General features: G+C 42.5%; 3 protein-coding genes and 1 pseudogene across 3 annotated transcripts; 2 read left to right on the top strand and 2 right to left on the bottom strand.

The window, feature by feature from the left end:
- Positions 1 to 1146: 1146 nt before the first annotated feature.
- On the bottom strand, positions 1147 to 26748 carry LOC132868740 (E3 ubiquitin/ISG15 ligase TRIM25-like). Its single transcript, XM_060901875.1, has 4 exons — positions 26149 to 26748; positions 7387 to 7482; positions 7023 to 7250; positions 1147 to 2074 (listed from the first exon to the last, which is right to left on the bottom strand). Exons 1-4 carry the CDS (start codon positions 26737 to 26739, stop codon positions 1541 to 1543), a joined length of 1449 nt encoding a protein of 482 aa, XP_060757858.1. The 5' UTR covers positions 26740 to 26748; the 3' UTR covers positions 1147 to 1540.
- A 10314-nt stretch (positions 26749 to 37062) lies between these two features.
- On the top strand, positions 37063 to 42417 carry LOC132871828 (cilia- and flagella-associated protein 206-like). Its single transcript, XM_060906368.1, has 8 exons — positions 37063 to 37216; positions 38639 to 38844; positions 39400 to 39519; positions 39598 to 39796; positions 40011 to 40151; positions 41432 to 41625; positions 41941 to 42084; positions 42196 to 42417. The coding sequence occupies exons 1-8, from the start codon at positions 37102 to 37104 to the stop codon at positions 42415 to 42417; spliced, it is 1341 nt and encodes a 446-aa protein (XP_060762351.1). The 5' UTR covers positions 37063 to 37101.
- A 10814-nt stretch (positions 42418 to 53231) lies between these two features.
- On the bottom strand, positions 53232 to 58155 carry LOC132868743 (tripartite motif-containing protein 10-like). Its single transcript, XM_060901889.1, has 2 exons — positions 57527 to 58155; positions 53232 to 54361 (listed from the first exon to the last, which is right to left on the bottom strand). The coding sequence occupies exons 1-2, from the start codon at positions 58124 to 58126 to the stop codon at positions 53741 to 53743; spliced, it is 1221 nt and encodes a 406-aa protein (XP_060757872.1). The 5' UTR covers positions 58127 to 58155; the 3' UTR covers positions 53232 to 53740.
- Positions 58156 to 70369: 12214 nt separating this feature from the next.
- Positions 70370 to 72089, top strand: part of LOC132871836 (cilia- and flagella-associated protein 206-like) — a 6246-nt pseudogene continuing 4526 nt past the window's right edge.

Consider the following 72089-nt stretch of genomic DNA (forward strand, 5'->3'; position numbering starts at 1 on the left):
CAGTTTGGAATTTAGTGAGGAGTGAAAATGAATCGAAATAAATTCCTCTTTATTCCCACAAGGGGAGTCAAAACCTGATTTGATTTATTTTGCATTGTTTATTGCTAATAGAAGTCCCACTTTCTCATGAACAGATTGTTGAGATGGAAATGAAGTCGGTAGATGAATATGTTTGAGATCAGAGATCCTGAGACGCCTCAATCAGTCATTAGATGTGTCTTTGAGAAGTAGGAGAACACTGGAGAACCAGGAGGAAACCCACACTGACACAGGTCATTTTACCTTTGGGTCATTTTAACATTGTTAACAGACTGAAATGAATCTCCTGAAAGGGAGAAGAAAGAAATCTGCTCGTAGTGTTAACACAAGACTTTATCTAATCCCAGTCAGTGCAGGGTTCAAACCCCATCCACCAGAAATATCATTAAAATCAAAGAGAAAGGCAGAGACGAAGCAAGATCATCAACAGGAGATCAATCCAGAATAAACACGGCTCACAACTGAGGAGATTTACAAACACATTGGAAGGGGTCACAGTAACTGAAGGGTCCATGTGCATTTTATAACAACAGACAGGAACTGAGTGGAGGAAGTGAAGTTATTCAAAATGTATAAAGGCGCCCTCTGGTGGTCTGGAGGAGAAATGTCCAGGTTAAATACTACAGTGTTCATCCACGTTTATTTTATTTTTATTTGTGAACACACAGGTCTAAAATAATTTCAATTCAATGAGCTGTTACTATAGAAACAAGAACATATTAGAGCAAGCTCATTAATACAAACCTGCACTACTGTCAGAGCTGCTGTTATAGAAAATTAATCAACACCTTCTGACCAATCAGAATAGACAACTGGAACAGAATTTTTTTTTTTTTGCTTTATTTGATTGAAAATTAAAAGTATTTAAAAAAAAAAGTTTTTCCAACAATCATGTTGAGAATCTAAATCAGGAGTCAGACCACAGACAGATCCAGTTCACAGAGACAGATTTATCATCATTACTCACACAGACAATATATGACAACATTAAAAGAGATGTTTTTTTGGAGGAAAAAGTCAGTTGTAGGTTTACAGTGATTTCCACAAAGACATATTTAAGACACTGTCGTTATTTCCCACAGATTAAATCTAAAAATATCCATCCAAAGTGGAGAAAACCCCCGTTGCGTATCAATACAGCGGCTTGCTGACATCCTGACCTCAGTATTAAAAGCTTCTGTCTGAAAATGAGTTCAGCACAGAAACTCCATCACTGGGGGAAACTTTATTCTCCTGTGCTCTTATCTTTTAGTCTGCAAAGCTTTGATTGTAATATTTGAATAAAAATCCCAAACTCACAGATAAACCTGGATTTATAAGGTTCTATCTGTGGGCCAATCATCATCCAGGCTGAATATGGGATGAACACGACATTGGCATATTTTATAATTTAAATATTAAAATGAGTGTTTTTGTGCAGCTGGATTGTGTTCTAGTGAAACAGATGACTGAGCAACAACTTGGCAATGTGCAGGAATTTTACAGAAAACACTCCACACTTTTATTCTGGATCACACAATCTCACTGTAGAAACCCAGTAGACCCCAAACCCAGCGTATAGAGTCTGAGTGAATGTGGTGTGGACTCTGTGGAGGAGCTTCATCGTGTCAGAGACGCTGTAGAAGGACAGAGTTCCTGCACTGTGATCCACATACACTCCTATTCTGGAGGCTGATGGAACTCTGAGATCAGTCTCAATGCTGTTGTGACAGAAAGAGAGAGAAGAAAAAGAAGAACAGCACAGACTCCAGGACTGATTGTTGAATCCAAACCGACACTCATTACCCCGTCCTTTCCTGCTGATGTCTTTATATGAGACTGATATGGACACAACATCAGCACCGCTCCACTCCACCTCCCAGTAACAGCGTCCACACACACTCTCCTTACACAACACCTGCTCCCAGGAATCAAATCTCTCTGGATGATCAGAGTAACGCTGCTCTCTCTCACTGCCTCTCACCGCTCTGTTCTTCTCAGACAGAATGAGGTGACGATGTACCGTGTTGGGATCCAGAGTCAGATAACAGAAAACTAAAATAAAAGAGAAAAACAAACTGAACAATGTGAACATGAATATCTGCGCTGGGGACGTGATCACGAAAACAGCATGTTCGGTTGCAGTGAAAACTTCTCTGTAGAACCCTGTCACTCCCCCCACTCTGGGCTCAAGAAGACAACAAAAGGGCAATAATATAACAGCCAATCAGAATTCAGATACATTCTGTTGCCAAATAAAATTGTAACCTGTCAAAGTTCTCGAGCCCTCGTGCTGTTTTACCGTTAGATCAATCACATATCAGCTTAAACTAGCATTCTAAAACTAGTTAAAGATCCCACAGAAGAGAGCGACTCCCCCTGCCAGCCTCATGGAATTGAATAAGTTGACTTGTCTGTGAAGATTCTCAAATCATCCAGGTCATCGTAAACTGTGGGTGGTAGAAAAGGGCAACTGGACTTGCTTGAAGATTCTTGAAAACCTTTCACCTCTCATCCGAAAGGCTTCCTAAGTTCTGTCTGACTAATAGGGAGTATCAGATATTTATCCTCTCCTGGATCAGAATCAGAATTCTGATGACAAGCTCATCTAAGGTGTCGTTGAGGCATCATGTTGGTGTGGGTCACTGGAGGCTGGGTGTGAACGGCGAGTCATTAGGGTGATCAAAGGATTGCCCGTTAGGGTGATCAATGGAAAGCTGACTCTCTCTGTCCTCCTGTGAGTCACTGAAAACAGCTGGGTCCTGGCGTACACCAAGCCGTCTGGGAAGAGTGTCCAAGACCGCATTGTAGCTGGTTGATAAATGATGTCTTAGACCCCCACCTCTGTTCAGTGATGGCCGTTCCAGGTTGACAAAAATGGCTTCTTTAACTCCTCGCTCATACCAACAAACCTCTCTGGCTAAAATGCGTACGTTAAAATCCTGAAATGAGTGTCCTTTGTTGTTAAGATGAATGTAGACAGCCAAGTCCTGGCCTGAGGAGCTGGCTCTCCTGTGTTGAGCCAAGTGCCTGTATTGAGGTATTTCACTCACGTGACCAAGTCATGTGATGCTGCCATTTTGGACGGCACGGCTCGAATCAGTTTGAATGCGAGGAAGGCGACAAACGAAAAACATAAAAGAAAAAGGAGCGAGATGCAGAAAACACCTTCACTATCCAGCGACGTAGGGCATTTACAGGGCGAGCAGAGGGAGAGGTATTTGCAAAAATTGAGGTTAGCAGGCTTAGAGAATGACGTTTACCTGCTTCCACCAGGATTGTTCACTGACAGCTAAGGTTTGTTCACATTTTCATTTACTTTCGGTCCTCAGGATAAACAAAATGTTATTAAATGTCATTGAAATAACTTCTTAGTCTGTTGAGACATGGCCCGGTATAAGTTTTTCCTTTACTGTATTTACTAGTTTACTGAGCGCGCTCCGGGGCGGGCTGGCTGGCACTAGCTAGCTAGCGCTCCGGGGCTGGCTGGCTGGCACTAGCTAGCACTCCGGGGCTGGCTGGCTGGCGCTAGCTAGCGCTCCGGGGCTGGCTGGCTGGCGCTAGCTAGCTAGCGCTCCGGGGCTGGCTGGCTATCGCTAGCTAGCTAGCGCTCCGGGGCTGGCTGGCTATCGCTAGCTAGCTAGCGCTCCGGGGCTGGCTGGCTGGCGCTAGCTAGCTAGCGCTCCGGGGCTGGCTGGCTGGCGCTAGCTAGCTAGCGCTCTGGGGCTGGCTGGCTGGCGCTAGCTAGCTAGCGCTCTGGGGCTGGCTGGCTGGCTAGCTAGCTAGCGCTCCGGGGCTGGCTGGCTGGCTAGCTAGCTAGCGCTCCGAGGCTGGCTGGTTGGCTGGCTAGCTAGCGCTCCGGGGCTGGCTGGCTGGCTGGCTAGCACTCCGGGGCTGGCTGGCTGGCTAGCCAGCGCTCCGGGGCTGGCTGGTTGGCTAGCTAGCTAGCGCTCCGGGGCTGGCTGGCTGGCTGGCTAGCTAGCTAGCTAGCGCTCCGGGGCTGGCTGGCTGGCTAGCTAGCCAGCTCCGGGGCTGGCTGGCTGGCTAGCCAGCTCCAGGGCTGGCTGGCTGGCTAGCCAGCTCCAGGGCTGGCTGGCTAGCTAGCCAGCTCCAGGGCTGCCTGGCTCAGTAAACTAGCAAATCCAGTAAAGGAAAAACTTGAGACTGAAAGGTTTTAACAGTCATCCAAATGACTGAACGTAAACAGTGTTACAGTAACATACCAGCTACTGTTGTTGACATTAGCTAGCTTGCCGTCCAAAACGGCGGACACCGGGGCGTCACGTGACCCTGTGACGTCAGGTGAAATACCTCAATAGCGGTTGTTTTGTTTCCCCAATATATGTGTCCATGCATTCCTCACTGCACTGAATCGCATACACTATGTTGTCCTGTTTGTGTCTGGGTATTCTGTCCTTAGGGTGGACCAATTTCTGCTTCAGGATGTTACTGGGTCTGAAATGTACCGGAATGTTGTGTTTGTAGAAGATACTCCTGAGTTTCTCAGATAGACCAGAAATGTAGGGAATGACAATGTTCTTGCATTTGTTCCTGTTATCATCCTTGTCCATTATGTTCCTTTTTATGCTCTTTAGGAAAGCCCAGTTGGGATACCCACAGTTCTGAAGTGCTTTCTTGATATGATTCTGCTCCTTCTCTTTTCCCTCTATCGTTGTAGGAATGTTCTGAGCCCTGTGTTGCAAGGTCCTAATGACCCCCAATTTATGTTCCAGTGGGTGGTGAGAGTCGAAAAGTAGGTACTGGTCTGTGTGTGTGGGTTTCCGGTAGACCTCGATACTAAGGCTTCTGTCTTGTCTAATGTGTACATCAGAATCCAAGAAGGCTAGATTATTCCCACTGACATCCTCTCGAGTGAAGTTGATGTTGCTATCCACTGCATTGATGTGTTTCGAGAAAGCTTCCACCTCATGGATTTTGATTTTAACCCAGGTATCATCCACATACGCTAGGACCCAGCTGTTTTCGGTGACTCACAGAAGGACAGAGAGAGTCAGCTTTCCATTGATCACCCTAACGGGCAATCCTTTGATCACCCTAATGACTCGCCGTTCACACCCAGCCTCCAGTGACCCACACCAACATGATGCCTCAACGACAACTTAGGCTGCATCCACACGACAACGGCAACAAGATGTTATTAAAAAAAATATTGCGTCCACATGGGCAACGGATCAGTAAAATATCAGGTACATATGGCAACGCAACGCTTGCTGAAAACGATGCAATACACATGCCACACCTCTAGGGGCGCTGTAAGACGGTCCCATCGGAGACACCAGAACAATAGAAGAAGTAAGGACGCATGTGCATAAACTATTATGCGCAAGACTTCATATTAGCCACAAAGTCAGAAAAATCTGTTCGTAAAATTACATTATAATGACCAAATACAATGAAAAGTATTTTTCCAGTCTCACCTGTGAAAGGTAATCCCATGTGATCTCGTTTGGACGGCAAACATGTTGGTACAGTTAAACGCATGATATGAATGAGGCATCTTTATTCTCCGCTTTGACCCATCCAATATGGCGGCGAGGATGACGTATGATTCTACGCGGAAGGCGGCGTCTTTAATGGTCTGGAATAAATTGAATGCTACACTTTGATGGATTAATTTGTTCTTCTACGCCCTTTTTGAGGAATGTATTGTAGGACTTAAACCAACATCTGAAGAGGTGAGATCGCTCCTTTTTTTCCCTATTTTTGCTGGCGGGATTGACTCTCACTCTCTCTCTCTCACTTTGCACCATTACACAATAAATATTCACAGTGAAAATATTTTGTAAGCGCATTTCATGAACCAAGTTATAGGATTTGTTGACAACTCGCATCGAGTTCGTTACACTTCTACCCGGCGTGAAGCACATGTGGTTGTGACGTCATCATAAACAAATCCGTTCTACTCATCCAGGCGACTTCGCAACAGCGCCGTTGCCAGATCTTTCCACTCTGGAACCCGTTCTCAAAAGATTTCGTTTTGGGGCACCCAAAACGCCGGTGCTGTGTGGACGCCAGGCCGAAATGATAAACAATTTTATCGGATTCACCTGAATCCATTGCCATGTGGACAGGGCTTTAGATGAGCTTGTCATCAGAATTCTGATTCTGATCCAGGAGAGGATAAATATCTGATACTCCCTATTAGTCAGACAGAACTGAGGAAGCCTTTCGGACGAGAGGTGAAATGTTTTCAAGAATCTTCAAGCAAGTCCAGTTGCCCTTTTCTACCACCCACAATAAATTGACTTAATTAAAAAGTTTACTGTTCTATGAAAGGGTGTATTTGCATGATCATTATTATTTTACTAGTGACATAAAATTGTCTTGAAAAGACGTCAAGAATAATATCATTTATCGCAATAGTTTCTGAGACAATATATCATCCAACAAAATTTGTTATCGTGACAGGCCTAGAAGTAAGTGTGTGTGTGTGTGTGTGTGTGCTTTAGATGTACATTTCAGAAACTCTTCTCTGCTCTGTGGTTCTGGCTCTGAAATGATCTGAACTGCTGCAGCTGTGGAGAGAAAAAAGGAAACATGAGTTTGTGTAAAAGATGGAAAGAGTTTAAAGTGATCCAGTCAGTTTATTCATTTTAAATCAGTGTTTTAGTTCAAAGTGTCGGGTGAATAAAGTGTCTGCAGAAAAGAAAGCAGGAGGAACAGCTCCTCTTACCATGTGGAGGGATTTTGTTGAATTCCTCCTCACAGAATTCCTCGAGTCTCTTTTTCAGATCTGAGAGAGAATTCCTCACTCCATCAAATGAGAGATGTTGATGGACAGTGACGCTGGATGTGTGAAAATCTGGTCTTTGGAAGAGAGGAGAGCAACGTCCAGAAGCTAAAACCTACAGAAAGCAAATGAAATGTAAAACCCACTTGTGATGTCAGACAGGGACATTTATTGTTCCCTTAATGAGAGGTGTTTTAGAGAGTGTGTGAGGAACAGCTGGCTCTGTAGATCAGACAGTGAGTGTTACCTGGAGGAAATGGATGTGATCGTGTGTGTGTGAAAGCTGCTCCAGCTCAGTGACTCTCCTCTGAAGATCAGCAATCTCCTGCTCCAGTTGCTCCAGGAGTCGTTCAGCTCGACTCAGTTCAGCCTTCTCCTGATCTCTGATCAGCTCCGTCACCTCCCAGCGCTTTTTCTCCATGGAGCTGATCAGCTCAGTAAAGATCCTCTCACTGTCCTCCACTGCTGTCTGTGCACTGAGCTGTTCGGACACACACACACACACACACACGATTTAAAGCTCATCTATCATTCCCTCTCTTACTGGGACTGTAAATGACTCGTTGTCCATGTTGTGTGTGTTTCTAGGAGCAGCTCTGTCTCTGCTCACTGCTCACCTTTATAGTGTTCACAGTCTGTTTCAGCTCCTGCACCTTCTTCTGCTTCTCCTGGATTCTCTGCTGGGATTTCATCTGCTCCTCCTTTAACTCACTCTGAGGACAAATAAAATACATTCAGCTTTTTATACAGTACGAGCGAACTGGTTCCATATTAATGTCAGTTCAAAGTACATTCATGATTGGCTCTGAAGGTTATGTACTCTGTGTGTGTGTGTGTGTGTGTGTGTGTGTGTGTGTGTGTGTGTGTGTGAGAGAGAGAGAGAGAGAGAGAAAATGTTCGCTAACTGGTCTGGGCTGGGTTTCCCGAAAGCCTCTTAAGGCCAAGAGAGTTTTAAATGACCTCTTAAGATCCATCATCAAGCTAACGTGGTTTTCCCGAACAACATCGTAGCACAAGTCGTCCTTTAGTTTGCTCGGAATTTACGAGAGACCCGGAGCACTCGTTCAAAACAAAGAGCGACTCGCTCGCTGCCGAATCCACAGAATGCGCATGCGGCTCTGAGGGACTCTCACAGTCAGCGGGGGAAACTGGGGTTGAATCTGCTGGTGGTGTTCAATTAGTTTTCTTGTACATTGCAAGAACATTCGAGTTAATTATCAGAGGTGGACAGTAACGAAGTACATTTACTTGAGTTCTCTACTTAAGTACCAGTGGCGGCTGGTAGTCTTTCAAACAGGGGAGGCTGGTCGGTTACAATATTTCCAGATTTTAAAAGAAAAAACACATCAATTTTCCCATACTCTTGCCTCTGATCTGGCTGATTGTTGGCAGGGTCACAAACTGTGAAATAACAGGTTCTTTTGGCCCATTAGCCTACTGTCCAATATACATGATGGTGGTGTTAGGGGGGGTATATTTTAAAATTTTATATTTTAAAATTGTGGCATGTTGTTTAAAAATTGATCATTATTGAAAGCAGCTCTTTGTCAGGAACCTCAGCAGTAACAGCAGAGTGTTCTGGAATAGGCACAAGCACTGACCTTGGGGAGCCAAACATAGAGCTGGGTGCCACACATTTCATTCAATGACACTTTCCCTATATTTTACTTATTTTGACTGAGAAATGTTTTATTGAGTGCGGCATGGTGGTGTAGTGGTTAGCGCTGTCGCCTCACAGCAAGAAGGTCCGGGTTCGAGCCCCGTGGCCGGCGAGGGCCTTTCTGTGTGGAGTTTGCATGTGCTCCCCGTGTCCGCGTGGGTTTCCTCCGGATGCTCCGGTTTCCCCCACAGTCCAAAGACATGCAGGTTAGGTTAACTGGTGACTCTAAATTGACCATAGGTGTGAATGTGAGTGTGAATGGTTGTCTGTGTCTATGTGTCAGCCCTGTGATGACCTGGCGACTTGTCCAGGGTGTACCCCGCCTTTCGCCCGTAGTCAGCTGGGATAGGCTCCAGCTTGCCTGCAACCCTGTAGAAGGATAAAGCGGCTAGAGATAATGAGATGAGATGTTTTATTGACAATTTTGATAAACCTTCACTTTTAATCCAGGTCTGTAGTGTGAAATGTTCTCGGCTGTGTTTTTGTTTAAAAATGTTTTCCAAATTGTAGCTGTGTTTAATTCATATCCAGAGAAATATATATTCCAATATAATATACTCAGCATAAACATTTTAAATAGATTCTATATTTTTGGTCCATCCATGACATGTTACTAAAGTAGCCTCTTTACTGTTGTTGATGTGGGTCACTTGCTGTTAGCAAATTCACTTTCTCATACCAGGAGAGCTGAAAGGAACGCGTATTATTCCCTACCTTTTTCACCAAGTCAATTTATGGCGTTGGTCTACCCTGCTCTTTAATTTTAATTTTTTCCTCGAAAGGAAGACTGGCAAATGGCTTCGCCAAAATTAAATCAGCAATGCTTGGCATCCGTGCGCAACTTTCTTGCTAGCTGACTAGCCCCCTCAAGTTCAAGTTCAGTCACTCAAATAAACGAAATTTCTGGAACTAAGATAGCAAACTTGACAACACTATATTTACACTTTATTTACAATGAAAATATATACAAATTAAAAAAGCTGGTAGAAACCATATGTAATGAATGAAATCGAAATGTAAGCTGATCTCTTACAATACACCACACCCAGTGGCGATCCTAGAGTGATTTACTCCCCGGGCGAAACCCGTGCTGGTGCCCCCCCCCCAGCCCAACCCAACAACCACCACCTAAGAAAACACTAACTTCGTCCAGAACACACACGACCCCATACACAAACTCACAACAGCTATTTTCAAGAACAAATTTCCAGTTTTAATGACTAGTGCAATAAAAAATACAAAGATAAACAATAAAAGATAAACAATAAACAAAAAGACTCAATGACTTCGCATTACAGCTATCCACAGCTATTTAAGAAAGCACAACTGCACTACAGCACCACCCGATGGTCAAAATATTGCACAAGTCAGTCAGTTTTACCAACAGAGTGCACAATGAATTATCATAGAGTACCATTCACCATTATTATTAACAAGAAGACTTAAACCTCCATTAAAGTCGCACCATATAAATAACAAAAGAAGCTAAACAGTTAAACAATCACAATTACAGAATAACATGAAGTGACAAAAGATCTAAAAATACTATACATTAAAGTGGCAAAAATGGTAAAACGCAATCATGTATCATAAATAAATGAACTAATGACAGAGAAGAGGTAAATCCGATACATATTACTGTACACATAAGAAATAACAAACACTATTATGTATCATAAATAACAAGAAGTAACAAATGAAGAAGTTAACACTCTTTAAAGTGGCAAAAATGGCAAACCACTATAATTTGTCATAAATAACAAGACGTGCAAAAGAAGTAAGAGGAAAACAGTCTATATACATTTAAGTGGCAATTATATTCAGGATGCAAAAGTGAAAGCACAACCTAAAAGTTGGCTTTTCTGGCCTTCCTGGATGCAAATTCTTCCACAATGTCTTCATATGAGATTTGTTCCCCTAAGGCGTGGTTTATGCTGATCACAGCAAGGCCACTGAAACGTTCCTGTGACATTGTTGACCTTAGGTAAGTCTTGATCAGTTTTAGCTTCGAGAAGCTCCTCTCTGCCTGAGCCACAGTGACAGGCAGGGTGGCAGGCTACACTACTATGACATTACACAGAGTCTTAAGTAATACATGACGACTTGATCATTGCCATTCTGGTAACAGCAAATTTATAACGGGCCGTGTCCGCGACGTACAACACACGACGAGAAATGTTTAAACGACCATGTAAAGCTGTTAACATTCTGTTGGCTAACACAGAGCCCAACGTTAACCCCAAGGCAATAACAGCAATAACTTTAAACGTTTTGTTGCAAAGCCTAATCGTTATGCTGAAATTAATTTCGTGTTGGGGGTCAAGCCAGGCCAGGTCGTCCGACTTAGCAAGCATCAATAAAACAGTACGTTTACATGCACATCCAAATCGAGCTACTGTCGGTAATCGAGCTAAGGGTCCCAGCAGGGGTGCCAGAGAAATCCAATCCTACATGCACACAAGGAAATCGAGCTATTGTGTGAGGTGCATTGTGCACCTGAGCCACAGGTGGCGCTACACACCCCATCGTGTTGGTACACTTCCGGTTGTCGTCATGAAGAAGAGCTATTCAAGCGTCTAAACAAAGTTATCAGTTCCGTGTTCACAAGAAGAGTGTTTGTAGTTTGTATGTACGAACAGAAGTGTTCCTAATAAAATGGCCACTAAGTTGAAGTTGATCTGTAATGGTGAACATATTAACTGTTAGCCTGCTAACATGCTAATAACTTACCAACTAATTAGACTGAATAGACTGTTGCCTTAAAAATGATATATATGGAATATATATATATATATATATATATATATATATTTTTTTTTTTTCTTTTTCTTTTATGAGCAACTATTATTAGGCCACTCAGTAGCCTATGGAGTTTATTCAATCCAAATGTTTGTGTTGAGAGAAATTGCATGCATCGCTGTATCAGTATGGACTTGTAACATTCTGTATGCACATTATGGATACTCCAGAGCCCTCCAGCAAACATCATCAATAATCAGGATTACAAAATGTATTCCTTTGTTTCCTCCATTTATTGACTTATTGTATGTGATCAAACGTATGCCTTGATGAATAACGACACTAGTTTTTTGATACAATTACATAGTGCACTGCAAGAAATCCACTCAGTGCTTTTGGTTTCTTTTAGGCATCACACATTTATTAGAAAACACAGCAAATGTTCAAATATTCAAGTTAAATTCTTAGCAACAGTATCAATAAATCCACACATGAACAATAGCAATGATATCTATGACCACAGCTAATGTGCAAAATATTAAAGTTAAATACTTAATATCAACAAATCCACACATGAACAATGGCAAATAACACCTAGACTTAATTATACAATAAAGATACCTATGAAAAAAGGTGGGCGGCACGGTGGTGTAGTGGTTAGCGCTGTCGCCTCACAGCAAGAAGGTCCTGGGTTCAAGCCCCGGGGCCGGCGAGGGCCTTTCTGTGTGGAGTTTGCATGTTCTCCCCGTGTCCGCGTGGGTTTCCTCCGGGTGCTCCGGTTTCCCCCACAGTCCAAAGACATGCAGGTTAGGTTAACTGGTGACTCTAAATTGAGCGTAGGTGTGAATGTGAGTGTGAATGGTTGTCTGTGTCTATGTGTCAGCCCTGTGATGACCTGGCGACTTGTCCAGGGTGTACCCCGCCTTTCGCCCGTAGTCAGCTGGGATAGGCTCCAGCTTGCCTGCGACCCTGTAGAAGGATAAAGCGGCTAGAGATAATGAGATGAAAAAAGGTGATTTTTTTTTTCACACAGTGTGATATCCGGACTTCGTAATTCATCACACCTCCTCCTGCTTCGCAACTTCTAGGATGTACACCTCTGTTGCGCACATAGAAAAACTGCCAGCTGCTCTAAGCTGCGCTAATAGATAGTTTTCACATGACGTCACAGAGTCGGGGATTCCCTGGTGGCGGCCATCTTGGAGGGCTAGCTTACCGTACGGGTCACTGAGCACACATTGTAGCGCGCGAGTTACATTCATTTATATATTATTTACATTACTACTATTTAAAGCTAGCAATGGTGCACACCTGTTGTATTCACGGCTGTCGTAATAGGTCAGATGATGACGTCAAGCGGAGCGTTTATGGAATTCCCACTGTATGGGAGCAAACAAAGAAACTCAGCATACAAAGGAGAAATCTATGGCTTGCGAGAATCAACCGCAAGGATTATCAGCCTTCCAAACACAGTAAAGTCTGCTCCGATCATTTTATAAGTGGTAAGTTGTTTAAATAAACAATCAATTGTGTTTAAGTTTGTTTTTGGAAACCAAAACATCATGTGAACAATCTCTGGAGAATGCCTAACTGGAACCGCTGAGTGTACGTTTACATTGTAATGTACACTTAATATCGCTCGTTTGTCACGTTTCTATTTGAAACTTGTCACTTCACTCACGCAAGGGTCATTTTTGAAAAACATTTTAGGTCTATTCTGTATGATTTAATGTGTGTTTGGGATGCAAACAGCGCGCCTTTTGGCGGATGCCGCCTGAATCGCGCAGATCCGTTTTTTTTTTTTAGGGGGGGCGTTGGAGTGTCTGATTGTAATTTCAAAGTAAATTCTGTATTAAAAATGACTAAATAAGCAAATCAGTTACAGTCCATGAAACAGGAAGTATAAGGATGAGAAAAAAACAGTTTAAATCGGGAAGCTGCGCACATTTGTGCAGCCTGAGCGGTGTGCAGGACTGCGCAAATGTGCGCAGCTTCCCGATTTAAACTGTTTTTTTTCTCATCCTTATACTTCCTGTTTCATGGACTGTAACTGATTTGCTTATTTAGTAATTTTAATACAGAATTTACTTTGAAATTACAATCAGACACTCCAACGCCCCCCCCCCCCCCAAAAAAAAAACCGGATCTGCGTGATTCAGGCGGCATCTGCCAAAAGGCGCGCTGTGAATATATAAAGTTGTATATATCAGACAGCCTTTAAAGTTTGATGAAGTCAGTTTCAGGCTTTGGAGCAGGCTTTGGCAGTTTCAGGCTTTGGCAGCCCTGCATAGTCACTTGAAAATGCATCTTTGTCCACTTCGTAGGGGTCAATTCCCCCAATCAAGGCCAGTTTGGCTGCATACCGTTGTCGTGAGATGTCGTCTAATGTATTTATATACTTCTGTTTGCTTGATTTTGCCGACATTGATCTTTTATTTTAGAAAACTGACTATATAAATTCGTCTGAGATAACGTAGCCGGTAGTGGCGATGGTCCGTTCCCCGGAATGCCGTGACGTCAGTGAAAACTATCTATAGCGGCTCTGTGCAGACATGGAGCTACACATTTCACTGTCCCACGCCCAGAATCAGACTGTACCATTGGTAAAAAGGGTTGAGGGGTGAAATGACAATATCATAAATAATTCAAGAAAAATGTTATAGCAAATCATAACCATGTATAATTTGCATATTTTAACAGATGAAATGAAATATTTTATTTCAAAAACGTACACAAGGCAATACTATTAAAATAATATTAATATCCCTCACAGGCCCCCCTGTCAGTGCCAGGCCCTTAGAATCGTCCCAACTCCCCCCCCCCCCCCCCCCCCCCCCCCCCCAGCGGCGCCCCTGGGTGCGTACATGCCCAGACACAAGTGTTCCTAATAAAGTGGTGGCTAAGGTGACGCGTCATGCCGACCAAGGCTGTTTTTTTTGTTTTTTTTTTTTTCCGACCGAGGCTGTCGTGTTTCCCGCTTGTGGTCTCGTCACTCCCGGAAGGGGCAGTGCTGAAGTAAGTAGCTCGACTACGTAGCTCGATAGGGTTTACATGCACTAAGTAGCTCGGCAAAAATCGCATAACCTAGGTCGTGTAGCTCGATTACGAGAAATCAAGTTCGGTTCAATTTCAGCCGAGCTAAGGTGTTTCCATGGCATTTAGAACTTCGATTTCAGTTGAGCAACGGCAGAAATTCGATTTTCTCTATGTGCATGTAAACGCACTCAATAATATAAGGCTAATTAGGGCACTAATTCATGTCACTCACTGAAATTGATTCATAAGCATACCTTTTTCTTTTGCTCGTTTCTCCTCCTCTTCTTTCCTTTTCTTCCAGAATTGGGCACCTGATGGCTTTGACCTTTTCCTATTCATTAGATCTATCTCCGAGTACGGCTCCGTTTATTTGTCATTCGACCTCCTCCTGAGTGATTCCCCCTGCCTTCCCCCAACACAAACTCACCGTCAGTGTGTAGTGGTGATCACCTAACGCTTTTCCCCGGACATGTCCGTTTTTCACGTCCTGTCCGGGGCGTCCGGGTTTTTTTTTAGAAAGTGGGGAAATGTCCTGTTTTTTATTACCTTTCATTGGACCATTAAATTGACCGGCACTAGGGCATTGCGCACGGCGCTGCGTGTGACGTAATCCCTGAGCCGCGTCAGTGCGATCAGCTTTTTATAATCAGAAGACAGGCTGTCAGTACGCCAGCAACATGCCGAAGCGCAAATGCACGTTTACAGACGACTTACAAAAGAAGTTCCCCGCTTTCAGACCGGGTCGAGACAAGTGGGAAGCTTTGTGCACAGTGTGCAAAGCAGGTACATATGTCTCGGTGTCCAGTGGAGGTGCCAGGGATTTAAAATTCCACCTGGACACCGAGAAACACAAAAAAGCTGTTCGAGGCGAGAGTACCTCAAAGTCGATAACAGAGTACTTTGTGAAACCAGGGAACGAGGATGCCGTGAATGCAACGGAGGGTGCCTGGTCATTTCACACAGTGAAACATCATAACAGTTATCGGTCTATGGACTGCACGAGTTCATTGTTGAAAAAGACCCTCCCCGATTCTGACACGGCCAAAAAGTTCAGTTGTGCCTGTACTAAGACGGAGGCAATTGTTAACGGTGTTCTGGCACCTCACTCTGTCGAATTGGCGCACGAAGCGCTCAATGATATCCCATTCTGTGGTGTTAGTACTGACGGGAGTAATCACGGTGCAGTAAAAATCTTCCCCATAATTATCCAATACTTTGATTGGAAGAAGGGTGGTGTGCAGACCAAATTAATTGAAGTGAAAGATACACCAAATGAGACAGCAACCACCATCGCAAACTACTTAATGGAAACATTGGCAAAGAACAATTTGTCTTCCAAATGCGTCGCATTTACTGGGGACAATTGTAACACTAATTTTGGTGGAACCCGACGTGACGAAGGGGGAAACAATGTATTTGCGAATTTGAAAAGATTGCTGCAAAACAAAACACTGATTGGCGTGGGTTGCCCAGCGCATATACTGAACAATTGTGTCCATCACGGGGCAGACACACTTGATGTGGACCTTGAAAATATCATTTTTAAAATATACCAGTACTTCCACATTTACACCGTGCGTACTGAGTCCCTCAAAGAGTACTGTGATTTTGCTGACATTGAGTACAGGAGGATGCTTTCACACAGCAAGACAAGGTGGCTCTCTCTGTTCCCAGGCACAGAGAGGATGCTACAGATGTTCCCTGCTTTAAAAGCATTCTTTATGTCTCAGCAAAAGCCACCCATGGTGATCAAGGCGTTTTTTGAAAACCCATTTAGTGAGATATACTTGTGGCACATGCACTCACTCATGTCCATCTTCCACAATCACATTCAAGAAATGGAAAGGGAGAATAACTCCATCATGGAGGTTAAGAAAATATTGAGCAGCATCCACAACATTCTTCTTGAACGGAAGAACAACAATTTCATGTCCCTCAAAGTTAAGGGACTGCTGGCCGAAAATCGCAGAGATGGACTTGAAGAGGGCTGTGACAAGTTCATGGCTGATGCGCTCGGCATGTACAGTTCATGTTTAGAGTATCTGGAGAAGTGGATGACTCCCATGGAAGAGTTCTCACCATTCATGTGGATGGACATGAGTGAGCCACCAAAGTGGAATGATGTGGAGGCCTGCATCAAGTACCTTGGAGAGAAGGGGGTGCCAATTGATGACGTTAAATGTTTAGACCAGGTTGCCAATCTGAAGAAATTCATTGAAAGCTGCAGTGACGATGAGTTCATGGGTCTGCAGGTGCACCAGAAGTGGACCAAATACTTTGAGAAGGCCAAAAATATTGCATGCTACTCAGAACTGCTGAAGATTGCACAGTTTGTCTTTGCACTTCCTTCTCACAATGCAAATGTGGAGAGAGTTTTTTCACTGATGCAGAGCCAGTGGACAAAGGAGAGGAACCAGCTCTCTGTTGAATCATTGAAAGGGATTCTATTTGTGCAATACAATTTCAAAGATATGTCTTGCAAAGACTTTCATGCTTATTTGTTGAGCAACAAAAAAACTGCTGAGAAAGATCAGCTCTACAGCAAAATATCAATGGGCAAACAAGGAGGATGAGGAAGAAAAAACAGACGAAGAGGAGGAAAAACCAGACGAAGAGGAAGATGAGGATTAATCAGGAAACTAAAGATAGACTATTGATATTTTTTGTTAGTTTTTTTTTTACATTTTTGAGTTATTTTTAAAGTAAATATACAAGAGGTATTTTTGTTAATTAGCTAATTTGTTAATTTATCTTTTCCAATAGCCTACAGATCAGACATTATTTCTTTCATTACTGAAATTGAGGCTAACTGAGTATCAGCATGTTTGTTATTGGGAGTTGAGAGTTATTGTTAACTTTTATTGTTAATATGAGTGAATGTGGTTTAGATGAGACATTATTTCTTTCATTGTGTCATTCATTCATTACAGAAATTGTAAAGCATTTTTGAATAAATACATTTTAAATATCATTTGTTATTGGAGTTATTGTTGACCTTTATGAAAAGCATTGTTAATAAACCAACTTTAAATATCATTTTATTTGTATGTTTCTTAAGTGAGTGCATGTGCCATAAGTATATCTCACTAAATGGGTTTTCAAAAAACACCTTGATCACCATGGGTGGCTTTTGCTGAGACATAAAGAATGCTTTTAAAGCAGGGAACATCTGTAGCATCCTCTCTGTGCCTGGGAACAGAGAGAGCCACCTTGTCTTGCTGTGTGAAAGCATCCTCCTGTACTCTGTGTCAACAAAATCACAGTACTCTTTGAGGGACTCAGTACGCACGGTGTAAATGTGGAAGTACTGGTGTATTTTAAAAATGATATTTTCAAGGTCCACATCAAGTGTGTCTGCCCCATGATGGACACAATTGTTCAGTATGTGTACTGGGCAACCAGCACCAATGAGTGTTTTGTTCTGCATTTGGAAGACAAATAGTTTTTTACCAATGTTTCCATTAGGTAGTTTGCGATGGTGGTTGCTGTCTCATTTGGTGTATCTTTCACCTCAATTAATTTGGTCTGCACACCACCCTTCTTCTTCCAATCAAAGTGATTACTCCAGTCAGTACTAACACCACAGAATGGGACACCTTAACAGAGTGAGGTAAGTTTGTAGTTTGATATTGTTACTAACCCTACTACTACCCCCCCCCCCTCCGCACTAAGGTGTCCTCATCTCATCTCATCTCATTATCTCTAGCCGCTTTATCCTGTTCTACAGGGTCGCAGGCAAGCTGGAGCCTATCCCAGCTGACTACGGGCGAAAGGCGGGGTACACCCTGGACAAGTCGCCAGGTCATCACAGGGCTGACACATAGACACAGACAACCATTCACACTCACATTCACACCTACACTCAATTTAGAGTCACCAGTTAACCTAACCTGTATGTCTTTGGACTGTGGGGGAAACCGGAGCACCCGGAGGAAACCCACGCGGACACGGGGAGAACATGCAAACTCTGCACAGAAAGGCCCTCGTCGGACACGGGGCTCGAACCCGGACCTTCTTGCTGTGAGGCGACAGCGCTAACCACTACACCACCGTGCCGCCCACTAAGGTGTCCTGGTTTTCCCAAATCAAAATATGGTCACCCTAACTAACGCGAGAGGTGAGACTGAACGATTTCAACTTGACCAATTGACCACCACGACCACAATAATCTTGGGAATTCATTCGGTTCATACACACAATCAAACGTACAGCCGTTTTGAAGTTGTTTGGATTGTTCTGCTTTTCTGTTCTCTCCTCTTTCTTGCGCGCACACGCACACACAAAAGCGTTTGCTCAATGTAATGTAATGTGGTCTGCACATTTGAGAGGCGTCTTGAGTTTGTGTCCTATGCATTGCGGCACCATATTTGGTTTGTTATTTAAATTATACGGGGTTTTGTGCCCACAGCAAACGTGACGCATGATGGCTTTTGCTGCATGTTACACTTGTGTGTGTGTGTAACACTGCTGCAAACCCTTAATTACAGTTGAGCTACAAGAACTGACCAACTTCAGGTATTGACGCCTCTTGTGGTGATGACGTCACCTGCGCAACTTTGGTATTGGGCTTCCCCATCCAAAATGTTCACCCCCCCGTCTTGTTTTTTTTTTTTCGGGGGTTTTTTTTGGGGACCTTTTTTTTTTTTTTTGGGACCGTTTTTTTTTTTCGCGCCCGCGCTCATGCCGCCTCCCCCCCCCCGCGATGCCGCCCCAGGTGGCTGCCCGGTCGGACTGCCCCCAGGACCGCCCCTGACCACACCACTTGCGAATCCGCATGGGACTGAACTGAAATTCACCGCTGCCTGTCTATATTTGAAATGAGCTGTCAATCAAAGAAAATATCCGGCCGCTTTCACCAATCACCAGTCTCCTCGCAGAAAGCTTTGCCATGTCCCTCCCACTGTGAGGCTGGGAGTCCGTGGGCGGGCGTTTTCGCAGTATTTGTCCAATAATCATCTTGCATTTTGAGATTGAAAAGCGCAGAGCTCCCAAATGCCATTGAAGTCCACTGTGAGGCTGGGAGTCCGTGGGACTCCATGGGCGGGCGTTTTCGCAGTATTTGTCCAATAATCGTCTTGCATTTTGAGATTGAAAAGCGCAGAGCTCCCAAATGCCATTGAAGTCCACTGAGGCTGGGCTGCATCGTGCTGTCACGAGGGGGAAAAACTCACGCACACATTAGGCCAGTGGTTCCCAAACTTTTTGGCTGGGGACCCCCTTTTGGACTTCAGAATATTTTTGGGACCCCCCCCCACCACCCATTATGCAGTGTGTAGTGTAATAATAATAATAATAATAATAATCAGGCGGATATTAAAGTTGCTATTTTTTATTCACAGAAGAGCATTATCCACAAAAGAACATTGCACATCATAATAAAACAGAACATTACACAGAACATCAGAATATTTTTTCAGTGACTTGTGTGTGCTTGCTTTTCAGTACAGAGTTTTTCAAATCTTGGTGATAACTGTGAGATCGCCACCCTTAGTTCGTTTTCAATGTTCAACTTTGCCCTGTATTTGGTCTTGATGGAGGCCACTGCAGAAAAGCCCACCTCACAGAGGTAGGATGTGGCAAAAGGGAGGAGTATGGCCACAGCCTTTCCACCCAACAGTGGGTAGTCTTTTTCCACCCCAATCCAAAAGGCAGACAGTGACTTGGCCCTAAACTGCTGTTTGTATCCTATGTCTGAGGTCACATCAATGAACTGTTCCTGTTCAGTAACACTGAGATGAGCATGTGGCCTTGTATTGAAGGGGTCTGTGATCCATTCATAGTGTGCCAAATCCATTACAGGAAAGTACCTCTGAAAATGTTGTTGGAGGGCAAAAATGTGTGAACGAATGCATGGCATGATTGTGTTGTGACTGTTGGTGTTATGGAGAAATGAATGAAAGTTCTGAAAGCAATCTGTTGTTCCCTCCTCAATCATCTTTCCCCACAGTTCCAATTTCCTTGTAAATGACTGCATTTTAGCGACAAGCTGAGGGAGATGGGTGTTGGGTCCTTGCATTTGCAGATTCAGTTCGTTCAGTTTTTGGAAAATGTCACTGAGGTAGGCAACTGTCATCAGGAACCGTTCGTCGTTGTAACAGAGTGCCAGTGCATGATTCTCCTCCTCGAGAAAAATCCGTATCTCCTCTCACAGCTCAAACACCCTGTTCAATACCTTCCTACGTGACAGCCATCGCGCTTCGCTGTGAAACAGAACTGCCATGTGTTTGGAGCCCATTTCTTCACAGAGAGCAGCAAAGAGTCGAGCTTTAACAGGGCGCGTTTTGATATAATTGACAGTGGCGATTACGTCCGTCATCACCTTGTTCAGTTCGGGACTCAGCTGCTTCGATGCCAACGCTTCTCGGTGAATCATACAGTGGGTCCACTGCACATTGGGGGACACACGCTTTATGAGCGCTTGTAGCCCACTGCGCTTCCCAGCCATAGCCTGAGCCCCGTCCGTACACACTCCAACACAGCACTCCCACTTCAATTTTGCCTCTTGCAAATAAGTGTCAATCACTCGGAACAGTTCATCAGCAGTGGCTCGTGTTTTCACCTCCTTGCAGAATAGCAGATCCTCTCTCATGTCCTCTGTATCAAGGAAACGGATGTACGTGATTAATAAACAGTCTCGGTTGCTGTCAGTGGCTTCGTCGACCTGCAGAGCAAACCGGGTGCTTGCACGTACTCGGTCGGTGAGCTGCTCCTCAATGTCGTCAGCGATGTCATGTATGCGTCTTCCAATCGTATTATTTGAGAGGGGGATCGCCCGTAACTTGTTTGCTGTTGCCTCGTCGACCATGGTCCTCACCATTTCAATGGCACAGGGCAGGATCACCTCCTCCGCTTCTGTGTGTGGCTTCTTGCTCTGCGCAAGGAGGTAGGCCACTTTGCAGGAGGCGAGCTGGGCATTGACATTGACAGATGCAACTTTAGTGAAGTTCACCCGTTGTGCCTGAAAGTTCAAAAGTTTCCGCCGAAAGAATTCAACCGGCTTGTCCTTGTGCTCGGGGTGTGCCGTGTCCAGGTGACGCTTCAGCTTGTTTGGCTTTAAACTTTCTGTCGCCAGCACCTTCAGACAGAGAACACACTGCAGTCGTTCCTCACCACCCACCAATGTGCTCGTAAAGCCCATTTCGATGTATGCATCATCATACCGCCTTATCTTTTTCGCTGCCGAAGTGCATGGGAACTCGCCCTGTGCAGCAGCCTTGCGTTTTGTAGGAAGCATGCGTAGAAACTTGTCCATGTTGTCATAAAGTCGCCATCCGATGTTTTGTTCTGAATCTCAAAATAGGGACCTGTTTTATACAGTTTGTATTCACAGGAGGAGGGTTTGCTAATAACAACAACAATATCAGAGCAATCCAACAGATTGGAGGGCGGGGAGCGATTATGGAGTGAAAGGGGGTGATTGGGTTCTATAGACTGATTTAATGACTCTCTGCCGGCTGACGCATTACCAACATTCCGACGCCATTCAAAACATTCCAATGCCCGTTTTTTTTTTCTGTGTTATGCAAACAGTCCCGTCTCTCCGTGACCCCCCTGGAGTCCCTCCGCGACCCCCACTTTGGGAACCGCTGCATTAGGCGAACTGGGGAAAGTTATAACGGAATGATTTCGCACTGTAGTTGGGTTGAGCACATATATTTCTATGATTCTGGATCTGAAATAGCAGTGTTATAAGGTCGGCTATAAGCCTAGCGCAATTCATCCTACACGATGTTCGTCATTTTCAGAGGAGGCTGAGCCTCCCTCGTTGTCTTAGAGCAATTGCCCGTGTTAAGTACACTTTTTGAGTATCTGTACTTTACTTGAGTATTTTTTTGGAAACTTATGACTTTAACTTCACTACATTTGAAAGACAAAATATCGTACTTTTTACTCCACTACATTTGTAGCAAGGTCCTCGTTACTCATTACTATGAAGCAGCTTTGAAAGTGGATGTTTTTTTCTTTTCTCAAACGTGATTGGTTTTTCCGCAGGTGAGACTGAGACAGTCTATCAGTAATCGCTAGGGTCACGTCACGTCCATAGACTGGATAAAATCAAGATCAATGATTTCTCCGCAGCATTATTTAACACGATCAGTTGATGGCAGAATGGAAGGAGGCGGTTCTTCTGGGGAATGCACACACCCACGGTTCTATAGCGAGAACCCATGTTTCAGTTTTCTGAAAGGAATAAAGAGTCATTTCATTTTAAATGTTTGCTTTGTTTGCCTAAAATGGTGCGCATCACAGCCTACAAAAACTCCCCATCCAACCTGCGGAAGCATATTGAGGGATATAAATGTTTTATTCTATGCAGTCTGATCAGTCAAATGCCTTTATGTGGATTTGCCCGCCCAGTTGCCATAGTCTTATCCACGTCTAATGTTTACACATAGTTAGTTAACTTGGACACTTATCTCTCTAGCCGCTTTATCCTGTTCTACAGGGTCACAGGCAAGCTGGAGCCTATCCCAGCTGACTACGCTTTTCTCTATATATGTTACCTCTGGGCGATATTATTCGTAAACATTGTATTAGTTTCCACTATTATGCTGATGACACACAGTTGTATGTCTCTGCAAAACCTGATGAGAGACACCAGCTTAATATAATTGAGGAATGTGTTAAGGACATTAGACACTGGATGCTTATTAATTTCCTTCTGCTTAACTCTGCTTAACAAGACTGAAGTACTTGTACTAGGACCACATACAGCTAGAAGTAAGTTTTCTGATTACACAGTGACTCTGGATGGCCTTTCTGTTTCTTCACGTGCAGCAGTAAAAGACCTCGGAGTGATTATTGACCCTAGTCTTTCATTCGAAACTCACATTGATAACATCACCCAGATAGCTTTCTTTCATCTCAGAAATATTGCAAAGATAAGAAATTTAATGTCATTGCATGATGCAGAAAAACTAGTCCATGCTTTCGTTACCTCCAGGTTGGATTATTGTAATGCGTTACTGTCTGGATGTTCCAATAAATGCATAAACAAGCTCCAGTTAGTTCAAAATGCAGCAGCAAGAGTCCTTACTAGAACTAGAAAATATGACCACATTACGCCTGTCTTATCCACACTGCATTGGCTCCCAATCAAATTTCGTATTGATTATGAAATACTACTATTGACCTTTAAAGCACTAAATGGTCTCGCACCACAGTACCTGAGTGAACTTCTGCTCCTCTATGACCCGCCACGCCTACTTAGATCAAAAGGTGCAGGCTATCTGCTGGTACCTCGTATAGTGAAGGCTACATCAGGGGGCAGAGCCTTTTCTTACAAAGCCCCACTGTTATGGAACAGCCTTCCAAGTAATGTTCGGGAATCAGACACAGTCTCAGCATTTAAGTCTAGGCTGAAAACATATCTGTTTAGTCAAGCCTTTTGTTAATGGTGTTTATGAGGTAAAGGAGTAGATCTGGCGGGTCCTCAGACATGGAGTGTTTTGGTAAACTGGGATGTATGGATGCTGTCAGTCCCCACTCGCTTGCTCACTCGAGTTTGTTGACGGTGTAGTGGCTGGCTGCTTTATGTCCCGGGGCTCCCTCATGCCTGTGTTACCTTCTGGCTCTCTCCTTTTAGTTATACTGTCATAGTTAGTTGCCGGAGTCCCTGCTTGTACTCGGTGCAATATGTATACTGTTCCTACTTATTCAGGTGACATTGGGCATACCTAACCACCTGTGTTTTCTTTCCCTCCCCCCACCCCAAATCTGTCCCTCTGAGTTACATGGAGTCAACAGGAAATCTTTTGGTGGAGAGGGTGGAGACCTCGACTGGCTATCGTAGCCTGCAGGGAATCGGCCGTCAGACATTCTGTCGCATGTCCCAGACCCGGTGAAATGTAACTGAATTGTTTTGGCCAGCCCTAAGGGTCCCATCTGCATCTCATCATTGCTGAGGAGTGTGCTCCCATCACCCAATCAAGCATCCAGCCAGAGCAGGTCATGATATATTTTACCATATTAACATGCCATCGTTGTGTGTTATGCCTGATGTAAAGACTCTCGTCTCTGCGAGCCTACCACACAGATTTAATACTTGTCATTTGTAGGGCATACCTAACAATGTGTTTTTTTCCTCTCTCTCTCCCCCCCCCCAATCTGTCCCTCTGAGTTACATGTTGATCCTGGGATTGAGATGCTGGCCTCTTCTGCCCCTCGGACCTGCTTGATCCATCCTGGTGCCCTGTGTCTGGTCGGAGTTTTATCGCACCGCTCCTGTGAAGGACGGCCCCATGAGGACAGTTGAGGGTTATACCTGTTAAAACTGTTAATATTATAGTCAGGCTGTCTGTTGTTGCCCAAATGAGGATGGGTTCCCTTTTGAGTCTGGTTCCTCTCGAGGTTTCTTCCTCATGTCGTCTGAGGGAGTTTTTCCTTGCCACCGTCGCCACAGGCTTGCTCATTGGGGATAGATTAGGGATAAAATTAGCTCATGTTTTAAGTCATTCAAATTCTGTAAAGCTGCTTTGCGACAATGTTTATTGTTAAAAGCACTATACAAATAAACTTGATTTGATTTGACTACAGGCGAAAGGCGGGGTACACTCTGGACAAGTCGCCAGGTCATCACAGGGCTGACACATAGACACAGACAACCATTCATACTTACATTCACACCTACGGTCAATTTATGGCCCTTTTCAACTACCCTTTTTCAGCTCACTTCAGCTCACTTCAGCCCGACACGGCTCGCGTTTCGACTACCTTAGAGCAGCACGACTCAGCTCGCTTCAGCCGTGCTCAGCCCCCAAAACTCGCACGGTTTTGGAGTAGGGCTGAAGCGAGCCAAACCGAGCCGAGTGGGGCTAGGGGCGTGAGGAGACACTCCCCTGTGCACTGATTGATGAGGAGGAGTGTCCTCACATGCCCACACACGCCCCGCGAGCACGCTGGGATCTGTAAACACCGTAAACCCGGAAGAAGAAGAATTACGAATTACGAGAATTATGAAGCCTTATGTGCCTCGCCTCATCTATACGCTCTTGCCAGTATCTGTTGGCATTGTCGGTGACAACAAGCCACAGCACCAAGACCAGCAACACTAATGACTCCATGTTTATTGTTTACTATCTGGGTCGTGAGACTACCGCTTAAAAGATCACTGATGTCACTGTTTGCGCCGCCTAACGACATCACGTGACATCCACCCACTTTCGCTAACTCCACCCAATGTGTCCACCCACTTCCAGCCAGCACGGTTCAACACGGTTGTAGTCGAAATGCAACTCCAACAGCCCCACTCAGCTCGACTCAGCCCAACTCAGCACCGCACGGCTCAGCCTGACTCAGCCGCGTTGGTAGTGGAAAAGCGGCATTAGAGTCACCAGTTAACCTAACCTGCATGTCTTTGGACTGTGGGGGAAACTGGAGCACCCGGAGGAAACCCACGTGGACATGGGGAGAACATGCAAACTCCACACAGAAAGGCCCTCGCCAGCCACGGGACTCGAACCCGGACCTTCTTGCTGTGAGGCGACAGCGCTAACCATTACACCACCGTGCCACCCATGGACACTGTTAGTTATGTCTAATACGATTGCCTTTAGCAGCTACAAATGCCTATATTGGGGACACAAACTGCAAAGATGCTCTTTGTCCTGTTGCTCTTTAGACTCCTTCTTATGAGTGAGTTCAGAAAAACCACACACAGAGACAACGTTCATTCCTTAAGAGAGTCTCTCAACTCTCTCTTTAGGTCTAAAGGGCAACGTTATCAGGAAACCCACCCCTAACCAGATTACAACCATCACTGAAGATAAATTTAACACTCTGTTCACCAGAACACAGACAATTTTAATCAGCTTTTACAGAATCCTTCTGATTGAGACACACATTGAAATTAAAGTTCAAATCATATCACTGACTAAAGCACCTGTTTCTAGATGGGAAACTATAATTAAGATTATTTAATTCTGGAAAGATTTCTAGTTCTCACCTGTTTCTCAGCTCTTTCTGCTGCAATTGAAACAGCATCATGGTCTTTATGTTTCTCCAACATGCACAAATAACAGACACAGGTTTGATCAGTACGACAGTAGATCTTCAGCACTTCACCATGTTCAGAGCAGATCTTCTCTTGAAGTTTTGCTGAGGCTTCAATTAATGTGTGGTTTTTCAAAGCAGGAACTTCAAGATGAGGTTTCAGATGAATTTCACAAAATGAAGTCAAACACATCAGACAGGACTTGACGGATTTGTGTTTTCTCCCGGTGCAGAAATCACACTCCACATCTCCAGGTCCAGCGTAACAGTGAGCAGGAGAAGCAGCTTGGACTTCAGTCTTCTTCAGTTTCTCCACCGCTTCATCCAGCATGTTGTTTCTGCGTAGAACAGGCCTTGTCGTGAAAGTGTCTCTGCACTGAGGACAGCTGTAGACGCCCTTCTGATCCTCCTGATCCCAGCAGCCATTAATACACACCTTACAGAAACTGTGACCACAGGGGATAGTCACCGCATCCTTCAGGAGATCCAGACACACTGGACACATGAACTGGTCCTGACCTACTGAAATACTGGCCTCGGCCATTTTCCTGAACTCACACCGAGAGAGAGAGAAAGAGAACAGTTTTGTTTCCTCTGAAATGAGGAGTCACTTCCTGGTCCTGTGTTTGAAAGAAAGAGAGAGTGATAGGAAGAGAAGGAGCACAAACACAGAGAGATCATGAACACTCCTCTATTAACCATTTCATCTCTCTTCAGTGCAGAAATATAACCCATGTAGCTGCACTGATTAGGATTAATTTCATGACATTTTATGAAAGTTGATTCAGCGGATTTGACTAACGTCCAAAATAAAATTAAAAAAAATCATCATTCAGAAAAATCTGGAAGTCCAACTCTCTTCATCTAAAGAGTTTGAACACAAACACAATCCATCTATTTTATTTTCTCCATCACAATACACACTTCTGACCTTCACTAATTCACACATTCCCTCCTCTTTCTTGTCGAATTCAGGAAGAAGCTTTCTGTCCACGAAATGCAGAAGAGAACATTGCGATATTAATGAATCAGCAGCCAGAAAGATAAAGGTTTAGATGATAAAAAGATGATGTTTTATTGATCATTTAAACAAGTTACAGGAAACTTTTCCTTTTTTATCTGTGTATTTTGTGTATAATTGTGTACAGCTGTGTTCAGTACAGTTGGCAGAGACATGTTTATCGCTGTCAGTCATCTGCTTTGGTTCATTATCCTTCTGAAAAATCCACTTCTGTTGGTTGAATCATTTCTCTGCAGATTTCTCAAAGTTCATGACGCCGTTATTGAACACAAGCTCACCAACAGCGCTGTAGGAGAAACAGCCCCAGCCTCCTCCGTGCTTTATAGTATCTTGGTGCAGTTTGATTGGAATTCTTCTCCTGGCTTTCTCCACACAAACACTCGACCACCACATCCATCCAAGTGCAGTTTGGATTCATCTGAAAATAAGATGCTTCTCCAGAAGCTGCTGTGTTTCCGTGTGTTCTTTTGCAGATGTCACCTTTATTTTCTTCTTCTTGAGGCTGATGAATGGTTTCTGCTGCGTTACTCTTCCTCTGTCCCCATGCTCCATGGTCCTGATTTGAATCGTATCTCATCTAGTTGTATCTGCTAATCCTCATTGAGATCAAGACTTGCTGCTGTTTCTCGGCTGTTTTTCTTGATTTTAATCACAATTTTGCTGCCCAAATCAGCTGGTGGTATTTCTGGGGCTACCTGTACGTTGTCTGTTTTCATTCACAAATCTTTCTTCTTTTATCAAGTTTTGCTGATCAGGTGACTGGAGCGGCTTCTTTCTGCAGCCATTTTTGACTAAAGAGTGGCCTTCTTTATTCATTTAAAGCGGATGTGTATGTAGTCGATTCCCTTCAGGTTCATACAGGTGTCTTGAGCAGAGTACCCACATGGTGGAGCATCACATTAACTATGGATTCACTGGAACGACCAGAATAATAAGAGACCAAATACTTTTAAAAAAAGATGTAATCATGACCAGCGTATCCACAACCCCAAATCAGAAAACACTGGGACAGTAAAGTGTTTACCATTTTATAATGTTCGAGGACAGACTGTGCCTTTCCTGGATACTGATTTTTACCGAATCATGACTGCAATCATCTGTTGACATCTCCTGTTTCAAATCACATCATTATTGAATTGTTTTACCTCATTATTGGCCCTAAACTGGCCCTGTCCCAAAGTGAGATTTGAAGGGTTTCAGGTAATTTATGTTCTTTTCCCATTTTGTCCTTTCTTTCTGTCCATGAAGTGTATGCGGTTAAATCACATTTTAAAATAAGAACTCCTGATAGAATTCTATAATATGTGAATACAATCGAGTTGTTATTTGGAGGCTCAGTTTTACAGAGTAGCACCACATCACTGAAACACACACACAGCCTTGAAACATCAATTCTGTATCTTCACTAAAAGACACACAAGAGGATTTACAGCAGGACCGTGTCTTACTACAAGCACTAAAAACTACCACATTGTGTTCATTAAGGATGGAAATAAAACAAATATTTCACTGTCATCTGCACTTCAGTGTCATTTGTTCTGCTGAAATATTTTCCTCATTCTGTCAGTTTGGAATTTAGTGAGGAGTGAAAATGAATTGAAATAAATGACTCTTTATTACCACAAGGGGAGTCAAAACCTGATTTGATTTATTTTGCACTATTTATTGCTAATAGAAGTCCCACTTTCTCATGAACAGATTGTTGAGATGGATGGAGGAGGGGGGAAGATGGCCGACTGAGCGCGAGGATGTTTGCAGGCTCTGATAAAAGATAGTTTCAAACCGTCCTAGAACAGCCATCTTTGGAAAACAAAATGAGAAGAAAAAAAACCCTCCCAACTACTCAGAAAACCCACTAAACCCCACAATAGTTTGGCTTCTTGAGTCAGACCACCAAACTGCTCTCTGCCTTTCCCGAGAGTGAGATGTTAATGCTAATAGAGCGACTAATGCTACAGGGCTAACAGACCATGATTACAGCCTGATGGCCTGCAGGAGGCATGTGATCAAGAAGAGATTGAGGCGATGGAGGAAGAAAACACAAAAAGCCTTCATGATCGCACCCCAATACCCAGCCCAAATCCCCGAAAAGTGAAAGCAAAGACAAATGCAAACAGTCAGTTGAGATCACTAACAAAACCATCTTCAACGCAATTCAAGCCCTGATTAGGAGGTTTGATGAGCAACATGACAGGATTAAAACTTTTGAAAGTCGGACAGAAGTCAATACACAAGCAGTAAGAGAAAATAAGGAAGAAATAAGCGAAATGAAGGAAGAAATAATGTTGCTGAAAAAGGAAAATGCCTCACTGAAACAGATGTGTTCGGATCAAGCCAGATATAAGAGAAGGTGGAATCTCACATTGATAGGTCTTCCTGACAAAGACCAAGAGATCACTAGAGAGACTGTGATTGACATCCTCACCCGGGTGATCCTGTGGTCAGTGGATAAACTTCACCAAACAGTGGATACAGTGCACTGCTTGGGAAAGAGGAATGACGCAGATACCAACAAAATACCTCGACCTGTAATCATCCAGTTTGCCATGCCAACTGTTGGGGATGAAATCTGGAAGAAATCAAGGGAGGCGAGTGTAACCCAGTATAGAATTGGGCTCTATAGTTATATATTGAACCAGATCACTTCCTGACCCCAAGGAGTTGGGTGAGATCACCTTTCACGTGAAGAGGAGACTCCCCCATCTCTTCATTCATCATTTGGATACCGCAGTGTGGTCGGACTGTGAAAGCCCCACAACGACATCCGATTTGACTACTTTTCTTTTGACATGCCCAAGAACACTCTGGACTGAAATTGACTTGAGACTACCTTATATGACTAAAGCTCGCTGAACTGACCACAAACAAAGGGACAAAGTTGAACTGCGCTGAACCAAAGGAAACCTGGACTTTATTGCATGCAAAGAGACATTTTCTTCTACTCTAAGTGAATTGTGTTCAAACTCAAACTGTTTTGGTTCAAACTGTGAAACACTTAAAGCATTAATTGTAAGAAGGAAAGAAAAACAGGAATAAAAACAAAGAAAATCACCAGTGACAGAAATGTTTTTAATTGATCATTACAAAAATGTACTTAGTGATGTTGGTTTGGGAGATGTGGGTTGAGGAGGTGATGGTAGAGCAACACTGGCCTCATATTCGCCTTCACCTTCATAGCTTGAGCCCTCTGTGACCTTATCCGAAATGAGGGTCTTCACAGCCGCTAAGAGTGATAGAATTTCTGGAAAATAAGGCCCACTGAATTAACCACAACAGGACTCCAAACAAGTTGTAAATACATAACATGTAAAAGAAAATATCAGTGTAAACAAAATACACTTCCGCTCCTTTTTTGGTGTCTCAAAGTGTAACAAAATGTGTTGGTGAGGGGTTCTGAAGGCATTACGGGGTATCTGCCAGACCAATTTTGCCTCAGTGGGGCGTTGAGGCAAGCCCCGCTCCAGTGTTTAGCCCTAGGGCCTCAGCTAAAGTTTTTTCCTACAGGAAACCCTATCCCAGATAGCAAGCTGACATTGAATAGATATTGATTTTCCATCTGAATCATCAGAATGGTCGACTTTGAAATCTTGATGCAAAATAGATGTTGAATCACCATTGTTACACCGATGTAACCCGACCTAAAATAAAGTTGACAGCAGTGATATTGAAACAACATTGATTCATAGTCGTCCTTATTATGATTGATGTATCATTGATATTTGGTTTACCGGGTGATAACAGTCATGTTGAAAAGTCATTGATTTTGTGTTGACCGGGAAATCACGTATGGTCGAAAAGCCATCGATATATAGTTGACCGGGAAAGATGATTGAAAAGTCATCGATCATTGTTGAACGGGACAGGGGACAGCGTGAGACAAAGACCGGCAGCGGCACACAGGCACCCGTTCTCGGATCCGGGATCAATTACAGGTAAGCAGCACTTTCAGCATTTAATCCTTACACATAGTTCAATGTATGGACCCTTTTCACGTCATTTTGGACATGTACTACCAGTAGTTTACCACAGCCAACATTGAGGAACGACAGCAAAGAAAGTTTTTACTCTCAGCAAGACTTCCATCATGCCACTATATTGTTGTGTACCTGGATGTAGTAACCATCAACAAACAAGGCAAGGGTTATCGTTTTATCGGATCCCGGTAGATGCTGACCGACGGAGAAGATGGATAGCAGCATACCAACGCTTGTTGGAGGTAAGACGAATAAAATTAGCCAGAAAAGGCATTACATTGCTGTTAACATTCCATTCTAGTTTACTGTAATTATGATCTGGCAGCTATTTACACCGGATCCAGTGTAAATAGCTGCCGGAGCCAATGTCCGAGCTAGTGAGCTAGCGCTGGCTCCGGCTGGGCGTGAGCTAGTGCTGGCTCCGGAACCTCGGACGTTGGCTCCGGCAGCTATTTACACTGGATCCGGTGTAAATAGCTGCCAAATCATAATTACAGTAAACTAGAACGTCCGAGCTAGCTCGCTAGCGCTGGCTCCGAGCCGCCGCGAGCTAGCCGGCCGCGAGCCAGCGCTAGTGAGCTAGCTCGGACGTTCTAGTTTACTGTAATTATGATCCTCGAGTTTTACTTGCCTACTTTTTATCTTTTCCCCCTCCCTGAGCGTGTTTGACTTTTATGAGGATAGATGACATTTAAATAATAGTATTCCACAAAATATATAGCCTATTTTTTTTTGGGGTAGCAGCCTATTATTAGCAGCAGTAGTACAATGTGTAACTGAAAACTATGTTTTGTGTGTGTTTCAGATGCCCTCACTCAACAGCCTGGCATGAATGATCTGGTCTTCACCCAGGCTGTGCAGAAATGGCTACGATATGCGCTAGACAGAACTGGAGGTGTCGCTCGCGCCGAAAGACATGAAAATTAAATGAACTTAAAATAAAAATCTTGTTTTCTTAAAAAAAAAGGCATGTGTTTCATATTTACTATTTTAGGCAATTAAAATGGAGATCCTGGCTGTAGATAAAGCAGGATATATGAGCCAGATATTTCTGGTAGGCTATCAATTGAAATAACATTGAAAGTGCATTGATTTTTAGTTATGTCGAAATTTCAATGTTGTTTCAATATCGACGCGAATTGAAATACAATTGAAGTTACGTGTGTCCATAGTTAATAAATCAACATCGTTTCAATGTTAGCGGAGGGTGCAAACTGATGTTAAATCAACATCGAAATCTGACTTTGATTCAATGGTTTAACGTCGACAATGCAATGTTGATTCTACATCGTTTCAATGTCAGCTTGCTATCTGGGATACTACATCTGTAATTTTCCCTAAAATGTAGACACAGTTATATCTTTAAGAATTACACCAAAAATGAGGAGACGTGATTTATTCAATCTAAAAGAATCCCTATTTTAATCTAAAAGAGATAGTTGCTTGTAACTGCCAGGTTGCGCAGCCTGGTGTTCTCCTTATGTAAAGCCTTGACTTGGGTCTCAAGATCTTTACTGGCTGCAGAAGATCCTACACTCTGCAGGTCTCGCAGTCTTTTATTCTCTTCCCTGAGGGCCCTGATCTCCTCCTCAAGTGCCTCTGAAGCAGTCTCCACTGGGCTGAGGTTAGGTTCTTCTTGGGAAAGAACCTCTAATTCAGACTGTCTTGCAGCTATGAGTCTGTAGTTTTTCTGTTGGGTAAAAATTATCAGATCAATTATGTATTAAACAATACACACAAGAGTTAGGGAAATAAAACCAAAAATTGATTAAAATTAATCATTAAGTTAATCATAAAGTTTAATGTTTCATGGCTAGAATCTGTTTAAATTCATAGCTGTAGTACGATAGATCCTTTTTTTTATTTTAAAGTTGCCAGGAACTTTCTTGCACAACCTAGCAGGGCTAACATATACAGACAGACAACAATTCACACCTATGGGCAATTTAGAGTCACCAATTAACCTAACCTGCATGTCTTTGGCCTGTGGGAGGCGGCTGGAGTACCTGGAGAGAATAGCAAACTCCACACAGAAAGGCCCTAGCCAGCCGGCAGGTTCGAACCCAGAACCCTCTGTGAGGCGACAGTGCTAACCATTGATTGAGATGGAGGGTGAGCGAGAGCGCCTCTGCCCTCACACAGTGCACCGAGCTGTAATCCACAGGGCCGTACTGCAGGAGCTTCTTCGGCTGCAGAATGAACTGCTGAGAAACCAAAAACACACACAAGGATGTGAATACAGAGACACAACGCTCAGTGCAGCACACAGTCAGTCACTCTGAGGCCACGGAACCTGCCTTCATACGGGGCCCCGAATACGGGGCCCCGATGCTGGTGATTTTATCATCACAGCACGTCCTGGAGTGGTTTATTCCTCGGACACCACAGCCAACTATTACAGGGTTTGTTGTACTTCTTATCCATTTTTAATAATATTTCATTGTAGGAATGACAACAAAACATTTTAACATTATAGCAGCTATAAACAGTAGCTCCCTGAGGGCGGAGTTATGACACCACTGAGCTGAGAGGTCGGACTAGCACTGAGCTCCCGCTCCCATCAACCGTAATTTAAATTTTACCCACCACACTTGCATTTTTATATCTTGCTGACCGCTCTAAGCTTCCTAACAATGTCAAGCAAGGAAAGTGGCTCAGTTCCACCCGGAAATCCGAGTAAATCTCAAAGAACAACGAGGGGCCGACCGAACATTGAGGCGCAGTGGCTACTCCTCACAGCTAGCTCGGGAGGGTACTGAGAGCGTCAGCAAGTTATTAGAGGAGAAGCCTGGAAGTTATGACAACACGGGTGGAGGGCAACAGTAAAAGACTGGACGAAGCTGAGGGCTGAGTGTCCACACTGGAGGACCCTTAAAGAGCCGAGTGTCCACACTGGAGGACCCTTAAAGAGCCGAGTGTCCACACTGGAGGACCCTTAAAAAGCCGAGTGTCCACACTGGAGGACCCTCAAACAGCCGAGTGTCCACACTGGAGGGCCCTCAAACAGCCGAGTGTCCACACTGGAGGGCCCTCAAACAGCCGAGTGTCCACACTGGAGTGCCCTCAAACAGCCGAGTGTCCACACTGGAGGGCCCTCAAACAGCCGAGTGTCCACACTGGAGGGCCCTCAAACAGCCGAGTGTCCACACTGGAGGGCCCTCAAACAGCCGAGTGTCCACACTGGAGGGCCCTCAAACAGCCGAGTGTCCACACTGGAGGGCCCTCAAACAGCCGAGTGTCCACACTGGAGGACCCTCAAACAGCCGAGTGTCCACACTGGAGGGCCCTTAAACAGCCGAGTGTCCACACAGTGCGCCCTTAAACAGATTGCCCCATCGCTCAGAGCAAAAACCAGCACTGTCTGTTGTTGAAAACAACCAAAGCTTGCTTTACCTAACATTTCTAATAACTTGTTTAAATAGAAGTTTGCGAGTCAGTGTGCTACAGCATTGTCATCCATGACTGGTACATACAGATGCTGATTGTCATCCCAATGATTGAAAACACCTGACTCTAATTTCACCTTCAAATTAACTGCTAATCCTAGAGGTTCACATACTTTTGCCACTCACAGATATGTAATATTGGCTCATTTTCCTCAATAAATAAATGACCAAGTATAATATTTTTTGTCTCATTTGTTTAACTGGGTTTTCTTTATCTACTTTTAGGACTTGTGTGAACATCTGATGATGTTTTAGGTCATATTTATGCAGAAATATAGAAAATTCTAAAGGGTTCACAAACTTTCAAGCACCACTGTAGGGAATTGCTGTATAGAGGACTATATCGTGAGCTCATGCGTAAAATGAAAAAACACTTTCGGACACTACTCCGTCACGCTGGTATTTACATCATTACGGTCGCACAATTAAAACGTGCCAGATCAGTCGGCTGCTGGGTTTCAAAATAATAAACACACGCTTGTGTTTTTGTGATAAATCCATATTATACTGAGCGCATTTCACACATTAATCAATACAAAGTCCCTGCAGCTTTCAGTTCTTTTAAATCAAGGCTGAATACTTTTGTTTCTTCTTCGCCGCTGCCTTTTATTAAATCAAATTTGAGACTTTTAATTTGATTTCTTTCAGCGCGACCGCAATGCATGATGGGATATATTGCTTTGGTTAGTCCCCATCGTTGTACGCTACTTTTCGTGATGCATTGTGGGATACTTTGAGTGCACTGTATAGGGTGTGAATAATCCTCACTAAGGTTTCGGACAGCACTACAAAATGGCATCCCCACTAAATAATGCCCTGTATAGTGAGTAAGGAGCGATTTCAGACACAGGGGTTGTCAAAAGACGCGCGCGCCCTCTTTCGAATGCTGACGTAATCAAGCCGGAAGTTTTGTTTGTTTTGATAGCAATCAGGAAAGTTTGAAAAAAGTAGGCAGTAATCGTCATTTCAACTCGTTTGGAAAACAGTTTTCAAAATGGCGGCACTGACACCTGGTTGAAGCTTCAAGTCTCGCACAAGTCTCGTGAAGATCGCGCGGATAAGCGACGCCTGCCGTGGAACAAAACGAATTACATTCAACATGGCTAAAAACCGAATAGGCCGATAAGTATCATATTTAATTGCGATTAGCTGTCAATACGGGTCACGATATAAAGTTACTAAAACCGAAAACGTCATTGAATAACACGTTAATTAAGAAATAAAGCAAGTTTAAAAATGACTTCGGTTCTCCTTTAAAGGGGTTTCTGTGGATCTTTGTGATTGATTTATCTGGAAGAGAAGAGCAGGGAAGATTGCGAATCAAGTGGCTGTGGTTTGCTTTCGCCCGATACTAAACCGTGTAGCGTCCTAGCGATCATTGCAAAGATGCGTACAAAAAGCCTGAAACTGCCTCCTTACCCAGGAAAAAATGATACAGGCTTTATCTTGGAGTGTCCTGATCCCCTGGGTCCGGTTGTTCAAAACATGGTTATCTTTTAACCAATGGTTCAATCACTATTTAACATGATGTTAAATATAACCTGCTGTTAAACTGTTGTTCAAAACTCCGTTAAAGTTAACACACCTCTTAGCCTCCGTTATCTTTTAACCAAGTGGTTACGTACAGCTCAAAAGGCAAACACGCATGTTCCTGATTGTTAATGCGTGCCGTCCAAAACAATTCAGACGAGGACCAAACGAGCTACTTTTATACAGTGAGGCAGAACTTCGACATCGGTACCGATTTGATAGAGAATCTCTCTGTTATATATTTGATTTGTTTCAAGAAGATTTGGAACGCCCAACGTGAAGAAGCCGTGCATTGTCCGTTGAGGTGCTCATTGCCCTTAGATTTTATGCAAGCAGCAGTTTTTTTTCCAAGTCAAGAGACTTGGTGGGCGTGGCATTGTGGGATTGATTTTGACACGGTGTGATGTTGGTTAGGGCTAAACCAATTGGTTTGCTCATGGTATGGTTCAATTAGCTTCAAGAAACGATTTTTTAACTAACGGTAAGTTAAAATTTTAACGGAAATAACTGTTTTGAACAACTGAACCCAGATCTTTAACCCATCCGCATATAAAAAGTTGTACACCTCCATGATCTTCCAGGTTTTCATTTATTTGTCTGTCTTGAATGATGTCTGTAGCACCAGGTAGTTTGAGATGTCAGGGAACTCAACAGATGGATAATTTTCCAACTCGTACGGAAAATCCTTCTTTACGAGCATTACAGGATCTAATCCCATCGCAAAGATCAACTTTCTGAAGGTGTCTTGACCATGCGTTGGCCTCTAAACTGTGAAAATAGTCGGAGACAGTTTTACTATCTTTTTTGCAGAACTGCAGCCAAATTGGTTTCTCGGACCACTGTAGCACAAGACCTTCCTCTTCTTACGGTACGTCTGTGTGTGTGTTCTAGCCGCACTGCAGAGTGTGTTCCCTCCATCAGAGCTGGCCGCCTTCATGTCTCTGCTCAGGCGTGATAAAGAACAGCAGCTGAATGAGCTCACCATGATCGTCACCGGGATTCGCCTCTTCAACAAGGACAGCGGGAAAGGAGGAGAGAGCATCGAGGACTGTGAGTGCATCTCACCTCGCGTTCTGATTAACGCTCGCCATCGTGATTCATTTTATAACAGCAGCTCTGACAGTCATGCAGATTTACGTTAACATGCTCGTTTTGGTACATTAACATTCTGTTAAATAACGAGACGCTCCACATAAACCGAATTGAAAATCATTGAACGGTTCTCGAAGGTAAGGAGACGTTTATTCAACTTTCACTCATCTTCAGGACAGAAGAGTTTACGATGATGTTTTCTGACGTTCATTAACCGCAAAGGCAGGAATGTGAGTGAGAACGGGAACTCACTTGTTTCCCACAAGTTCAAAAATGTAAATAGAAATGGATAGAAAGTATGGCGAATTGTTCTGTAAGACATTTTATTGATGTAATCGTCAATAAATTGCTGTGGTGTAAGACAGAAGGGAACCGTCAGGGCCTTCTCGGCGTTCAGAGAAGCCCAAACGTATCAGCATTTCAAATGTTATGTTTAATTTCTTTCATAATTTCATTATAATTATTCTCTCTTAATTCTGATTTGGCCTCATTTTCTATCACATTTGCTTCAGAAGTGAAAGGGTTACTGTCCTGAAAACATTAAAATCGAGTTCTCCAATGAGATTGTTTTGCTTGTTGTGTCTAGACTGAGAACAGTTCAGAGCTGCTCACTCATTGGTTAGGACTTCATTGCCGGGACAGAAGGCCATGGCAGTGTATGTTTATGTAGGAAATGACAGATGAATTAATTAACCAATCAGACTTTGATTTATAGCTGGAGGGACTAAAAATTTATCACCCTCAGCCTTCTCGAAGGCCAACGCAAGCTTAACTGTGAGTCGGCGCAGCAGTGAAGTCACCTTCCAGCCAGTGTAGCGTTCATCAGTAGTGTTAGCGAATGCTAATAAAGCAGTCAAGCCAGTGCTATCTATCGAGAGCTACAGGCTAACAACCGAGAAACTAAGATTTCTGTCTCCAGACTCTTCTTCCACGCTGCACGCTCGCTACAGTATTTTTCACTCAGACTTAAGTGTAATTTACTTTGTTACTTTTAAAATCAACATCGACAGCTACACACAACGGAGCGACCTGGCAGCCTGCCACTAATCCCTTACAAATCCTTTGCCCTGTTGCTTTTTTGGTGTGTTTGGTTAAGTTTTGGCTGAGCTCAAGTCCTATGTCTAATAGTAATAGTTCACCGCTGGTCTAAGAGGAACTTGGTCAGGTTTATGCATTTTTGTGACACACTGTACATTTATAATTAAGATTTAACTTAATTATTGTAACAAATGTTCAGAAAACCACACATATTGACAGAATACAGGCTTGTAAGAAACTGTACATGTTTAAAGAGCAAGGTTTTTTTGAAGTAATCGTGGTAATATCTTCTGTGTTACATTGTTGATGTGCAATCCTGGTCATCGTGGCTCTCTCGTGAAGTGCTGGCCGTCCTGAACGAGGCTCTTCCTGCGGCCAGCACAGATATAGAGCGTGAACTGGAAGGGATGCAACGTTTGGCTTGGCGCTACACCACTCTGCTGGAGAGACGCTCTGAATCCGACACTGACGCCGAGCTAAACAGGGACCTGCTCACGCAGGCCCTGTACAACGTACGCCAACATGAAGCCTTCCTCAAAATCATACTGGTGAGTTACAGAGACGTCTAAATTTTCAAGCCAACGATTAGAATAAAAGTTATTGGAAAACATTTAAATTTCTCATCTCATTATCTGTAGCCGCTTTATCCTGTTCTACAGGGTCGCAGGCAAGCTGGAGCCTATCCCAGCTGACTACGGGCGAAAGGCAGGGTACACCCTGGACAAGTTGCCAGGTCATCACAGGGCTGACACATAGACACAGACAACCATTCACACTCACATTCACACCTACGGTCAATTTAGAGTCACCAGTTAACCTAACCTGCATGTCTTTGGACTGTGGGGGAAACCGGAGCACCCGGAGGAAACCCACGCGGACACGGGGAGAACATGCAAACTCCACACAGAAAGGCCCTCGCCGGCCACGGGGCTCGAACCCGGACCTTCTTACTGTGAGGCGACAGCGCTAACCACTATACTACTGTGCCGCCCCATTTAAATTTCTGTTACTATTTTATTCTTATTATGGCTAACTTTTGCTAATAATCATTAAGAGTAAAAGTCACGTAATGTAATAAAATATAGTTCGTTTGTCTCCACCAGGCGGATGTGATCACATGTGCAAAGCAAGTGGAGGCTCTTCACACTGACCTCATGTCGAGGATGAAGGTGCTGAAGGCCACAGTTCACGCCAAAACTGCCGTACCAACCTCCCAAGTGTTCGTAAGTGGTCCTTTGCTCTGTCAAAAGCTCTTTGCTAGCATCATTTTCAGTCTGATAATTTTAAATCCCTCCCATTAGCCTCATTTCACAGCATTGGCCAGGCTGTGGGCGGGGCTTCAGGATGAGATGGTCTTGTTGAACATGCTCCGGAGCATGGCACTCAGCCTGAGGCCGTTCCTCTCGGCTCAGTCGCAACTTCTCGAGAACGTTCAGTTGGATCAGATGCTCCGCGGTGAAACCGTCAAATCTGACGCAGAGAGAGCTGCTGAGAGCTCAGGTACGTTCTGACATCACGAGCTTTTTATTCATTACAGAACAGCATCTTGTTAGTGGGCAGCTTGTTATGTCCAAGAAGTGTAGCGTAAACTCCTCTGGCCTGAAGACGTCGGAAAAAACTTGAGCATTACAGCTTTACGTTTTTGAGCGAGCGCATTTCATTTCTACATTATCACTCATCGTGTGTAGTGTAGCACTCATTTTCTCTTTTTCAGAGGAGCGGCTTGATCCAGAGGAGATGAAATCGTCCGAGTGGATTCTGCCCGAGACCACGGCGAACTTTGAGCAGCTCTTCCTGCAGTACAGGGGTGTGTGTGGATACACTCTTGTCGAGAAGAACGGCCTCTTGCTCCCAGGTTCATAGTGAAGCTTTTCTTTCTCCAGTTTTACACTCTGCTTTTTTTAGAGTCCGAATATTAGAGCGTTCATACGACTAGACAGTGTTTAGACCAAGACGTATTCAGCTCCCCAAAAGAAACAAATTTGTGATGTAAAGTGACACTACAGCATTAAAACACTGAAAGTGAAACATCTCTGGCTGAAGCTCCTCGTTCTTCAGTCATTAATTCGACCTACTTTGTCTCATCTCATCTCATTATCTCTAGCCGCTTTATCCTTCTACAGGGTCGCAGGCAAGCTGGAGCCTATCCCAGCTGACTACGGGCGAAAGGCGGGGTACACCCTGGACAAGTCGCCAGGTCATCACAGGGCTGACACATAGACACAGACAACCATTCACACTCACATTCACACCTACGGTCAATTTAGAGTCACCAGTTAACCTAACCTGCATGTCTTTGGACTGTGGGGGAAACCGGAGCACCCGGAGGAAACCCACGCGGACACGGGGAGAACATGCAAACTCCACACAGAAAGGCCCTCGCCGGCCCCGGGGCTCGAACCCAGGACCTTCTTGCTGTGAGGCGACAGCGCTAACCACTACACCACCGTGCCGCCGACCTACTTTGTTTGTTTCCATATTTGCTTTTGGTGTTAGACGAAATCTTTTTCAGGGAATGCCTTCCTTATTTCAGCAAGACTGCTTTCTGCACATATTAAAACTGCATGGCTGTGTAGGAAAAGAGTCCAGGTGCTAAACTGGCCTGCTGCAGTCCAGATCTGTCTCCTATGTAAAACAGTTGGCGCATTATGAAGCGCAAAATATGACAAAGGAGACCCCGAACTCTTGAGCAACTGAAATTGTACGTCAGGCAAGAATGGGACAACATTTCTCTTTCAAAACTACAGCGGTTGGTCTCCTCAGTTCCCAAACGTTGATAGAGTTTTGTTAAAAGTAGAGGTGATACACAGTGGTAAACACACCCTTGTCCCAACTTTTTTGAAATGTGTTGCTGACATCAAATTCAAAATGAGCATAGATTTTTCAAAAAACAATAAAATTTCTCAGTTTCAGCATTTGATATGTTGTCTTTGTACTATTTTCAATGAAATACATGGTTTCCATGATTTCCAAATTGTCATATTTTGTTTTTATTTATGTTTTACACAGTGTCCCAACTTTTTTGGAATTAGGGTTGTAATTAAACCGACTTTTAAATATAATTAATAAAGGACACGCTTTAAGGCAAGACGTCCATATTTCTGAAGCTCAGTCTGCTGCTGTTCCTTTCCAAAGGCAATCCGAACATCAGCATCCTGAAGCACAGGGAGAAATATTACAGCTTCAGCTCCAAGCAGGCTGCGTATCAGTTCGCCTCAAACGCAGACGAGTACATCGAACTGATCGCGGAAAGAGCGAAGAGATCTCCGGAGCTGATCCAGCTGCTCGAGCTTCATCAGCAGTTTGCCAGCGTCACTCCGTACTCTCAGGTATCATGGACGTGTGACTTACTTGCGTCTTCTCCTTCGCATCCTTGACCTACTCGCTGATCTCCAACACAAACTCCATTCCCCATGAACACTCTTAGCCTACAAATATGGCTGATCCAGCATCTACATACTGATCCAACACAATCAGTTGCGCACGTATGAAGACTCCACACACACTCTGCACATTAAAACTGCTCAACTGCAGTCGCATCCTTGTCCATCTCATCTGTGAGCCTGAGAGTGACAGGAAAATAATCAACAACAATGCGGTGAGCCAGTGCAAAGCAGCGTTTCTTAGAAAGTTTGTCTTCACAGATGCAGTCAGGTGAGAAATTGTTGGTGAAACCCATCAGCAAAAGTGAGAGCAGCACACAGACGGACACACACCTGCTGGAGAGCAACATCGTCAGATCTTACGAGTGGAACGAGTGGGAGCTGAGACGGAAAGCCATCAAACTGGTAAGCAGCTCCACCTGAAATACACTGGCATGATTAGATTAGATTACGCTCAAGCTGTCCGAAAAGCCCTGAAATAAGTTTAACACGTTATTTTGTTGAATGCACTCCAAGGCGAACCTGCGCCATAAGGTAACCCACTCGACGCAGACTGACCTGAGCCACATGAGGAGACACAACACCACGCAGACATTCCTTCCAAAAGAAGCCGCCTGCCAGACGAAGAGAGACGGACAGAGTAACGTACCGAGACCTCAAGTCTACCTGGCTGGGCTGAGAGGAGGACCAACCACTCCCATGACCAAACTCGATTTAACTCCAGATGTGCATGAATAGTTAATTTGTTTGTTAGTTAGTTAGACCTAGTATTGAATGTTTGTATTGAATTGTTGCATTCTGGTTTGTGATTGGCCAGAAAATACTGATGAATTTTCTCTGAAAGTTTTGCAGGTGTATATTAATGCACTCGTTCGAATTTATGGTTTTCATCGTACCAGCTCGTTCCCAGGGATTTCTACGATGGACGCTAGACATAAACCGATTTTAAAAATCATTTATATGGTGATGTTTTCGTAACTGAAGGGAGATGTTCATTTAGCATTTCTGGAAGGAGTCTCCAGTGTAACAGTCAGAGGTAAAGTTTTGTGACACCTTCAGGACAGAGGAGTTTATGCTTCGCAGTTTCTTGGTTACAACATGATTTTTTTTTTTTTTTGTCTTATTAACTTTAAGAGAAGGATAATAGGCAGGCTGGTGAGGGAACGACTGTTAATGTAACTATAAATAGATAAAAAAAAAACTATGATGTGAAATTTGTAATTGTTGGCAAATTGCTGTGGTAAAAGAGGAATTGTGGGAGATGATACTTTGGTACCGAATATCAGTCAAAGCAGCGTGCACACAATTATGAAAATGATCTTATTGGCTTTAATAATATTAAATATTATTATACATACAGGAGACTTTTTCAATGGAATAAAAACGTGTGTTCTATTCCCTTCTAGTGGGTTTCATTCATTCGGTTTGGTAGCATGCAATATTGTTAGCGTATCGCTTATCCTACGTGTATTACGTCAGTCTACCCACTGGAGAATGAGCGTTGAATATGATTTACGATATTGCATGGTTGTCAAGGCAACATGACGTCACACGTCGGAGACGTAAAACTTCCACGTGAGCGAGCGAGCAACTGTGACAGTTTGTGAACAAACATAGCTTCTACGATTGCTTCGTTAAATACAGAAGATTTTGAGAGAATTTTGAAAGAGAAAGACGCGTTGAACACCTGGAAGGAATGTATAATAATAATAATGATAATGATAATAATAATAATAATAATAATAATATTGACTGGCTTTTTTTGTGGTCTATCAGATATATTCCATTAAGCTACTCGTCTCTGACTCATTCATTATCATGCTAGCTGAATGGAATATATCTGATATACCACTCAATGCCAGACAATATTTATTTAATTATCCTGAGGAATAACACAGCAGACTGTGAGGTTACACAAAAATAATCCACGCCAGCATGGATTTACCACTTTACCATCTTTGATTTATTAAAAAGTAGCAGATGTATAAAATGAGATTGAAGCTTCTGCACACACACACACACACTGTCACACAGCCACACCCCTTTGACAGTCTGCACTCCTACTCTTTTTAAAGCTCCACCCACTCTGGCTCTGTGATATCATATCTCACAGTGCAGCAGGACGCTCATTTCAAAGCACACAATTCCGATCTCTACTGTATGTGTCGCTCTCTGGAAAAATGGCCGAGGCCAGTATTTCAGTAGCTCAGGACCAGTTCATGTGTCCAGTGTGTCTGGATCTCCTGAAGGATCCGGTGACTATCCCCTGTGGTCACAGTTTCTGTAAGGCGTGCATTAATGGCTGCTGGGATCAGGAGGATCAGAAGGGTGTCTACAGCTGTCCTCAGTGCAGAGACACTTTCACTACAAGGCCTGTTCTACGCAGAAACAACATGCTGGATGAAGTGGTGGAGAAACTGAAGAAGAAGACTGAAGTCTCATCCTGTTTTTGTGAACACAACACCGAGTCAGGTGCATCAGACAAAGAACAGGTGAGAAGGAGAAATGGTTTCAGACTGAATCCTTCGACATTTTGTTTCTAATCCTGCTTTACTCAGGCTATATGGTGTAAAAATGTCATGACTTCTATTGATTATAAATAATAAATATGTTCCATGTATCCTGTAGATGTGAGCAGTTTTACAAGCACATACTGAGTACCTTTGACCTCACTCAGAGAGAGCCAGGATATGGATGATCTTTAACTTGAATTGCAGTTAATAATCTCCCACCTTCGACCTGTCTTTGAGTGAACACTTTACAGTTAGTAAAGTTAGTATTTAACTCAGGATGTAACATCATTTCATTCATTCTTGTCAGAGTGAGTTAAAGTTGAAGGAGGAGCAGATGAAATCCCAGCAGAGAATCCAGGAGAAGCAGAAGAAGGTGCAGGAGCTGAAACAAGCTGTGAACACTATAAAGGTGAGCAGTGAGCAGAGACAGAGCTGCTCCTAGAAACACACACAACATGGACAACGAGTCATTTACAGTCCCAGTAAGAGAGGGAATGATAGATGAGCTTTAAATCTTGTGTGTGTCCTAACAGCTCAGTGCACAGACAGCAGTGGAGGACAGTGAGAGGATCTTTACTGAGCTGATCAGCTCCATGGAGAAAAAGCGCTGGGAGGTGACGGAGCTGATCAGAGATCAGGAGAAGGCTGAACTGAGTCGAGCTGAAAGACTCCTGGAGCAACTGGAGCAGGAGATTGCTGATCTTCAGAGGAGAGTCATATGGTGAGAGGAAGTAAAATGTTATAAATCCGCGCATATACATAAAAAAGATTCATTGTACTTATCTGAACTTAACATTGCCTCAGCTACCATCTGAAAGATATTTCACTTATACAGTTCATCAGTCATATTAAGATCATTTATTTTGCCAATATTCATAAATTCAAACATCGTGTCTCCTAAAATCACACTCTGATCATTGTATATTATTCCACGTCCATTTTCTCTCCGTCACAGCAGTTTGGATGAATTTACCTTCAGAGCTGAAGACTCGAGAAGATTTTCTACAATGTATGTATGCGTCTCTCTCGCTCTCTCTCTCTCTCACACACACACACACACACACACACACACAGTGCTGCCAGATCATTAAGAACATATGTTGTTTTTGGAGACGTTTCCTTCCACAATAAAGAGAAGTGAAGAATGGAGGTGTCATGTTGAGTGTCGCTGACAGCACAGCACTGGTGAAGTTCGATATGTTTGATCCATGAATGTATATGAAGGTTAATAACATTCTAGTCATTTTCTTTCCTGAAGTTTATACAAGAAGCAAGTCAAGTTTATTTGTATTGCACTTTTAACAACAGACATTGCCACAAAGCAGCTTTACAGAAAATTAAAGACTTTGACCATGAGCTAATCCATCCATCCATTATCTGTAGCCGCTTATCCTGTGCAGGGTTGTGGGCAAGCTGGAGCCTATCCCAGCTGACTATGGGCAAAAGGTTGGGTACACCCTGGACAATTCACCAGATCATTGCAGGGCTGACACATAGAGACAAACAATCATTTGCACTCACACCTACGGTCAATTTAGAGCCACCAATTAGCCTAACCTGCATGGAGCACCAAGAGGACATGCAAGCTCCACACATAAAGGCCCCCGTCAGCCACTGGGCTTGAACCCAGAACCTTCTTACTGTGAGGTGACAGTGCTGTACCACCATGCCACCACATGAGCTAATTTTATCCCTAATTTATCTCCAATGAGCAAGGCTGTGGCGACGTTTGCAAGGAAAAACTCCCTCAGGCGACACGAGGAAGAAACCTTTTGAGGAACCAGACTCAAAAGGGAACCCACCCTCATTTGGGTGATAACTGATAGCATGATTATAAATAACTCTCTTCCATAACTGTGTCCTACAGAGCCACAAATTATAACTGTGTAACCAGGAACTTCATTATAGTTTTAACACGAAGTCTGTTTTGTTGAAGTTATAAACTGTTCATTGATGGAAACTTGAGTGCAAAACTGTTCAAGACAACTGCAGTCCTAAAGTTAGCAAGTCAGCTGTAGTTCTCAGACATAAATATATTACTGTAAGTGTCCAGAGCGTCTTCTAAGTATGACTTTTGACTGTCCATATGGGACCGTCCTCCACAGGAGTGATGTGATGAGACTCCAGCCAGAAGTAGGGCATCAGGATGGATCAGGCAGGTCCGAGGAGCAGAAGAGGTCAGCATCACTGGTTTCTCAGGATTGACATGTAACTCAACAGAGACAGACAGAAGGAGGATATGAGAGAGAGAGAGAACAAAGGTTGTGAGGTATGCCCAGTGTCACCTTATGAATAAGAACAGTATATATTTTGCGCTGAGTGCAAGCAGGGACTCTGGCAACACTAACTATGACAACATATTTAAAAGGGAGAGCCAGAAGGTAACACAGGCATGAGGGAGCCCCGGGACATAAAGCAGCAGCCACTCCACCATCAACAAACCTGAGTGAGTGAGTGAGAGTGGGGGACTGACAACATCCATATATCCCAGTTTACCAAAACACTCTATGCCTGAGGACTCACCAGAGTTACTCCTTTACCGAATAAAAAACTATCTTGACTGAAGAGATATATTTTCAGCCTAGACTTAAACACTGAGACTGTGTCTGAGTCCTGAACACTACTTGAAAGGTTGTTCTATAACTGTGGGGCTTTGTAAGAAAAGGCTCTGCCCCCTGATGTTGCCTTCACTATATGAGGTACCAACAAATAACCTGCATCTTTTGATCTAAGTAGGCATGGCGGGTCATAAAGGACCAGAAGTTCGTTCAGGTACTGTGGCGCAAGACCATTCAGTGCTTTAAAGGTCAATAGTAGGATTGTATAATCAATACGAAATTTGATTGGGAGCCAGCGCAGTGTGGATAAGACAGGGGTGATGTGGTCATATCTTCTAGTTCTAGTAAGGACCGTTGTTGCTGCATTTTGAACTAACTGGAGCTTGTTTATGCACTTATTGGAACATCCAGACAGTAAGGCATTACAGTCATCCAACCTGGAGGTAAGAAAAGCATGAACTAGTTTTTCTGCATCTTAGTGACATTAAATTTCTTATCTTGGCAATATTTCTGAGATGAAAGAAACCTATCTGGGTAATGTTATCATTATGAGTTTCAAATGAAAGACTGGAGTCGATGATCACACTGAGGTCTTTTACTGCTGCACATGAAGAAAAAAGCAGTGGACCTAAGACAGAACCTTGTGGAACACCAAACTTTACCTCAGCATGCATAGAAAAATCACCATATACATCAAGAAACTGATAGTGATCAGTTAAATAAGAGCTGAGTCAGGAGAGGGCCGTTCTCTTAACTCCCACAACATTTTCTAGTCTATCCAGGAAAATGGAATGATCAATAGTGTCAGAGTCTGCACTAAGGTCAAGCAACACAAGCAGCGAGACACAGTCCAGATCAGATGCCAACGACAGGTCATTTACTACTTTAACCAGTGCTGTCTCTGTGCTATGATGAGGTCTAAATCCTGACTGATACATTTCATGGTTGTTATTCCAATGTAAATATGAGCATAACTGCTGTGCCACAGCTTTTTCTAGGATCTTGGAGATAAAGGGGAGGTTTGATAATGGCCTTTCATTGGGCTGACAGGGGTCGAGGTCAGGTTTTTTAATCAGGGGTTTGATAACTGCAAGTTTAAAGGATTTGCGTATGTAGCCAATTCTAAGGGAAGAATTGATTATTTCTAGAAGAGCTTAAATTGCTTCTGGTATTATCTGTTTGAAGAGACATGTAGGAAAGGGATTAATACACAAGAAGAAGATTTTGATATGGAAATTAATGAAATTAATTTGATTTCTCGAAGAGGAGTAAAACATTCTAATTGCTGAGCTTATACAGTTATATTGTTAATGACTGGGTTATTTAAGTTGTCTGGGCTTAAATGAGTAGTTTGAATTTTTTTGTTGGATATTTTCAATTTTGTGATTGAAAAAAATTATGAAGTTGTTGCTGCTGCATATTGCAGGTGCATGTGTGTCTGTAGTGGTCTTTTTCTTAGTTAATTTTGCTACAGTATTAAAAAGGAATCTAGGATTATTTTGTTATCTTTGATTAGAGTGGAGAAATACATTGATCTTGCAGCACTCGGAGCTTTTCTATACTTCAGGAAGCTCTCCTTCCATGCTAATTTGAATACGACCAATTCTACAAGGAATATCATCTAATTGTGTAATCTCCTGCTCTCTCTCTCTCTGATATAATGTGTAAGAAACTGAGGGTGTGAGAGAGTGTCAATATGAGGCACTAATGAATTACTGGTTTAATTATGACTCATTGTACCCCAGTGTTTAATACACGATAAACTTTATTGCGCAACATCTCTTTTCTTTCAGATTTCTGTTATCTGACTCTGGATCCCAACACGGCACATGGTTCCCTCCGTCTGTGTGAGAAGGACAGAGCGGTGAGACGCAGTTATAAAGAGAAGCTGTTCCCTTGTCACCCTGAGAGGTTTACCTCCATCGCTCAGGTGTTGTGTAAGGAGAGTGTGTGTGGACGCAGTTACTGGGAGGTGGAAAGGAGCAGTGAGGGATGTGTGTACATCTCAGTCTCATATAAAGGGACCAATAAAAAAGAGCAGCCCAGACGGACCATATTTGGGTACAACGATCAGTCGTGGAGTCTGGTGTGTTCTCGGACTCCTCTTCATTTCTATCACAACAACATTAAGACCGAGTTCGGAGTTCCGTCACCTTCCAGAATAGGAGTGTATGTGGATCACAGTGCAGGAACTCTGTCCTTCTACAGTGTCTCTGACAGGATGAAGCTCCTCCACAGAGTCCACACCACATTCACTCAGCCTCTATACGCTGGGTTTACTCTGTGGGCTCCTGAATCAGTTGTCAGGTTTTCTGATCCACAATAATGGATCATTAATGTATCGTATCCTGTACTGAGTGCTGCGGAGTTCTGGTCTGAAGGTGTTGATTAATTCCCTATAACAGCAGCTCTGACAGTAGTGCAGCTGCAAATCATTAGTGTTTCTATAGTAACAGCTCGTGTGTGTTTCTCACAAGCATTCCACCTAAAATACTCTCTCTTACTGCCACTCGACATGAACATGGTGGTCTCTGAAAGACTATACAGGCATCTGCCCAGGAGGTTGTGCCAGTTTTATGGCTTGAGCAGTTTTTCGTCTCTTGTGTCTCTCATCCTTTGATTTCCGTCGATTGGATTCAAAGGTCTCAACTCCATTGCAGACCACACGCCTCCAGAGCAGTCCATCAGTTGATGCTGTAGCCCAATCAATAATCCCACACTCTTTAAAAGTTCTTTTTAGGGCATCCTTGTATCTCTTCTTAGGAGCACCAATGCTTCTCATTCCTGTGGATCGCTGACTGAAGAAAAGCTGTTTTGGAAGTTGTTTTGCATCCATTTTAACAACATGTCCATACCACCTCAGCCTATTTTGCTGAAGCATAGCCTCGATGCTTGTTAAGGAGGCTCTATCAAGAATTGCAGCATTGGTAACACGATCATACCATTGGGCGTTCATGATGGATCGTACCGTAGGCATCTTCAGTGAAATTTCTCAAGTTGTTTTACTTGATATTGGTACGTAGTCCATGTTTTTGACCCATACAGGAGCGTTGGTATTATAGTGGCATTATAGACTCTTATTTTAGTTTTCAACTCAAGTTCGTGATGATCAAAATCATGCTTGCGTAGCTTGCCAAAAGCTGTTGCTCCAGCACTGATGTTGTTATTAATTTCATGGTCAAGGGAAATATCACCTGACACATAGCTGATGAGATATTTAAAGTGTGGGACTACCTTAAGAACAGTTCCATCCACAGAAATTTCAGGTTGGGTGGTGATTGGGATGGAGGTGTCAGAGGCAGGTCGACACACCTCTGTTTTAGTGCAGTTCAGTGATAGCCTGAGTCTTTTGTAGGCTTCTGCAAAGGCATCTGTGATTCTCTGCAAGCCAGCTTCTGAGTATGAACAGAGCGCAGCATCATCAGCATACTGAAGTTCCACAACTGAGGCTGTAGACACCTTACTTTTAGCTTGCAAATGATGTAGGTTGTACCATTGTATTGATAAACTATCTGTATTCCATGATAAGAAGAAGAAGAACAACAACTTTATTCATCACATGTACACTTGTGAAATTCCTCTCTGCATTTAACCCATCTGAAGTAGTGAACGCACACGTGAGCAATGAGCACAAACACGTACTCAGAGCAGTGGGCAGCCGTGCTACAGCAGCCAGGGAGCAGTTAGGGGTTAGGTGCCTCGCTCAAGAGCACCTCAACCTAAGGGCACCCCATGTTAACCTAACGACATGCCTTTGGGCTCTGGTGGAAACCAGAGCACCTGGAGGAAACCCATGCAGACTCCACACACAAAGGCCCCCGTCAGCCGCTGGGCTCAAACCCAGAACCTTCTTGCTGTGAGGTGACAGTCAAGTCAAGTTTATTTGTATAGCGCTTTTAACAAACATTGTCGCAAAGCAGCTTTACAGAATTTGAATGACTTAAAACATGAGCTAATTGTATCCCTAATCTATCCCCAATGAGCAAGCCTGTGGCGACGGTGGCAAGGAAAAACTCCCTCAGACTACATGAGGAAGAAACCTCGAGAGGAACCAGACTCAAAAGGGAACCCATCCTCATTTGGGCAACAACAGACAGCATGACTATAATATTAACAGTTTTAACATGAGGACAGTTTCGTTGATGTTATAATTCTTCATTGATGGAAACTTGAGTGCAAAACTGTTCATGATAACTGCAGTCCTAAAGTTAGCAAGTCAACTTTAGTCCTCAGCCATAAAAGCATTACTGTAAGAGTCCAGAGCGTCCTCCAGGTATAAGTCCAGTAACAGTGCTAACCACTACACCACCGTGCTGCCCAGATAATGCAAATTCGGCTTGGCTACATGCAGGACAGCACCTGTGAAGAGAGCAAACAATGTAGTGGCTACACAGCTTTGTATTACACTAACTTTCACAGGAAAAGGTTCCAGTTCTTCATCTTCACAGAGAACAGAAACAGTCATCCCATCATGGAGAAGACGAATCATTGTGATCAGTTTATCTGGGCACCAGGAATTCTCCAAAGAACCTCTCTATTCACTGAGAGCAAGAGATACTAAGAAATACTGAATAACGTAGAACTCCAGCATCATGAAGCTGAGAAATTTACTGGATTTATTGTCTTTTTTTTTTTAACGAGACTAAAAAGCTGCTGTTCCATTAAACCCAGTTACAGTATGACACACAGCAGGGACCGAATAAACCATTCATCTCATCATGAATCAATATTATTGATTATATTTATGATAAGACAAGTTTTCAGTCTGTTCTGATGTGAGTTCAGCAAAAATATTGAAAATGGTTCATTTCTTGCAGCGTCACGTGTCCATGAGCATCCTCTAGTGGTCAGAAATGATAAGACAAGTTTAAATTGCAGTCATTTAAATTTAATGAATAAATCACTCAATTTTTCATTTTCTGAAAATTTATAAAGAAATAAATGGCTAAAGTGAGATAAAGGAATTCTTTAAAGTGAATTTGATTTTATTGTCGCCTACACATGAATGTTAAATGGTAAATGTGGCCAGAGATCGATTTCTGTACTTCAATAGAAAGTATCATGTATGTCATTTATGTTCTTTTCCCATTTTGTCCTTTCTTTCTGTCCATGAAGTGTATGCGGTGAAATCACATTTTAAAATCAGAACTCCAGATAGAATTCTATAATATGCGAATACAATCGAGTTATTTGGAGGCTCAGTTTTACAGAGTAGCACCACATCACTGAAAAACAACAACAACAACAACAAAAAAACCCCAGCAGCCTTTCAACATCAATTCTGTATCTTCACTAAAAGACACACAAGAGGATTTACAGCAGGACCGTGTCTTACTACAAGCACTAAAAACTACCACATTGTGTTCATTAAGGATGGAAATAAAGCAGAAATATTTCACTGTCATCTGCACTTCAGTGTCATTTGTTCTGCTGAAATATTTTCCTCATTCTGTCAGTTTGGAATTTAGTGAGGAGTGAAAATTAATTGAAATAAATGACTTTATTACCACAAGGGGAGTCAAAACCTGATTTGATTTATTTTGCATTGTTTATTGCTAATAGAAGTCCCACTTTCTCATGAACAGATTGTTGAGATGGAAATGAAGTTGGTAGATGAATATGTTTGAGATCAGAGATCCTGAGTCGCCTCAATCAGTCATTAGACGTGTCTTTGAGAAGTAGGAGAACACTGGAGAACCAGGAGGAAACCCACACTGACATGGGTCATTTTACCTTTGGGTCATTTTAACATTGTTAACAGACTGAAATGAATCTCCTGAAAGGCAGAAGAAAGAAATCTGCGAGTAGTGTTAACACAAGACTTTATCTAATCCCAGTCAGTGCAGGGTTCAAACCCCATCCACCAGAAATATCATTAAAATCAAAGGGAAAGGCAGAGACGAGGCGAGATCATCAACAGGAGATCTATCCAGAATAAACACGGCTCACAACTGAGGAGATTTACTAACACACTGGAAGGGTTCACAGTTACTGTAGGATCATTGTGCATTTTATAACAACAGACAGGAAATGAGTGGAGGAAGTGAAGTTATTCAAAATGTGTAAAGGCGCCCTCTGGTGGTCTGGAGGAGAAATGTCCAGGTTAAATATTACAGTGTTCATCCACGTTTCTTTTATTTTTATTTGTGAACCAACAGGTCTAAAATAATTTTACTTCAATGAGCTGTTACTATAGAAACAAGAACGTATTAGAGCAAGCCCATTAATATAAACCTGCACTACTGTCAGAGCTGCTGTTATAGAAAATTAATCAACACCTTCTGACCAATCAGAATAGACAACTGGAACATAATTGTTTTGTTTTTGTTTTTTGCTTTATTTGATTGAAAATTAAAAGGATTTTAAAAAAAAGTTTTTCCAACAATCATGTTGAGAATCTAAATCAGGAGTCAGACCACAGACAGATCCAGTTCACAGAGACAGATTTATCATCATTACTCACACACACAATATATGACAACATTAAAAGAGATGTTTTTTGGAGGAAAGTCAGTTGTAGGTTTACAGTGATTTTCACAAACACATATTTAAGACACTGTAGTTATTTCCCACAGATTAAATAATCTAAAAAATATCCATCCAAAGTGGAGAAAAACCCCGTTGTGTATCAATACAGCGGCTTGCTGACATCCTGACCTCAGTATTAAAAGCTTCTGTCTGAAAATGAGTTCAGCACAGAAACTCCATCGCTGGGGGAAACTTTATTCTCCTGTGCTCTTATCTTTTATTCTGCAAAGCTTTGATTGTAATATTTGAATAAAAATCACAAACTCACAGATAAACCTGGATTTATAAGGTTCTATCTGCGGGCCAATCATCATCCAGGCTGAATATGGGATGAACACGACATCGGCATATTTTATAATCTAAATATTAAAATGAGTGTTTTTGTGCAGCTGGATTGTGTTCTAGTGAAACAGACAACTGAGCAACAACGTGCAGGAATTTTACCGAAAACACTACACACTTTTATTCTGGATCACACAATCTCACTGGAGAACCAGAAAACAAGGAGAACCCAGCGTATAGAGTCTGAGTGAATGTGGTGTGGACTCTGTGGAGGAGCTTCATCGTGTCAGAGACGCTGTAGAAGGACAGAGTTCCTGCACTGTGATCCACATACACTCCTATTCTGGAGGGGGATGGAACTCTGAGATCAGTCTTAATGCTGTTGTGATAGAAAGAGAGAGAAGAAAAAGAACAGCACAGACTCCAGGACTGATTGTTGAATCCAAACCGACACTCATCACCCCGTCCTTTCCTGCTGATGTCTTTATATGAGACTGATATGTCCACACCAACACCGCTCCACTCCACCTCCCAGTAACAGCGTCCACACACACTCTCCTTACACAACACCTGCCCCCAGTAATCAAATCTCTCTGGATGATCAGAGTAACGCTGCTCTCTCTCACTGCATCTCACCGCTCTGTTCTTCTCAGACAGAATGAGGTGACGATGTGCTGTGTTGGGATCCAGAGTCAGATAACAGAAATCTAAAATAAAAGAGAAAAACAAACTGAACAATGTGAACATGAATATCCGCGCTGGGGGCGTGGTCACGAAAACAGCAGTTCGGTTGCAGTGAAAACTTTTCTCTGTAGAACCCTGTCACTCCCCCCTCCCCCCACTCTGGGCTCAAGAACACAACAAAAGGGCAATAATATAACAACAACCAATCAGAATCCAGATACAACAGCCAATCAGAATCCAGATACAACAACCAATCAGAATTCAGATACATTCAGTTGCCAAGTAAAATTGTAACCTGTCAAAGTTCTCGAGCCCTCGTGCTGTTTTACCGTTAGATCAATCACTTATCAGCTTAAACTAGCATTCTAAACCTAGTTAAAGATCCCACAGAAGAGAGCGACTCCCCCTGCCAGCCTCATGGAACTGAATAAGTTGACTTAATTAAAAAGTTTACTGTTCTATGAAAGGGTGTATTTGCATGATCATTATTATTTTACTAGTGGCATAAAATTGTCTTGAAAAGACGTCAACAATAATATCGTTTATCACAATAATTTCTGAGACAATATATCGTCCAACAAAATTTGTTATCGTGACAGGCCCAGAAGCGTGTGTGTGTGTGTGTGTGTGTGTGTGCTTTAGATGTACATTTCAGAAACTCTTCTCTGCTCTGTGGTTCTGGTCCTGAAATGATCTGAACTGCTGCAGCTGTGGAGAGAAAAATAGAAACATGAGTTTGTGTAAAAGATGGAAAGAGTTTAAAGTGATCCAGTCAGTTTATTCATTTTAAATCAGTGTTTTAGTTCAAAGTGTCGGGTGAATAAAGTGTCTGCAGAAAAGAAAGCAGGAGCATCGCTAAGAAATAACACATCACTGTGTTTCTCCAGCAGGAACAGCTCCTCTTACCATGTGGAGGGATTTTGTTGAATTCCTCCTCACAGAATTCCTCGAGTCTCTTTTTCAGATCTGAGAGAGAATTCCTCACTCCATCAAATGAGAGATGTTGATGGACAGTGACGCTGGATGTGTGAAAATCTGGTCTGTGAAGTGGAGGAGAGCGACGTCCAGAAGCTAAAACCTACAGAAAGCAAATGAAATGTAAAACCCACTTGTGATGTCAGACAGGGACATTTATTGTTCCCTTAATGAGAGGTGTTTTAGAGAGTGTGTGAGGAACAGCTGGCTCTGTAGATCAGACAGTGAGTGTTACCTGGAGGAAATGGATGTGATCGTGTGTGTGTGAAAGCTGCTCCAGCTCAGTGACTCTCCTCTGAAGATCAGCAATCTCCTGCTCCAGTTGCTCCAGGAGTCGTTCAGCTCGACTCAGTTCAGCCTTCTCCTGATCTCTGATCAGCTCCGTCACCTCCCAGCGCTTTTTCTCCATGGAGCTGATCAGCTCAGTAAAGATCCTCTCACTGTCCTCCACTGCTGTCTGTGCACTGAGCTGTTAGGACACACACACACACACACACACACACACACACACACACGATTTAAAGCTCATCTATCATTCCCTCTCTTACTGGGACTGTAAATGCCTCGTTGTCCATGTTGTGTGTGTTTCTAGGAGCAGCTCTGTCTCTGCTCACTGCTCACCTTTATAGTGTTCACAGCCTGTTTCAGCTCCTGCACCTTCTTCTGCTTCTCCTGGATTCTCTGCTGGGATTTCATCTGCTCCTCCTTTAACTCACTCTGAGGACAAATAAAATACATTCAGCTTTTTATACAGTACGAGCGAACTGGTTCCATATTAATGTCAGTTCAAAGTACATTCATGTTTCACTCTGAAGGTTATGTACTCTGTGTGTGTGTGAGAGAGAGAGAAATGTTCAGTAACTGATCTGGGCTGGGTTTCCCGAAAGCCTCTTAAGGCCAAGAGAGTTTTAAATGACCTCTTAAGATCCATCATCAAGCTAACGTGGTTTTCCCGAACAACATCGTAGCACAAGTCGTCCTTTAGTTTGCTCGGAATTTACGAGAGACCCGGAGCACTCGTTCAAAACAAAGAGCGACTCGCTCGCTGCCGAATCCACAGAATGCGCATGCGGCTCTGAGGGACTCTCACAGTCAGCGGGGGAAACTGGGGTTGAATCTGCTGGTGGTGTTCAATTAGTTTTCTTCTACATTGCAAATACATCGAGTTAATTATCAGAGGTGGACAGTAACGAAGTACATTTACTTGAGTTCTGTACTGAAGTACACTTTTTGAGTATCTGTACTTTACTTGAGTATTTTTTATGGAAACTTATGACTTTAACTTCACTACATTTGAAAGACAAATATCGTACTTTTTACTCCACTACATTTCTATCAAGGTCCTCGTTACTCGTTACTATGAAGCAGCTTTGAAAGTGGATGTTTTTTTCTTTTCTTTTCTAAAACGTGATTGATTTTTCCGCAGTTGACACTGAGACAGTCTATCAGTAATCACTAGGGTCACGTCACATCCATAGACTGGATAAAATCAAGATCAATGATTTCTCCGCAGCATTATTTAACACGATCAGTTGATGGCAGAATGGAAGGAGGTGGTTCTTCTGGGGAATGCACACACCCACGGTTCTATAGCTAGAACCCATGGTTCAGTTTTCTGAAAGGAATAAAGAGTCATTTCATTTTAAATGTTTGCTTTGTTTGCCTAAAACAGAGCACATCACAACCTACAAAAACTTGCCATCCAACCTGCTGACGCATATTGACGGATATAAACGTTTTATTCCAGGAGAAAGCTTGCAGTGAAGTTGTCTGTGCTTTTAGACCTAGCGATAACATTGCAATCGCTACACAGTCTGATTAGTCAAATGACTTTCTATGGATTTTCCCGCCAAGTTGCCATAGTCTTGTCCACGGCTAATTTTTACACATCGCTAGTTAACTTGGACACTGTTAGTTATGTCCAATATGATTGCCTTCAGGGACGCGAACTACAAAGACGCTCTTCGTCCTGTTGCTCTTTATACTCCTTCTTATGAGTCAGTTCGGGAAAAGCACGTACAGAGACAACGTTCATTCCTTAAGAGAGTCTCTCAACTCTCTCTTTAGGTCTGAAGGGCAACGTTATCAGGAAACCCACCCCGAACCAGATTACGACCATCACTGAAGATAAATTTAACACTCTGTTCACCAGAACACAGACAATTTTAATCAGCTTTTACAGAATCCTTCTGATTGAGACACACATTGAAATTAAAGTTCAAATCATATCACTGACTAAAGCACCTGTTTCTAGATGGGAAACTATAATTAAGATGATTTAATTCTGGAAAGATTTCTAGTTCTCACCTGTTTCTCAGCTCTTTCTGTTGCAACTGAAACAGCGTCATGGTCTTTATGTTTATCCAACATGCACAAATAACAGATGCAGGTTTGATCAGTACGACAGTAGATCTCAATCAGCTTGTTATGTTCAGAGCAGATCTTCTCTTGGAGTTTTGCTGAGGCTTCAATTAATGTGTGTTTTTTCAAAGCAGGACGTTCAAGATGAGGTTTCAGATGAATTTCACAAAATGAAGTCAAACAAATCAGACAGGACTTGACGGCTTTGTGTTTTCTCCCGGTGCAGAAATCACACTCCACATCTCCAGGTCCAGCGTAACAGTGAGCAGGAGAAGCAGCTTGGACTTCAGTCTTCTTCAGTTTCTCCACCACTTCATCCAGCATGTTGTTTCTGCGTAGAACAGGCCTTGTCGTGAAAGTGTCTCTGCACTGAGGACAGCTGTAGACGCCCTTCTGATCCTCCTGATCCCAGCAGCCATTAATACACACCTTACAGAAACTGTGACCACAGGAGATAGTCACCGGATCCTTCAGGAGATCCAGACACACTGGACACATGAACTGGTCCACAGAAAGCTGATCTACTGAAATACTGGCCTCAGCCATTTTCCTGAAATCGCAATGAGAGAGAGAGATCAGTTTTGTTTTCTCTGAAATGACAAGTTACTTCCTGGTTCTGTGTGTGAAAGAGAGAGAGTGATAGAGAGAGGAGGAGCACAAACACAGAGAGATCATGAACACTCCTCTATTAACCATTTCATCTCCCTTCAGTGCAGAAATTTAACCCATGTAGCCACACTGATTAGGATTAATTTCATGAAATACTCACAGAATGGATCTTAATTTTCTGGACTTTTCCACCTACTGACACCTCAAGCACAACTTTCAGCCTTGTTGATAAATTACAATTGTTTCACTTCAACAGCTTTTTCCTCGTGACATCGTTAAACTGATCTTCATCCCTAAAGAATGTTGGAGCCATTTTAAAAGTGAGGAGGACGCAGCTGTCAGGAAGGAAAACCATATTTTATTGATTTCGCATTGTTTATTACGAAATCACAAAAGTGGACCTTTTTTTCAACATAATCTCCATTTCACTCAGTATGAGCGCTCCAGGCTTAACAAGAGCCTGAACTCTTCATGACCTGCTGTTTGTGGAAACTTATCCACTTTGTGTTGGGTCACATCCCACCACCTCATCACAGATTAGTTTCCTGGAGCAGCATGCCTCATCCTGTTTTATTCCTGACATCATGATTTATCAAGAACATTATTCCTGGTCGATGAAGAATTTTCTCATGAACAGATTGTTGAGATGGAAATGAAGTTGTTAGGTGAATATGTTTGAGATCAGAGATCCTGAGTCGCCTCAATCAGTCATTAGATGTGTCTTTGAGAAGTAGGAGAACACTGGAGAACCAGGAGGAAACCCACACTGACACGGGTCATTTTTTCTTTGGGTCATTTTAACATTGTTAACAGACTGAAATGAATCTCCTGAAAGGCAGAAGAAAGAAATCTGCTAGTTGTGTTAACACAAGACTTGATCTAATCCCAGTCAGTGCAGGGTTCAAACCCCATCCACCAGAAATATCATTAAAATCAAAGGGAAAGGCAGAGATGAGGCGAGATCATCAACAGGAGATCTATCCAGAATAAACACGGCTCACAACTGAGGAGATTTACTAACACACTGGAAGGGTTCACAGTAACTTCTTCTTTCTTGTGTTGAAAGGCAGTCAGCATCCTTATTGTTGCATTACTGCCACCTTCTGGATCAATTCCTTGCACCATTATACAGTGTCTTGCAAAAGTATTCACCCCCTTGGTGTTTGTCCTGTTTTGTCGCATTACAAGCTGGAATTAAAATGGATGTTTTGGAGGGTTAGCACCATTTGATTTACAAACCATGCCGACCACTTAAAAGGTGAAAATTGTTGTTTTATTGTGACACAAACAATATTTAAGATAAAAAAGACAGAAATCTGGAGTGTGCATAAGAATTCACCCCCAAAGTCAATACTTTGTAGAGACACCTTTTGCTGCAATTACAGCTGCAAGTCTCTTGGGGTATGTCTCTATTAGCTTAGCACATCTAGCTCCTGGGATTTTTGCCCATTCCTCAAGGCAAAACTGCTCCAACTCCTTCAAGTTAGATGGGTTGCATTGGTGTACAGCAATCTTCAAGTTATGCCACAGATTCTCAATTGGATTGAGGTCTAGGCTTTGATGAGGCCATTCCAAGATATTTAAATGTTTCCCTTTAAACCACTCCAGTGTAGCTTTAGCAGTATGTTTAGGATCGTTGTCCTGGTGGAATGTGAACTTTTGTCTCAGTCTCAAACCTCTGGCTGACTCAAACAGGTTTTCCTCCAGAATTGCCCTGTATTTAGTGCCATCCATCTTTCCTTCAGTCTTGACCAGCTTTCCTGTTCCTGCAGATGAAAAAGATCCCCACAGTATGATGCTGCCACCACCATGCTTCACTGTAAGAATGGTGTTCTCAGGGTGATGGGTTTGCGCCACACAGGGTGATGGGTTTGTGTTTCCCATGATGGCCAAAAAGATCAATTTTGGTCTCATCTGACCAGAGAATCTTCTTCCATGTGTTTGGGGAGTCTGCCACATGCTGTTGGGCAAACTCCAAACATGTTTTTTATTATTTTTTTTTTCTGTAAGTAATGGCTTTTTTTCCTGGCCACTCTTCCATAAAGCCCTGCCCACTCTGTGAAGTGTACGACTTAAAGTGGTTCTATGGACAGATACTCCCATCTCCGCTGTGGATCTTTGCAGCTCCTTCAGTATTATCGTTGGTGTCTTTGTTGCATCTCTGATTAATTTCCTCCTTCCCCGGTCTGTGAGTTTTGTTGGGTGGGGCCTTCTCTTGTCAGGTTTGTAGTGGTGCCATATTCTTTCCATTTTGCTATAATGAATTTAATGGCATGCCATGGGATATTCAAAATTTGGGATATTTTTTATAACCCAACCCTGATCTATACTTCTCCATAACTTTGTCTCTGACCTGTTTGGAGGCTCCTTGGTTTTCATGTTGTTTGTTTTGTCATGTTACAGAGTCAGGGTCCTTCCAGAATAGGTTGATTTATATAGACACCATGTGACAGATCATGTGACACTGTGATTGCACACAGGTGGCTCTTAATCAACTAATTATGTGACTTATGAAGTGAATTGGTTGGACCAGCTCTTATTTAGGGGTTTCATATGAAAGGGGTGAATACATATGCACACTCCAGATTTCTGGGTTTTTTTCATCTTAATTATTGTATGTGTTACAATAATACAACAATTTTCACCTTTAAAGTGGTCGGCATGTTGTGTAAATCAAATGGTGCTAACCCTCCAAACATCCATTTTAATTCCAGCTTGTAAGGCGACAAAACAGGACAAACACCAAGGGGGATGAATACTTTTGCAAGACACTGTCCAGCAGCTTGCGGACATCCTGACCTCAGTATTAAAAGCTTCTGTCTGAAAATGAGTTCAGCACAGAAACTTCATCGCTGGGGGAAACTTTATTCTCCTGTTCTCTTATCTTTTATTCTGCAAAGCTTTGATTGTAATATTTGAATAAAAATCCCAAACTCACAGATAAACCTGGATTTATAAGGTTCTAAAAAAAGTAAATTTTATTCAATGAAACACAACATGCATTTAATACAATTCAATACAACCTCTCTCTCTGTCTCTTTCTCTCTCTCTTTTCTCTCCAAGTCTTCATAATGGATCACCACCAGAACATTAGTGCATCGATGTTAACTGGACTTCCTGCATGTTTGCACCACCTTGATAACTGAAGCTTGATTGTGCATTTTCTGAATCATTTAATGAAACAATGTCAGCTGTATGTAATTCGGCTAAAAAGGAGCAAAAAACAAACAAACAGTGACGAGCCATTTGGGAGCTGAACAAGTCGATTCTGACTGTAAATAGATGTTCAGTCCACATTATGTAGAACATTTTGGAATCATTGTTCAATTCACTGCTTATTCATGCAGTGTGACATCCTCACGATACACAACAAGATCTGTTTTTTGTCTTGTTAACTTCAAGAGAGAGAAAAAAGGAGGCTGGTGAGGGAACAACTCACTTATAGCTGCTATAGAGAGCGTGCACGTGATGTCACAAGGTCACGTGATATTTGTTTATCTGCCATTTTGGACGGCAAGGTCGCGCATAGAACTTAGACGAACCCGTTCTAATTATCAAGTGTGTGGGAGTAGATCTTTCGAGACTGGTTATATCTTGTTCAGCATTTGGTTGTACCAATAGACAGGGCCAAAAGGAGGGCCTGTCATTTTATAGATTCCCCGCAGACGAGGAGAGACACGCAAAATGGGTGTCCGCTGTGCGAAGTGAAAACTGGAACCCCAGTTCTACCAGCCGAATTTGTAGTGAACACTTCATATCAGGTAGGTGTAATCTTCTAATTCAATACTCCTAGTACATCTGTTAAGTTGATTTTTGTATTGAATGATAACTGCATACTTAGAAACTAGACAGTCTCTAACGTTTAAAATGGCTATGCCTAGCCCTACTACCCTGGCCTAGTCTATGACAATGTTTTATCTTTTTGGCTCATATATGCCTTTGAAAGGCCAATCCATAGTAGGGATGGCGAAAACTAAAAAAAATCTTGACCGACCACCGAGCCTCATTAGCCGGTTGAAGTAGGTTAACCTTTGAGTTTAAACAGGGATGCAAACGGCGGATGCGCCTTTTGCACGGCTGAATCGCGCAGATCCGATTTGGGAGGGGCATTGGAGTGTCTGAATAATTTCATCAAAGTAAATTATATATTAAAATTACTAAATGAGCAAATGCTGTTACAGTCCATGAAACATAGGAAGTATTAGTATGAGAAGAAGGCAGTTGGTTAGAAAGCTGCGCACATTTGCGCAGCTTCCGTGCAGGCGTGCGCAGCTGTTTTTCAGACAAAAACATACATATTTACAACCCTGTCATTATCTGGAACTGAGTTTAGATTACGAACATTCTTAAGATAAAACGTCCTGCATAGTCTCTTTATGATAAACGTCTTAATGCCACTTACCCGTGAGGTTATCAAGTAGACTTCTTTCTTCGGAACCTTCCAGAGGTATAGTTGGGATACCCATCCCGCAGCAAAATATTTATAAGCTTCCAGGCTCTTGTAAGCTTTGAGGGCTTTGCCAGTGTAACACGATTAACGAGAAAATTGTAAATGTCGTGGTAGGCCAGATCGGGCAAATCGCCAGCTCCGAATTTCCCTGAACAAGGATTGCGGCAAGTTGTACGGATCTGCAATCCCCAACCTGGAACACTTTTCCACGTAACGCTGCCTCATGTCACCTTCAAGATGCTGAACAAACTTAGACAAGTAATCGTGCGATGTAGATGGGGTATTTTCCAAATTTTCTTGGGGATTACTCCCTGGATCCATTACGCTCGCGCAAGGTAAACTATCCTGATGCCGTCCAATGTGGCGGAGTGGGCGGAGTACACACGTGCGGGTCACGTGACTGCACATCCTCTATAACGATAGTGACGACAGGCTCTAACTCGTTTCATGGACGTTCCACAGCATTAAATGTAGATATAAATGGATAAAGAGTATGATGTGTCATTTTGTACACTGAAAAATACAACGGCAATTCTAAAAAAGTTGGGACGCTGTGTAAACTGGAAATAAAAAGAGAATGCGATAATTTGCAAATCATGGAAACCGATATTTCATTGAAAATAGTACAAAGACAACATTTCAAATGTTGAAACTGAGAAATTTTATTGTTTTTTGAAAAATATACACTCATTTTGAATTTGATGTCAGCAAAATGGTTCAAGAAAGTTCAAGAAAGAACGGGGTGTGTTTACTACTGTGTTGCATCACCTCTACTTTTAACAATTCTCTGTTAACATTTGGGAACTGAGGAGACCAATTGCTGTAGTTTTGAAAGAGAAATGTTGTCCCATTCTTGCCTGATATACACTTTCAGCTGCTCAAAAGTTTGCGCTCTCCTTTGTCATATTTTGTGCTTCATAATGCACCAAATGTTTTCAATGGGAGACAGGTCTGGACTGCAGCAGGTCAGTTTAGCACCCAGACACTTTTACTACAGAGCCATGCAGTTTTAATATGCGCAGAAAGCGGTTTGGCGTTGTCTCGCTGAAAGAAGGAAGGCCTTCCCTGAAAAAGATTTTGTCTGGATGGCAGCATATTGCTCTGAAATGTGTTTATAGAGGAGTTTTCGCATGGGCCGAAAATCTGGAAACCCATCGAGTTGATTTTTCATGGGCACACAGGGATCCCAGCCGTGTTCGTCCAAAATAAGTAAACAAATTTTATATATGTGCAAATACAGTGAAGGAACAGTAATGGTATGAGTGTCAAATTAATGAAAATTATTTAACATGAGAACAAACGAAGAAGACATTTTAACATTTTGAGTCATATGATTAGCACTGTAGTGCTGCCTGTTTTTAGTCTACAATGCTCGTTGTCAAATCTCACATCAGTCAATATAAATCTTTTTTTTGTTAGAAAATCAGTAAAAATAACATACAGTGGTGCTTGAAAGTTTGTGAACCCTTTAGAATTTTCTATATTTCTGCATAAATATGACTGAAAACATCATCAGATTTTCACACAAGTCCTAAAAGTAGATAAAGAGAACCCAGTCAAACAATGAGGCAAAAATATTATACTTGGTCATTTATGTATTGAGGAAAATGATCCAATATTACATATCTGTGAGTGGCAAAAGTATGTGAACCTTTGCTTTCAGTATCTGGTGTGACCCCCTTGTGCAGCAATAACTGCAACTAAACGTTTCCGGTAACTGTTGATCAGTCCTGCACACCGGCTTGGAGGAATTTTAGCCCGTTCCTCCGTACAGAACAGCTTCAACTCTGGGATGTTGGTGGGTTTCCTCACATGAACTGCTCGCTTCAGGTCCTTCCACAATATTTCGATTGGATTAAGGTCAGGACTTTGACTTGGCCATTCCAAAACATTAACTTTATTCTTCTTTAACCATTCTTTGGTAGAACGACTTATGTGCTTAGGGTCGTTGTCTTGCTGCATGACCCACCTTCTTTTGAGATTCAGTTCATGGACAGATGTCCTGACATTTTCCTTTAGAATTTGCTGGTATAATTCAGAATTCATTGTTCCATCAATGATGGCAAGCCGTCGTGGCCCAGATGCAGCAAAACAGCCCCAAACCATGATACTACCACCATCATGTTTCACAGATGGGATAAGGTTCTTATGCTGGAATGCAGTGTTTTCCTTTCTCCAAACATAACGCTTCTCATTTAAACCAAAAAGTTCTATTTTGGTCTCATCTGTCCACAAAACATATTTCCAATAGCCTTCTGGCTTGTCCACGTGATCTTTAGCAAACTGCAGACGAGCAGCAATGTTCTTTTTGGAGAGCAGTGACTTTCTCCTTGCAACCTTGCCATGCGCACCATTGTTGTTCAGTGTTCTCCTGATGGTGGACTCATGAACATGTAGGTGTATTATGTTTATGTGTATGTAGATTGGTGTTAAGTGATCAATCTTTAATAATTAAATTGAATCAATCCCATTGAATCATTTAATTTGAATCATTTGAATTTAATCATACCATTGAATCAGTCTCATTGAATCAGTCTCATTGAATTGTTTAAATTGAATTGTTTAAATTGAATTATTTAAATTGAATCATTTAGTGAATCATACCATTATCGGGTATATTCAGAATTATTATGGTCACTTACCAAGCTGCAGCTAATAGTATTCATATACACCTTAAGAGTTCTTTTGAGATATGGGCGACTTCAAGAAGTATCGGAACAGCAGACAAACACACACAGTTTCAATAATAATGGAATTTATTATAACAAAGATAAAAATTGAATAGCAGCAGATGAAATCTTCTGTAAACAGTGTGTGTGTGTGTGTGTGTGTGTGTGCGTGTGTGTAGACAAAAGATTAGCTTTGTAGGCTAATTAGACAAAGGAAAGCTAGCTAGCATGTGTTTGTGTGTAAACAAATGATTAGCTTTGTGTGCTAACTAGACAAAGGAAGGCTAGCTAACATGTGCTTTTGAGGCCCAGTAGCCACGTGGTGCTTTTGAGGCCTAGTAGCCACGTGGTTGTGTGTGAGCGTGTGTGTATGTGTGATAACAAAATTAAATGTTAACAATTAAAATGCATTCAAATGGTCATCCGTGATATATGTAGATTTGAATGTGGGCACGGGAGAGTGCGCTATAAAGGTTGAATTGAATCAGGACTTAGAATATTATCTAAAGTTGAGACAAAAGACCTCGTGATAAAGAACAAGGGGGTTACCACGTGTCTCCTTACAGAACAAAGAGAGTTAGCTCTGGTTTGCTAGCTAAAGCATTTGTGAGGCCTAGTGTGTGTGACCACGTGGTGCATCCTGGTCCCTGGAGAAAAAAAGGGTTTCCCTAGACAGCTAACCCACTAGCTTTATAGTATTATTCAATTTACTGAAATCTTAATGAGGTCAAAATATGGGTAAATAATGAAATTAAAATGTTAGGAAGAAAGAGAGGGCATGCAAAACCTATCTATTAAACAATTGAGACCAAAAAGAGAACAAATTATAGAAAACCAAAATCAGTGTGCACACTTAAACAATCCCTGAGTGTAAATTCACACTAAGTAAACAAACTAATTCCTAAGACTAGTCTTCTTGCCCAAACACCAGTCTTACTTCAAAAATCTCGCCTTTTTGTAGAAAGCAGAGAATCCTGGGAGAGGGTAAGTTCACAGGAGCTCGGAAAAACTTCTGTGGGAAACAGAGGATCCTTGAAGAGGCTTCGTAGCTCGTGGGAAGGAAAACTCTGATCAAACAACGTGCACTAGTTAGAAGGGTCCAGCCGCTTCTTAACTACAAATTAAACTGCCTTGGGCTGCAGTTTCGTACGTACTCATAAGGAATAACTGAAAAACGGTTATAACTCACTTGAGTTAAAGATCGCGTGTTTCCGGAGTCTACCGTGATCAAGGGTAAACAAAAAGGAAAACGTGCTGAAATGTAGATCTTGCAAGAAAGAAGTCATGGTTTCGGACGGTCCGATAGTGAGTGCCTCCTTTTAGGTCTGTTCCGTGTGGTTTCAGCCGCCAAAGAGAAAGATATGGCGGACTTCCAGGTCCTTTATGGAATCATGGAGGATGTGATGCAAGCAATCCCGCCCAGGCGTGACGTAGGTCAACGCGGAAGTTGGCTGGGAGTTGTAGTTCTTAGACAGTAGGTGGCAAACTGTACCTACAGACATTAACATTAGCCAATGTGAGAGAGGCCTTCAGTTGCTTAGAAGTTACCCTGGGGTCCTTTGTGACCTCGCCGACTATTACACGCCTTGCTCTTGGAGTGATCTTTGTTGGTCGACCACTCCTGGGGAGGGTAACAATGGTCTTGAATTTCCTCCATTTTGTTCACAATGTGTCTGACTGTGGATGGGTGGAGTCCAAACTCTTTAGAGATGGTTTTGTAACCTTTTCCAGCCTGATGAGCATCAACAACGCTTTTTCTGAGGTCCTCAGAACTCTCCTTTGTTCGTGGCATGATACACTTCCACAAACATGTGTTGTAAAGATCAGATGTTGATAGATCCCTGTTCTTTAAATAAAACAGGGTGCCCACTCACACCTGATTGTCATCCCACTGATTGAAAACACCTGACTCTAATTTCACCTTCAAATTAACTGCTAATCCTAGGGGTTCACATACTTTTGCCACTCACAGATATGTAATATTAGATCATTTTCCTCAATAAGTAAATGACCAAGTATAATATTTTTGTCTCATTTGTTTAAGTGGGTTCTCTTTATCTACTTTTAGGACTTGTGTGGAAATCTGATGATGTTTTCAGTCATATTTATGCAGAAATATAGAAAATTGTAAAGGGTTCACAAACTTTCAAGCAGCACTGTAGGCTACCTGTAGTGTCTATAGGTCCAAAAAGCTTCACTGATCTTTTTCCCATTATTCAACATCAGTAGTAAACATACATTCTGTATTTACAATGGCATAGCTGCCAACTACTACGAATAAATCGTATTTATTACGATTTGTCGTTTTGATTACGAAAATACGAATTTACTACAATAAAATACGATTTTGCCAATTTTCATGGGTCATTTTCAAAGTCTATCACCGGTGGGATTCGTATTTGATAAAACACCGCTTCGTTCCAAGCGGCAGATACTACGCCAAATTTCATTGGCTATTGCTTGTTCTCTCAGCCAATCAATGATGCTATAGACCCCTTCGCAGTAAACGTCATTCTTACGTAAGCGGAAATTGCGCGCGCAGCCTGGACTCAAAAAAGCCTAGTTGTTGTGTTGTCGGGTGTCAGAATCGTAGCAGTGATGGGGTTAAAATGTACAGAATTCCAGAAGGATCTCACCCATTCCAAAAAAATCGCCGACGTCTATGACTACAAGCCATCAAACGTGTAGACTGGGATGAAAGCACTATCAAAAATGTGTGGGTTTGCAGCACCCACTTCATCACAGGTAAGATCAGGCTATTTATTAAATCTTTCTTTTTTATTCTTTCTAGTCTTCGTTTATTGATGTAGCAAAATACTTTGGTAACGTTTGTCTGATTAGCTGGGTCATAGTTACACAATGTAATGAATATTGTTAGCATGTTAACTTAGCTTTGGCCAAACAAAATAATGTGTTTCCGGTTACCCGACCGACCCTGTAAAAACACTGCGACCCTTCAACTGCTTATGACCATGATAAACAAACTATTTCTCGCGCCCAACCCTACCTGCTTGGCAGCCACCTGGCGAGTCAAACGAGAACCGCTAGGGCATGTCATATAAGCCACTCGGTATTTGCTGAAAGACACGAGGCCCGTCAGGAGTAAATTGGAGAGGCTGGGACCTCCCCTGCCCGAGTTACGAGCGTCCAAAGTCGGGCAGGAGCCGCCGATAGAAAAACGAAACTAAAGCCGAGCACCGTGGCTCTTCGTCCCGAGGCGCAGGGCTAGCCCGCCCTGCCCGCGCTGGTTCTTTGTGGGCAGGGCAGAGGTCTCATGCGGGGAAAATAATTTAGTGTGGATATGGCTAGATAGTGATTGAAATAATGCATACATCACAAAGAACTGTTTGCTCAGGGTATAAATCAGGTATTCAACACGTCCAATGCTATTCTATACTCAACTTAAGATATCTGAATTGATGATAAATCTGAAATTGCAGGAGTTTGTGTCAGTGAAATGATACATTCCTTGATTTCCTCCTGATTTAAACCTTAGAGCAAATACCATGGACTAACAGGGCTGAAAAATGAAAGCATTTGCATTTATTTTGCAACACAATTTACAAACACAGAATAGGAAACTTAAATATAGGAAATTTTAGTTTCTTTATTTGAAAAGAAAATGGCACGGAGCAGCTGTATTCATTAGAACAACATAAGTGAACATTGCATTCATAGACAGAATAAGAAAAAACATGAAGCAAATATAACGTCATTAAGGCCGAGATGTTAGGCATGCACCCAATTTTGATAAACACACAAGACATCAGTTTTAAGCATGAAAGTCCCCACTAGTATATAAAAATATATTTTGGAAATGTTCAGAACTGAAGGGATAGATCTAGGTACTGGACCACAACCACCACTCTGGCCACCACCAAATAGATCATCCACCAAAACATTCCCATTTTACCTGGAAAATGAAAGTATGCCATCATTAATAGAACAATTTATATACAAGTGCATCCTTATATCATCAACGATATCTGATGACTAGGTTTAGTTTTGAACGAGTATTTTGCAAAAAAAAAGTTTTCAAAGGAAACTTCTCACTTTTTCCTGCCTACCCTAGAAAATTTGTTGTAAACTTTTGGGATAAACACATTTTTTTTTCCCTACCTACCTACCCTATTTTGAAAACCCAGGAAACACACATTATTTTGTTTGGCCTTTGCATGCAATTTTGTTTGTAGGAGAGGTCTCACTTGACTCAAGCAGTCCAGATTTTGTGCCATCATTATTTGTGTATGCCTAAAATCATAATTTTAAAGCAAGGATGGAAAGGTAAAATTGTGTGCCCTCACTCTAAATGCCAACTTGCGTTGACTGCTCTAACCTAGCTCCCGCTCAGTTTTGATTTGTAGTCATGTGAAGAAGCAAGTTGAAATTGACACTTTTTTGAGCTGTTTCACTTAGTATTTTTAGCTACTGTAATTTGCTTTGGGCTCAGCTTGTTTTTTATCTTTGAAGTGCCATATTCATTGCCAATTTTCACATTTTGTTGTATATTTAATTTTGATGACAAAGTTCATAATATTTTTTTGTATCAACTTTCATTGATGTAATATTCTTAATTCATTTTTGTTTGTGACTAATGAATGAATGGTGTTAGATATTGCCAAGTTTGTGGTGCAATAACATCAACTGTTGACTGAGTAAGCTCTGGTCTATTTCTCTAATGTGTACTTTGTCAAAAGTTATATCTGCTAATTGCATTGTTTGAAGTTTTTGCCTGATTCACTGACTATTTTCATGCATTGTTGAAAAGAACTTTGCAAATTAATGTAAGATGATAGTTTAGTTTGTAGAATAAATTTTGTCAAACTATTTTGTTTGTGTGATTTTTTTTTTTTTTTTCAGGGTAGTTTTGCTAGAAAGCTTTGGTGGCGGGGGGCAAAGCCCCCCGACCCCCCACCAAGACTCAGTACCCAACCTTGTATTACTATTTACAATTTCGGAATGTTGGCAGCTATGAAATTGGTTTCTCGGACCACCATTTCACCGTAGCACAAGACCTTCCTCTTCTTACGGTACGTCTGTGTGTGTGTTCTAGCCGCACTGCAGAGTGTGTTCCCTCCATCAGAGCTGGCCGCCTTCATGTCTCTGCTCAGGCGTGATAAAGAACAGCAGCTGAATGAGCTCACCATGATCGTCACCGGGATTCGCCTCTTCAACAAGGACAGCGGGAAAGGAGGAGAGAGCATCGAGGACCGTGAGTGCATCTCACCTCGCGTTCTAATTAACGCTCGCCATCGTGATTCATTTTATAACAGCAGCTCTGACAGTCATGCAGATTTACATTAACATGCTCGTTTTGGTACGTTAACATTCAGTTAAATGACGGGATGCTCTACGTAAACCAAATTGAAAATCACTGAACAGTTCTTGAAGGTAAGGAGACATTTATTCAACTTTCGCTCATCTTCAGGACAGAAGAGTTTACGATGATGTTTTTTGACGTTCATTAACCGCAAAGGCAGGAATGTGAGTGAGAACGGGAACTCACTTGTTTCCCACAAGTTCAAAAATGTAAATAGAAATGGATGGAAAGTATGGCGAATTGTTCTGTAAGACATTTATTGATGTAATCGTCAATAAATTGCTGTGGTGTAAGACAGAAGGGAACAGTCAGGGCCTTCTCGGCGTTCAGAGAAGCCTAAACGTATCAGCATTTCAAATGTTATGTTTAATTTCTTTCATAATTTCATTATAATTATTCTCTCTTAATTCTGATTTGGCCTCATTTTCTATCACATTTGCTTCAGAAGTGAAAGGGTTACTGTCCTGAAAACATTAAAATCGAGTTCTCCAATGAGATTTTGTTTGTTGTGTCTAGGCTGAGAACAGTTCAGAGCTGCTCACTCATTGGTTAGGACTTCATTGCTGGGACAGAAGGCCATGGCAGTGTATGTTTATGTAGGAAGTGACAGATGAATCAATTAACCAATCAGATTTTGATTTATAGTTGGAGGGACTAAAAATGTATCACCCTCAGCCTTCTCGAAGGCCAATGCAAGCTTAACTGTGAGTCGGCGCAGCAGTGAAGTCACCTTCCAGCCAGTATAGTGTTCATCAGTAGTGTTAGCGAATGCTAATAAAGCAGTCAAGCCAGTGCTATCTATCGAGAGCTACAGGCTAACAACCGAGAAACTAAGATTTCTGTCTCCAGACTCTTCTTCCACGCTGCACGCTCGCTACAGTATTTTTCACTCAGACTTAAGTGTAATTTACTTTGTTACTTTTAAAATCAACATCGACAGCTACACACAACGGAGCGACCTGGCAGCCTGCCACTAATCCCTTACAAAATCTTTTGCCCTGTTGCTTTTTTGGTGTGTTTGGTTAAGTTTTGGCTGAGCTCAAGTCCCATGTCTAATAGTAGGGGAGAGTGGGGTAAGATGAGCCAGGGGGTAAGATGAGCCACCCCCTGTTTCTAAGAAACAGTAAACAAATGTGACCATGTGACCACATTCAAAGGGGGGCGGGGCCATTTACTTACACTTGTGGAGAGGAGCACCACATGTCAAACTAGGTGAGGGAGATATTTATAAAAATGTGTTTTTGTGCTTTCTAAGTCAATTCCATGTTTGTCCACAGTGAAGATGATTTAGGGAAGACAAAAGTAGAATAATATTTAGACACATTAGGGTTAAGTTAGTGGCTTTCTAAGCTATGATATAAATGCTAATAAAAATAATTTTGATTAGCCTAATCCCCTTTATTAGCATTTTTCTACAAAATGGTGGCCACGGGGTAAGATGAGCCATTAGATATGGGGCAA

The sequence above is a fragment of the Neoarius graeffei genome, chromosome 2 (assembly GCF_027579695.1).
Source record: "Neoarius graeffei isolate fNeoGra1 chromosome 2, fNeoGra1.pri, whole genome shotgun sequence".
Classification (NCBI taxonomy): Eukaryota; Metazoa; Chordata; class Actinopteri; order Siluriformes; family Ariidae; genus Neoarius; species Neoarius graeffei.

Bases quoted from the DNA above. Each gene is read 5' to 3' on its own strand.
- LOC132868743 (XM_060901889.1), bottom strand. From the start codon at position 58,126: ATGGCTGAGGCCAGTATTTCAGTAGATCAGCTTTCTGTGGACCAGTTC. The intron at 54,362-57,526 runs GTGAGAACTAGA...ACAGAGAAAAGT, and splicing joins CAGAAAGAGCTGAGAAACAG to TTTCACTGCAACCGAACTGC.
- LOC132868740 (XM_060901875.1), bottom strand. From the start codon at position 26,739: ATGGCCGAGGCCAGTATTTCAGTAGGTCAGGACCAGTTCATGTGTCCA. The intron at 7,483-26,148 runs GTGAGAACTAGA...ATTTGTCCTCAG, and splicing joins CAGAAAGAGCTGAGAAACAG to AGTGAGTTAAAGGAGGAGCA. The intron at 2,075-7,022 runs CTCCAGGTAACA...TCTTTTATTTTA, and splicing joins CACACGATCACATCCATTTC to GTTTTCTGTTATCTGACTCT.
- LOC132871828 (XM_060906368.1), top strand. From the start codon at position 37,102: ATGTCTCTGCTCAGGCGTGATAAAGAACAGCAGCTGAATGAGCTCACC. The intron at 39,520-39,597 runs GTAAGTGGTCCT...CCCTCCCATTAG, and splicing joins TACCAACCTCCCAAGTGTTC to CCTCATTTCACAGCATTGGC. The intron at 41,626-41,940 runs GTATCATGGACG...TTGTCTTCACAG, and splicing joins GCGTCACTCCGTACTCTCAG to ATGCAGTCAGGTGAGAAATT.